Source organism: Hesperophylax consimilis, chromosome 3 (assembly GCF_061612785.1).
Source record: "Hesperophylax consimilis isolate HC1 chromosome 3, BYU_Hcon_1.0, whole genome shotgun sequence".
Classification (NCBI taxonomy): Eukaryota; Metazoa; Arthropoda; class Insecta; order Trichoptera; family Limnephilidae; genus Hesperophylax; species Hesperophylax consimilis.
Window position 1 is genome coordinate 27,818,411 of NC_142838.1, and position 60,948 is coordinate 27,879,358.

At 34.6% G+C, this 60,948-nt stretch overlaps 2 protein-coding genes across 2 annotated transcripts; both read right to left on the reverse strand.

Annotated features, from left to right (window-relative positions):
• Positions 1 to 22,161: 22,161 nt before the first annotated feature.
• On the reverse strand, positions 22,162 to 26,004 carry LOC149425211 (uncharacterized). Its single transcript, XM_089651015.1, has 3 exons — positions 25,732 to 26,004; positions 24,005 to 24,179; positions 22,162 to 22,852 (listed from the first exon to the last, which is right to left on the reverse strand). The coding sequence occupies exons 1-3, from the start codon at positions 25,847 to 25,849 to the stop codon at positions 22,405 to 22,407; spliced, it is 741 nt and encodes a 246-aa protein (XP_089507141.1). The 5' UTR covers positions 25,850 to 26,004; the 3' UTR covers positions 22,162 to 22,404.
• A 6,856-nt stretch (positions 26,005 to 32,860) lies between these two features.
• On the reverse strand, positions 32,861 to 38,703 carry LOC149425212 (uncharacterized). Its single transcript, XM_089651016.1, has 4 exons — positions 38,568 to 38,703; positions 35,644 to 35,865; positions 34,464 to 34,809; positions 32,861 to 33,005 (listed from the first exon to the last, which is right to left on the reverse strand). The coding sequence occupies exons 1-3, from the start codon at positions 38,635 to 38,637 to the stop codon at positions 34,466 to 34,468; spliced, it is 636 nt and encodes a 211-aa protein (XP_089507142.1). The 5' UTR covers positions 38,638 to 38,703; the 3' UTR covers positions 32,861 to 33,005; positions 34,464 to 34,465.
• Between the last annotated feature and the right edge of the window lie 22,245 nt (positions 38,704 to 60,948).

The window sequence follows — 60,948 nt, forward strand, 5'->3', positions numbered from 1 at the left end:
ATACAGATATTGTGACTGATTTTGGTATCGACCATGATTCTTACTACGATTTCAATAGTTAAGCCCGTTCGGAACCATAGAGCCTATAAACCCTTCCCTTCCCTTCCAAACGGGCTGAACTATTGGAATCGTACTAAGAACCATAGTCGAAACCAAAATTAGTCAAAAAATCTGCATAAAGTTGCATTTCTGGAAAAATCGTCTTTTTTATGGGCGCTAATTTGAGACTTGGGTTCGATTTTAAATAGCCATTTTATCAGGCTCTATGGTTCCAAACGATCTGAACTATTGGAATCGTTATAAGAATCATGGCCGAAACCAAAATCAGTCACAAAATCTACATAAAGTTGCATTTCAGGAAAAATCATCTTTTTTATGGGCTTAATTTGAGACTTGGGTTCGAACTTTAAAGGCCATTTTTCAGGCTCTATGGTTCTAAACGGGCTGAACTATTGGAATCGTTTAAAGAATGATGGTCCACACCGAAATCTGTCAGGAAATGGCAATTAGTTGTTTTTCTGAAAACATTTTCATATTTAGGGGCTTAATTTGAGACTTGGGTTCGAACTTGAAAGGCCATTTTTTCAGGCTCTATGGCGCCAATCAATTTTGGAATAGTGATTAAAATCTGCATGAAGTTGCATTTTGGAAATATCATAATTTTTATGGGCCCTTATTTGAGACTTGGGTTCGAACTTTAAAAGCCATTTTTTCTGGCTCTATGGTTCCAAACGGGCTGAACAATTGGAATAGTGATAGAAATCATATTCTTAAGCGAAATCAGTGATAAAATCTGCTAAAAGTTGCAATTTATAAAATAACATATTGTTTATGGGCGCTAATTTGAGACTTGGATTCGATTTCAAACCGCCATTTTTTCAGGCTCTATGGTTCTAAACGGGCTGAACTATTGGAATCGTTTTAAGAATCATGGTCGAAACCAAAATCAGTAACAGAATCAGCATAAAGTTGCATTATTGGAAAAATCATCTTTTTTATGGGCGCTAATTTGAGGCATGGGTTCGAACATAAAAAGCCATTTTTTCAGACTCTATGGTTCCAAACGGGCTGAACTATTGGAATCGTTTTAAGAATCATGGTCGAAACCAAAATCAGTAACAGAATCAGCATAAAGTTGCATTATTGGAAAAATCATCTTTTTTATGGGCGCTAATTTGAGACATGGGTTCGAACATAAAAAGCCATTTTTTCAGACTCTATGGTCCCAAACGGGCAGAAATTTCGGAATGAAAATAAGAATGATGGTCCACATTGAAATCTGTCAGAAAATAGCAATAAGTTAAATGGCTTTTAAAGTTCGAACCCAAGTCTCAAATTAGCGCCCATAAAATGGATGATTTTTCCTGAAATGCAACTGTATACAGATTTTGTGACTGATTTTGGTATCGACCATAGTTTTTATAACGATTCCAATTGTTCAGCCCGTTTGGAACCATAGAGCCTGAAAAAATGGCTTTTAAAGTTCTAACCCAAGTCTCAAATTTAGCCCATAGAGAAGCCCATAAAGAAGAAAATGTTTTCAGAAAAAGAACTTTATTCCATTTTCACACAGATTTCGATGTGGACCGTCATTCTTATTTTGATTAAGAAATTTCTGCCCGTTTGGTACCATAGAGTCTGAACAAATGGCTAGTTAAATTCAAACCCAAGTCTCAAATTAAGCCCATAAAAAAGAAAATGTTTTCAGAAAAACAACTTACCTCCATTTTCTGACAGATTTCAATGTGGACCATCATTCTTATTTTGATTCCGAAATTTCTGCCCGTTTGGGACCATAGAGTCTGAAAAAATGGCTTTTTAAGTTCGAACCCAAGTCTCAAATTAAGCCCATAAAAAAGAAAATGTTTTCAGAAAAATATTTAATAGCCATTTTCTGACAGATTTTGGTGAAGACCATCATTCTTATTTTGATTCCAAAATTTCTGCCCGTTTGGTACCATAGAGTTTGAAAAAATGGCTTTTAAAGTTCAAACCCATGTCTCAAGTGAAACGCCCATTAAAAAGATGATTTTTCCAAGAATGCAACTTTACGCTGATTCTGTTACTGATTTTGGTTTCGACCATGATTTTTAAAACGATTCCAATAGTTCAGCCCGTTTGGAACCATAGAGCCTGAAAAAATGGCCTTTAAAGCTCGAACCAAGGTCTCAAATTAAGTCCATAAAAAAGAAAATGTTTTCAGAAAAACAACTTATTGACATTTTCTGACAGATTTCAGTGTGGACCATCATTCTTATTTTGATCCCGAAATTTCTGCCCGTTTGGTACCATAGAGCCTGAAAAAATGACTATTTAAAATCGAACCCAAGTCTCAAATTAGCGCCCATAAAAAAGATGAATTTTCCTGAAATGCAACCTTATGTAGATTTTGTGACTGATTTTGGTTTCGGCCATGATTCTTATAACGATTCCAATTGTTCAGACCGTTTGGAACCATAGAGCCTGAAAAAATGGCTTTTAAAGTTCGAACCCAAGTCTCAAATAAGGGCCCATAAAAAAGATGATTTTTCCAAAAATCGAAACAGAAATCAGTCAAAAAATCTGCATAAAGTTGCATTTTGGAAAAATCATCTTTTTTATGGGCCCTTATTTGAGACTTGGGTTCGAACTTTAACAGCCAATTTTTCAGGCTCTATGGTACCAAACGGGCTGAACTATTGGAATCGTTATAAGAATCATGGTAGAAACCATAATCAGTCAAAAAATCTGCATTAAGTTGCATTTCTGGAAAAATCATCTTTTTTATGGGCGCTAATTTGAAACTTGGGTTCGAACAGTAAAAGCCATTTTTTCAGGCTCTATGGTTCCGAACGGGCTCAACTATTGGAATCGTTATGAGAATCATGGTCGATACCAAAATCAGTCACAATATCTGTATACAGTTGCATTTCTGGAAAAATAGTCCATTTTATGGGCGCTAATTTGTGACTTGGGTTCGAACTTTAAAAGCCATTTTTTCAGGCTCTATGGTACCAAACGGACAGAAATTTCGGGATCAAAATAAGAATGATGGTCCACACTGAAATCTGTCAGAAAATGTCAATAAGTTGTTTTTCTGAAAACATTTTCTTTTTTATGGACTTAATTTGAGACCTTGGTTCGAGCTTTAAAGGCCATTTTTTCAGGCTCTATGGTTCCAAACGGGCTGAACTATTGGAATCGTTTTAAGAATCATGGTCGAAACCAAAATCAGTCAGAAAATGGCAAAAAGTTGTCTTTCTGAAAACATTTTCTTTTTTATGGGCTTAATTTGAGACTTGGGTTCGAACTTTAAAGGCCATTTTTTCAGGCTCTATGGTTCCAAACGGGCTGAACTATTGGAATCGTTTTAAGAATCATGGTCGAAACCAAAATCAGTCAGAAAATGGCAAAAAGTTGTCTTTCTGAAAACATTTTCTTTTTTATGGGCTAAATTTGAGACTTGGGTTCGAACTTTAAAGGCCATTTTTTCAGGCTCTATGGCGCCAATCAGTGTGAAATTTTGGAATAGTGATAAAAATCATATTCTTAAGCAAAACTAGTGATCAAATCCGTTCAAAGTTGCAATTTATGAAATATCATAGCTTTTACGGGCACGATTGCAAGACTTGGGTTCGGATTTAAAAAACTTTTTTTTTGCCTCTCTGGTGAAAAACTGGCTGAAATATTGGAATCGTGATAAAACTCTTGGTTGAAACAAAAATCAGTCACAAAATCTGCATAAAGTTGCATTTCTGGAAAAATCATCTTTTTTAAGGGCGCTAATTTGAGACTTGGGTTCGAACTTTAAAAGCCATTTTTTCAGGCTCTATGGTACCAAACGGGCAGAAATTTCGGAATCAAAATAAGAATGATGGTCCCCATTGAAATCTGTCAGAAAATGGCAATAAGTTGTTTTTCTGAAAACATTTTCTTTTTTATGGGCTTAATTTGAGACTTGGGTTCGAACTTAAAAAGCCATTTTTTCAGACTCTATGGTACCAAACGGGTAGAAATTTCGGAATCAAAATAAGAATGATGGTCCACACCAAAATCTGTCAGAAAATGGCAATAAGTTGTTTTTCTAAAAACATTTTCTTTTTTATGGGCTTAATTTGAGACTTGGGTTCGAACTTTAAAGGCCATTTTCTCAGACTCTATGGTATCAAACGGGCTGAACTATTGGAATCGTTTTTAGAATCTTGGTCGAAACCAAAATCAGTCACAAAATCTGCATAAAGTTGCATTTTGGAAAAATCATCATTTTTATGGGCCCTTATTTGAGACGTGGGTTCGAACTTTAAAAGCCATTTTTTCAGGCTCTATGGTTCCAAGCGGTCTGAACTATTTGAATCGTTATAAGAATCATGGCCGAAACCAAAATCAGTCACAAAATCTACATAAGGTTGCATTTCAGGAAAAATCATATTTTTTATGGGCGCTAATTTGAGACTTGGGTTCGATTTTAAATATTCATTTTTTCAGGCTCTATGGTCCCAAACGGGCAGAAATTTCGGGATCAAAATAAGAATGATGGTCCACACTGATATCTGTCAGAAAATGTCAATAAGTTGTTTTTCTGAAAACATTTTCTTTTTTATGGACTTAATTTGAGACCTTGGTTCGAGCTTTAAAGGCCATTTTTTCAGGCTCTATGGTTCCAAACGGGCTGAACTATTGGAATCGTTTTAAGAATCATGGTCGAAACCAAAATCAGTCAGAAAATGGCAAAAAGTTGTCTTTCTGAAAACATTTTCTTTTTTATGGGCTTAATTTGAGACTTGGGTTCGAACTTTAAAGGCCATTTTTTCAGGCTCTATGGCGCCAATCAGTGTGAAATTTTGGAATAGTGATAAAAATCATATTCTTAAGCAAAACCAGTGATCAAATCCGCTCAAAGTTGCAATTTATGATATATCATAGCTTTTACGGGCACGATTGCAAGACTTGGGTTCGGATTTAAAAAACTTTTTTTTTGCCTCTTTGGTAAAAAACTGGCTGAAATATTGGAATCGTGATAAAAATCTTGGTTGAAACAAAAACAGTCACAAAATCTGCATAAAGTTGCATTTCTGGAAAAATCATCTTTTTTAAGGGCGCTAATTTGAGACTTGGGTTCGAACTTTAAAAGCCATTTTTTCAGGCTCTATGGTACCAAACGGGCTGAACTATCGGAAGATTTTAAGAATCATGGTCAAAACAAAAATCAGTCACAAAATATGCATAAAGTTACATTTTGGAAAAATCATCTTTTTTATGGGCGTTAATTTGAGACTTGGGTTCGAACTTTAAAAGTCATTTTTTCACACTCTATGGTACCAAACATGCAGAAATTTCGGAATCAAAATAAGAATGATGGTTCACACCGAAATCTGTCAGAAAATGGCAATAAGTTGTTTTTGTGAAAACATTTTCTTTTTTATGGGCTTAATTTGAGACTTGGGTTCGAACTTTAAAGGCCATTTTCGCAGACTCTATGGTATCAAACGGGCTGAACTATTGGAATCGTTTTTAGAATCTTGGTCGAAACCAAAATCAGTCACAAAATCTGCATAAAGTTGCATTTTGGAAAAATCATCATTTTTTTGGGCCCTTATTTGAGACTTGGGTTCGAACTTTAAAAGCCATTTTTTCAGGCTCTATGGTTCCAAACGGTCTGAACAATTGGAATCGTTATAAGAATCATGGCCGAAACCAAAATCAGTCACAAAATCTACATAAGGTTGCATTTCAGGAAAAATCATCTTTTTTATGGGCGCTAATTTGAGACTTGGGTTCGATTTTAAATAGTCATTTTTTCAGGCTCTATGGTACCAAACGGGCAGAAATTTCGGGATCAAAATAAGAATGATGGTCCACACTGAAATCTGTCAGAAAATGTCAATAAGTTGTTTTTCTGAAAACATTTTCTTTTTTATGGACTTAATTTGAGACCTTGGTTCGAGCTTTAAAGGCCATTTTTTCAGGCTCTATGGTTCCAAACGGGCTGAACTATTGGAATCGTTTTAAGAATCATGGTCGAAACCAAAATCAGTCAGAAAATGGCAAAAAGTTGTCTTTCTGAAAACATTTTCTTTTTTATGGGCTTAATTTGAGACTTGGGTTCGAACTTTAAAGGCCATTTTTTCAGGCTCTATGGTACCAAACGGGCAGAAATTTCGGAATCAAAAAAAGAATGATGGTCCCCATCGAAATCTGTCAGAAAATGGCAATAAGTTGTTTTTCTGAAAACATTTTCTTTTTTATGGGCTTAATTTGAGACTTGGGTTCGAACTTAAAAAGCCATTTTTTCAGACTCTATGGTACCAAACGGGTAGAAATTTCGGAATCAAAATAATAATGATGGTCCACACCAAAATCTGTCAGAAAATGGCAATAAGTTGTTTTTCTAAAAACATTTTCTTTTTTATGGGCTTAATTTGAGACTTGGGTTCGAACTTTAAAGGCCATTTTTTCAGGCTCTATGGTTCCAAACGGGCTGAACTATTGGAATCGTTTTAAGAATGATGGTCCACACCGAAATCTGTCAGAAAATGGCAATAAGTTGATTTTCTGAAAACATTTTCATCTTTATGGGCTTAATTTGAGACTTGGGTTCGAACTTTAAAGGCCATTTTTTCAGGCTCTATGGCGCCAATCAGTGTTAAATTTTGGAATAATGATTAAAATCATATTCTTAAGCAAAACCAGTGATAAATTCTGCTAAGAGTTGCAATTTATGAAATATCATCTTTCTTATGGGCGCTAATTTGAGACTTGGCTTCGATTTTAAATAGCCATTTTTTCACGCTCTATGGTTCCAAACGGGCTGAACTATTGAAATATTTTAAGAATCATGGTCGAAACCAAATTCAGTCACAAAATCTGCGTAAAGTTGCATTTTGGAAAAATCATCTTTTTTCGGGCGCTAATTTGAGGCTTGGGATCGAACTTTAAAAGCCATTTTTTCAGGCTCTATGGTATCAAACGGGCTGAATTATTAGAATCGTTATAAGAATCATGGTCGAAACCCAAATCATTCCCAAAATCTGCATAAAGTTGCATTTCTGTAAAATTCATCTTTTTTATGGGCGTTAATTTGAGACTTGGGTTCGAACTTTAAAAGCCATTTTTTCAGACTCTATGGTACCAAACGGGCAGAAATTTCAAAATCAAAATAAGAATTATGGTCCACACCGAAATCTGTCAGAAAATGGCAATAAGTTGTTATTCTGAAAACATTTTTTTTTATGTGCTAAATTTGAGACTTGGGTTCGAACTTTAAAGGCCATTTTTTCAGGCTCTATGGTTCTAAACGGGCTGAACTATTGGAATCGATATAAGAATGATGGTCCACACCTAAATCTGTCAGAAAATGGCAATAAGTTGTTTTTCTGAAAACATTTTCATTTTTATGGGCTTCATTTGAGACTTGGGTTCGAACTTTAAAAGCCATTTTTTCAGGCTCTATGGTACCAAACGGGCTGATAATTAGGAATCGTGATAACAATCATGGTCGAAACCAAAATCCGTCGAAAAATCTGCTTTAAGGTCTACTTCTGGAAAAATCATCTTCTTTATGGGCGTTAATTTGATACTTGGGTTCGAACTTTAAAAGCCATTTTTTCAGACTCCATTGTACCAAACGGGCAGAAATTTCGGAATCAAAATAAGAATGATGGTCCACACCGAAATCTGTCAGAAAATGACAATTAGTTGTTTTTCTGAAAACATTTTCTTTTTTATGGGCTTAATTTGAGACTTGGGTTCGAATTTTAAAGTTAATTTTTTCAGACTCTATGGTATCAAACGGGCTGAACTATTGGAATCGTTATAAGAATCATGGTCGAAACCAAAATCAGTCACAAAATCTGCATTAAGCTACATTTCTGTAAAAATCATCTTTTTTATGGGCGTTAATTTGAGACTTGGGTTCGAACTTCAAAAGCCATTTTTTCAGACTCTATGGTACCAAACGGACAGAAATTTCGGAATAAATTTTGATTTTTAAATAGCCATTTTTTCTGGCTCTATGGTTCCAAACGGGCTGAATTATTGGAATCGTTTTAAGAATCATAGTCGAAACCAAAATCAGTCACAAAATCTGCATAAAGTTGCATTTTGGAAAAATCATCTTTTTTATGGCTCCTTATTTGTGACTTGGGTTCGATCTTTAAAAGCCATTTTTTCAGGCTCTACGGTACCAAACGGGCTGATAATTATGAATCGTTATTAAAATCATGGTCCAAACCGAAATCAGTCATAAAATCTGCATCAAGTTGCATTTCTGGAAAAAATCATCGTTTCTATGGGCTTAATTTGAGCCTTGGGTTCGAACTTTAAAATCCATTTTTTCAGGTTCTATCTCGCCAATCAGGGTGAAATTTTGGAATTGTGATAAAAATCCCACTCTTATGCGAAAACAGTGATAAAATCTTCTTAAAGTTGCATTTTATGAAATATCATAACTTTAACGGGCACGATTGCAAGACTTGGGTTTGGATTTAAAAAACCATTTTTTCAGGCTCTATGGTTCAAAACGGGCTGAACTTTTGGAATCGTTATAAGAATCATGGTCGAAACTAAAATCAGTCTCAAAATCTGCATTAAGTTGCATTTCTGGAAAAACCATCTTTTAACGGGCGCTAATTTGAAACTTGTGTTCGAACTTTAAAAGCTATTTTTTCAGGCTCTATGGTACCAAACGGGCAGAAATTTCGGAATCGTAATAAGAATCGTGGTCCACAACGAAATCTGTCAAAAAATGGCTTAAAATTGTTTTTCTGAACACATTCTATTTTTTATAGGCATAGTTTGAGACTTGTGTTCGAACTTTAAATGCTATTTTTCAGGCTCTATGGTACCAAACGGGCTGCTTATTGGGAATCATGATAACAATCGTGGTCGAAACCAAAATCAGTCACAAAATCTGCATAAAGTTGTAATTTTGGATAAATCATCTTTTTTATGGGCGCTTATTTGATACTTGGGTTTGAACTTTATAAGCCATTTTTTCAGGCTCTACGATACCAAACGGGCTGATAATTAGGAATCGTGATTAAAATCATGTTCCAAACCGAAATCAGTCATAAAATCTGCATCAAGTTGCATTTCTGGAAAAAATCATCGTTTCTATGGGCTTAATTTGAGACTTGGGTTCGAACTTTAAAATCCATTTTTTCAGGTTCTATGTCGCCAATCAGGGTGAAATTTTGGAATTGTGATAAAAATCCCACTCTTATGCGAAAACAGTGATAAAATCTTCTTAAAGTTTCATTTTATGAAATATCATAACTTTAACGGGCACGATTGCAAGACTTGGGCTCGAACTTTGACAGCCAATTTTTTTGACTCGATGGCGTTGAATCGACTGAAATTTAGGAATTTTTCTTATAAATTTGGTTTGAAGTGAAAAATAACCTTTCTTAAGAAATTTATCCCTTTAATAGGCATACATCTTTTACTTGGGTTTGAACTTTTAATGCTGTTTTTTCTGACTTACTGGCTAGGAATGAAATGAAACATTAAATTAGTAATAAGGATTATGGTCTGAAGTGAAATTAATAATTAAATCTGTAAAAAGTAGCATTTTTATAAAAATCCTATCTCCTACGTTCACGAATGTAAGAAAGAAATTCTTTCACCTTTCCGGCACAAGTGTTAGCCATGTGTTTGAACTTTAAAAGAATTTTTTCTCTTTGATGGACTGAAACTATTGGATTGTAATAAGAATTAAGGTGTGACGTGAAATCAATAACAAAATCTGCAAAAAGAAACATTTTTTAAGAAAATTATTACTCTTACGGGCACGACTTGGGTTTGATCTTTGACAGCCAATTTTTCGGAATCTATGGGGACGAATTGATAGAAATATCGTTATTGTACTTATAATTGTGGTCTGAAGTGAAACCTATATCAAAATCTGCAAAAATAAGCATTTTTAATAAATTCATCCCTTTTTCGGGCACAAATGTTTGACTTTCGAACTTTCAAAGCCAAATTTTTTTACTCTAGGGCTAGGAATGGACTGAAACTTTTGAATCGTAATAAGAATTAAGGTCTGATGTAAAATCAATAATAAAATAAGCGAAAAGAAGCATTTTTAAGAAATTCATCCATCTTACGGGCACGGATGTTAAACTTGGGTTCGTTCTTTGAAATCCATATTTTCTTACTCTATGGCGACGAATAGACTGAAATTTTGGAATTGTAAATGAATGTGGTCTGAAGTTAAATTATTTTTTTTTTAAATACTTTTTTTAGAAAACTGTCACTCTTATGGGGACAAATGTTAGACTCAGGTTCGCACTATGAAAGCCATTTCTTACGGCAAGGAAGGGACTGAAATCTTAGAACCGTAACAAAAATTAAGGTCTGCACTAAATCAGTATCAAAATCTGCATACAGAAGTAATTTTAGTAAAATCATCATTCTTTCGTTCACAAATGCTAGACTTGGGATCGAACTTTGAAAGCCATTTTCTTTGACTCGACGATTTGACTGAAATTTTGGAATTATACTTGTCTTGTGGTCTGAAGTGAAATCAATAATAAAATCTGCAAAAATAACCAATTTTAGGAAAATCGTCACTCTTATGAGCACAATTTCAAGACTTGGGATTGAACTTTGAAAGCCATTTTCTTTTAGTCTATGGCGACGTATAGACTCAAATTTTGGAATTCTACTTATAGTTCTGGTCCAATGTGAAACAAATAACAAAATCTGCAATGTGAAGCATTTCTACAAAAATCATCATCGGGCACAAATGAATGATGCACAGGATTTTACCTAAGAATGCTTCTATATATATATATATATTTTTTTAAACAAATTCAATTTATTTAATAAACAAATTTACAATGTGTGATATACATATATATATTTCACTAGTAATATATATATGTATATCACACATTGTAAATTTGTTTATTAAATAAATTGAATTTTACATATATATATTTCACTAGTAATAAGATAAGATATTATGATATGATTAATATTTATTATTTTTCAATGTTCTCCCATAAAAAGCAATTACTTGTGTGTATGGGATGAGGTATTATTTGTTTAGTTTCTTAGATTTTTATTTAATTTTTTAATTTTTTGTTTTTGTTTTTCTTTTTTTTTTTTTTTTTTTTTTTAAATTTAGTTTAGGTTTTCAGTATATTTTTTTAATTGTGTTTTGAATTCTTTGAAACTATCATTTAGTGATCTTATATTTTCTGGCAATTTATTGAAGAAATTTGTTCCAAGTATTTGTAGTTTTGCTGACCCAAAGTTTTTTTACAAATCGGAATTGGTAACATGTATTTTTGCCTGAGATTTGCTATGTTTTTGAATGGTACGGTTTTGCTTAGGATATCATCTTTGTAAACTTGTAAGGTTGCGTGATACAGGAAAAGAGTATTTAATTTTCTGACTTTAAATTCTTTGAAAATGAGTTCAGATGAATATAAAAATGATTTCTTTAATATTATTTTAATTATTAGTTTTTGCGCAATGTAAAGAGGTTTTGTGTGAGTTTTATAGGCGCCCCCCCATCCTATTATACCATATTGGATTATGGATTGACAGAATGCGAAGTACGTCATTCTCACTAGTTCTTTATTTAGAATATGTCTCAAGCAGCTAAAAATTAAGGTTAATTTTCGTACTCTGTTTTTGAGAATGGTTATATGAGGTATCCATTTTAGGCATTGGTCAATAGTGATCCCTAGATATTTGGTTGAAGTTTTAATTTCAATATTAGTACATAGTAAGTTACAGTGGTGTTGTTGAGTGCTTCGTGCAGAGTAAATTCGAATGTTTATTTCATGCGGCGTATTTGGTTTGTTTATGAAAAATGGTACGTAGTGTGTTTTTTTAGAGTTTAACGTTAGTAGGTTATTGTCAAACCATGTTTTCAATTCATTGATGTCTGAATTAGCCTTTTTGTTCAGTTCTAACCATGTGTTTGCTTTTAGAAGAAGCACTGTGTCATCTGCATATGAGACAATTTCCCCGTATTTAGCAACTTCAAATATATCATTTACATATAATATGAACAAAAGTGGTCCTAAAACTGTGCCTTGTGGTATCGAGAAGTTATTACTTTCGGAATCACTTAATTCATTTAATAATTTTACTTGCTGTGGTCTATTTTCCAAAAAGCTTATAATCCAGGATAGTACCGTTCCATTTATTCCAATTAATTTTATTTTTTTCATTAAGTTAGTGTGTGAAATACTATCAAATGCTTTTTTAAGGTCAATAAATATTCCAATGCATTTTTCATTTGAGTCTAGGGCGGTATATATAAAATTTGTTATTTTTGCAATAGCATCGTGGGTGCTGGTATTTTTTTTGAACCCATACTGTTTAGAATTAATAATTTTATGTTGTTCTAGGAAGGACCAGATTTGATTTTTTACAATTTTTTCGAATATTTTTGATATATTTGATAAAAGGGATATAGGGCGGTAATTTTGTGGGTCGTTTGGGCAGTCAGCTTTATAAATCGGTGTTATTATTGTTCTTTTGTAGTTATCAGGAAATACACCTTTTATAAGGCTTGTATTTATTATATGCGTTAGGGGGTAAATTAGATATTGTTTCATTGTTTTTAATACGTTTACATCTATGTTGTCATAACCGGGTGTGGAACCCCCCCTTAAATCATCGATAATTTTTCCGACATCAGTTTCTGTTATTTTGTTGAAATTATTATATTGGTGTTGGGAAGCGTGGGGATTCTTTTTATTACTGTTGGGACATGTTTTGATGGCGTTAGCCAGATTTTTTCCGACATTTGCAAAATAGTTGTTTAGAATATTACAGCATTTTTTGGTGTCAAGTTGGACATTATACGTTTTTTTCCCATCTGATATTTCGGATACACAACTGTTCTTTCTATTCTTATTTATTATTTCGTTTATTGTAGTCCATATTTTTTATTGTTGTTTTTAGCATCTAGAATTAATTGGGAGTAGTATCTGTTTTTCGTTTTTCGAATTAAAGTTGTTAATATGTTTTTATATTTTTTATAATAAGAAATAATTGATTTTTTGGCAGTCGGTTGATTAGCTAATTTGTAAAGTTTGTTTTTTTTCTAACTGCTTTCACTAATCCGATAGTGATCCAGGGTTTTATTTTCTTTGTTTTAGGGTTTTGATGCAGATTTTTAATTTCAGAGGCATTTAAAATGTGTTCTGATAATTTATTTCAAATAATGATGCACATTGATTGGCGCACTTACTGTTTATTATTTCAGTCCATTTTTCGGTTATGAGTGATTTTTCTAATAGTTGGTAGTTTAATGTAGTTTTTGTGGTACTTGATTTAGGTAGGTTTTTTGTTTTATTTTTTGTTTCATAGTTAAAAAGGGTTGCGTGATGATCAGTTATATTTATCTTCCAGGTTGAGGATTTGATATTTTTTATATAATTCAGGTTTACATTACACCAAATATGGTCTAGACAAGATGGCGTTTGATTTGGTACTTCACGGGTATAGTTGTTGATGCACGATTTGAAGTTAAGATGAGTCATCATGTTCAAGAAGTTATTTTTTTCTATAGAATTATGGTTATTAGAAATATTTATGTTAAAGTCACCACATATAATCGTAAAAATCTTTGTTAAACTATTCAGGTATAGATAAAGTTCGTTTGTAAAATTCGTTATGTTTGATTTGTGTGTGCGGTATATTGTAATGATTCTATAAATAGAATTTTTAAATTTAATATCTATTTTTAAACAGTTGAAAAATTCAATATTTACTTCTTCTGTATTTATCACTTCACAATCGTCACGTACAAACATAATTATTCCACTATTTTTGTTTATAGATTTTTTAGTTGCTATTCCTCGGTAGTTGGGTAGCGCACTTATGTATTGATCGCTGTTGGAGTGTGTTTCAGTTAACCCTATGCACACCGGTGATGTATTTAAATTATTAATATTTATTAATAATTCATCTAGATTTCTTGAGATACTTCTTATGTTCATATTCAGCACTAAAAAAGTAGAATCCCTATTTTGACACCATTTGTTAATTTCTGTAACGTTTTCGCATATTTCTACTGTAATGTTGTAGTTTTGGTCAATTTTTTTTGCAATGTAATCATCCATGTTAGTTGTAGTTGATTCGTTCCTTTGAAAATTGTAACATTTTTATGCGTTGTTTGCATTCTTCATTGTTTGCTTTATGATTTGTTGGAAAAGAACATTTTTTCAAAAGATTGTTATTTGTGCAGTTTATGCACTTTGGGACTTCATTTTTGTTTTTACAGTCTCTAATGCCGTGATCTCCAGCGCAATGAGGGCAAATAGGTTTTTCATTTATTCTTAGACAGAGCGTGGCTGTGTGGCCGTATTTTTGGCAGTGGAAGCACTGCATTAGTGGGTTGCAGTCTTCCACCTTTATTTGGGAGAAACCCAGGTTTACTTTTTGTTTTTTTATTAGTAAATTTCTAATGTCTCCAGTGCATTCGATAATAATGTTTTTTTGTTTATATTTTTTTATTTTGATTGTTCCTTTTATTTTAATTTTTTCTTCCATATATATTGTTTTTATGTCTTCGTTTTGTAGGATTAAGTCATTCATAAATTCTCCATTATTATAATTCTCGTCGATTCCTTTGAAAATCATACAAGGACTTTTCTTTTTTAAATCGCCCACGTTTATTCCTTCTAGGTTCATTTTTTCTATTTCGTTTTTTGTCTTGATCCTATCTTCTTCTTTATTAAGGTTAATTATAAGTTGGTTTTTCGTTGTTTTTCTGATGCTAGCAATACCAACGCCAGTGTTTGATATCTTTACGTTCTTAGTTATTATTTCCTTGATGTCTTCTTTTTCGTTTATTGAGCTTATAATAATGGGATATAAAACCGGAGATTTGTGTTGCGCGCTAACTTCAGCGTATGTTTTTACATTTTGATTTGTTGTGATTATTTTTTCTAATTTTTGACTGTAATTTTCATTATTAATAATTATTTGGTCTTGCAATTGAATTATTTTATTTTGTAGTTTTAATTGTTCACATTTTATTGCTTCTTCCAGCTTTTTAATATTGTTTTCCAAACTTTGTTTTATTTTCGAGTCTTTTACAGATGTTATTTTATTAATATCGATTCTTATGTTTTCTATTAATTCCTCCATATTTATATTTTTATTAAATTAACACTGAAGTGACATCTATTGGCTTACTTCTAGTTTTTGAAAGATATTGCTCGGTAGGTGACTGATTACGCTTGGTCCATTTGTCGATAGATGGTGTAGTACGACAATATTTAAATAATTATTTAAATTTATAACGAATGATTTATGAATTTTTTAAGTTTCTCTTTTTTATATTGTTGTTGAATGTATCAGAATATAATTTAAAATCACATGAATTTGCCTTGAGAATCACTTTTTGCGTCTATTTAATATATGAAACACTATTTGACACTAGATAATGTTCTTGATCAGTTTTACGTAGTTAGATAAAGTTTTTAATTGTTATTTTATTTTATTTATGTTGAATTTATCAGGGAAACACTGTTTTGTTCACTTCTACTGTGTATATATATCATGTCCGATGATAAACCTCATAAAAGATTCACAGTCACAAAATATGTGATAACAGATAAATACTCATATCATTAATTATTCCAACAATTATTTAGGTACAGCCATCTACTATACGACACATATAAAATATAGCAACCTCTCGCGAATCGAAATCAAACACTTAGTTTACTTAGTGACTGGTCAAATATTTGGAAATCGTTTTTTAGTCGAATCACAGATGTCGCATTCTTTAGGCAACATTAATTTAAGGTAAACTTTTGTGATGGACTCGCCCTGGGATAATTTTTTTTTATTGTTGATTTATTATGGTTAGAAAGAATTTTTCAGTTGATTTCACGAAGTAAAGGTTTACCAGATGTTGGCCTTAAAGCTGTTTTAGAAACAAGTGTTTAGATTTATTAGGGTAGAGAAAAAAATGGGAACATGCACTGTATCGTCAGAGACCTCCGGGATGTGGTTTGAATTCTTAGATTTTATTCAGTGGAGAGCGAATTTGGGCTGGGAAACTGGACTGGGGGTAGTCAAGTTTCATCCTTTGAACAAAGAGTTAGACATTTTACTGGAGAAGTAACAATTTATTGGTTTTGAAACGATTTAAAATTAATGTGACAGGTTCTAGGGCCATAATTGATGTGTTCCTTTAGTGCATTTCTGTCTTTTGAAAACAAAAAGCATTCAGAATTCAAAAGAACATAAATTAGAAATCGCATGTGGTGATTGGGGGGGTTGGTTTGGGGAGGGGGTGTCTTGATTTGAAAGCGCGGGGAGACGGTCGAGAGAGTCAGCGTTGAAGAACGGAAGAAGGAAGTCGATAGTCGGTGGTTAGAAAAAGCGGTTCAAGACAGTTAGCGTTGAAGATCGGAAGGAGGAAGTCGATAGTCGTGGTTAAGGAGCCCGGGCGGATAGACAGTCAGCGTTGAAGAACGGAAGAAGGAAGTCGATAGTCGGTGGTTAGAAAAAGCGGTTCAAGACAGTCAGCGTTGAAGAACGGAAGAAGGAAGTCGATAGTCGGTGGTTAGAAAAAGCGGTTCAAGACAGTCAGCGTTGAAGATCGGAAGGAGGAAGTCGATAGTCGTGGTTAAGGAAAAAAGCGGATAGACAGTTAGCGTTGAAGATCGGAAGGAGGAAGTCGATAGTCGTGGTTAAGGAGCCCGGGCGGATAGAGAGTTAGCGTTGAAGAACGGAAGAAGGAAGTCGATAGTCGGTGGTTAGAAAAAGCGGTTCAAGATAGTCAGTTTAAAAGCGTTGGGAGACGAAAGTACAGTCAAGGGGGTCAGAGTTTCAAGGTCTGGGAGACGGTCAGGAATGATCAGGATCGGTCAGCGTTTTAAGATAGTCGAGTCAGAAAAAACTAGGAAGCGCGTCAACAAGAATTAATCGTCGGGACGCGAGCGCAGCTAAAGTCATTTAGTGTAGAAGGTGTGGTTTTCTAACAGCATGAGTATTTTACTGCATGTGACTGTGTTTGTTCTTTATAATTATTTGGATTGTTGACACTAAGATGTATCGGTAAGTCTATTATAATCTAATTATTAACACTTATTTCCCTAATGTAAACCAAATAATTCAATTGTATTTTGAAGTAGGGGTATTTAACTTGAGTACTATAGGTCCGGACCTGTTAGCAAGGGAGGCCATAAATCACCTATTGCATGGAAGCGACCGGGTCTCGGCTATAAAAAAAAAAGGACGAAGAGCGGTTACCCTGAAGCCGCTTGGATCATTCAATAATAGACATTGTTTATGAGTTAGACTATTTTATGCAATTTAAAATGATTTAATAATTCTTCAGAAGTTATATTTAGCGCCAAAATTTATAGAACACAAACCATTGTATTTATGCAGTGTTTTTAAGTCCGGCGAACGGTTATTAGTCGAAACAATCAGATACCTATGGGCGGAATAGTAACGGATAGAACGGTTATTAGTCGAAACAATCAGATACCTATGGGCGGAATAGTAACGGATAGAACGGTTAATTAAATGCTTCAATGCCTGTTATTTGACAATGAGTTGTCGTATCCTCCTTGGGAATTCAACTTATTCTTCACGGAATTCATAGTATATATTTAATTAAATATAATTTATTCAAACATCACTCTTTTCATTCATTTTTGAATCGGGATAACGCAGCGGATGGAAGCTAGCCGCCGAGAGAATGCATCTGTCTGGCATTCCTATTCTATCAAGTGAGATTTTAATTTTTCATAAGTTTGGCGGGGACGGAGTGTACGAATTTTCCGTAGGCTGTCCTATCTTACCAAAGCGACAAAAGCGAAGGGAACGAAATTTGTAATTGGCTTGCCTAATAGGGACTTTTGTGTTAGCAAAGTCGATAACCCTGGATACCGAGATAAAGTCTATTTTAGTATAGCAGCGCCGGCTTTTTCCCCTGCTATTGGTGTGGTTGAGTTATTCCCGTAAAAAGCACCGGTTTCTGTCGAAGGTGTTGGCGGACCAGCCTTAGATAGTCACCCTGAATAGACCCCTGTTTCGAGTATTTTCAGCTGGTGAGAGGACGCTTTCACGGAGTTCAAATCGAAGGGAACGAAAATTGCTAATGGGCTTTCCTACTTGAGTTAGCTGGTAGACGAAGGAACAAAGCGGATAAGGGCTATGCTATTCTTGTCTGGCGTGTGGGAGGATTTTCTCGCTGACAGAACGAAGGGATCGTGACGAATATGAAGTTGTCTCGGCGCTTTCTGACGTCCTTCCTGTCAAATTCAATAAGTACTTACCCCACTATAGGAGGAGAAGTCATCCAGAATTAGGTTGGAAATTGACTCCGACTGAAACCGTTTGAGCTGACGGAGATCGGATGATTTCAGATTCACGACCTGATGATTCCAGTATCCCTGATCCTTGGCGCCGGAAGTCGAGGATATCAATTTCTACCATTCTTTGATATTTGAAGCGAACGGAGGGTAACAAACGATAGAGCGAATGACCATGACTTTGAAGTGGGGTAAAATCTCCCGTCTAGGAAACATTCGTTATGTCGGATGGACGCCCTCATCCAAATTAAATATTGACATGACTATTTTGAGTGTGGAAGAAAGACTTGAAGTATGTTCTGTATTGTACATATGATAAATATGTGTCATTACCTCTACTGGAACGAGAAGCTGTATAGACTGGAGCCAGGAGCTATTTGGAGTAGCGTGACTGCAGAGGCGAAGTCGAACAAACTGAAGCTGAATTCATCATTATTCTTACGAGCGTAAACCAGAGGGGTGTTCACGGGACTCCCGAACTCCTGACGTTGCTGATGCAAACCACTTCAGTATATGTTTATGTTTGAGGTTAGTAGAGTGGACTCCTAATTTTCGGCATGCTGGCGAAGCTTAACTCATCATCGATTTGGGGGAGGTTGACGCGACCTAGACCTCGCGCTACCCACGTGACCCAAATGGTTCCTGACACCAGGCTATCATGCCACCGGACCGGAGCAGCCCCTTGTACCTAACGGTATAAGATGAATCTTCATCATTCATCATCAACATCAACATCATCAGTTACCACCAAGGACCCACATTCCACCTTCATCACCCTCCGGCAGGAGGCAAAACATGTCATTATTTCATCTGTCGCTGAGCGATATTCAATTCATTTCTGGAGGTGTTGGGATTGGACCATCAACTTGGCTGCTCTCGAGCTGGTCACGTTGATGGATGGGATTTGGACGGAGACCAATCGAAAGCAACACATGTTTTGTCTCTAGCTATTCCCGAAAATACCTATTCATAGAAATAACTCACAAAACTAACAATCCATAGTCAAATCATTAACTTAGAATTTTGTGCATCTTGAATTGAATTGTCTATAGCGAATTTCATGTACTTGTAATTAATTGTCTCATTATATTAGCACATTATCGACTGCAGCAACCGGAAACGTTTGGGCGAGCAAACAAGGTAGGAAAAGGTAGTTAAAATCAGGGTAGTCGGTCATCGTCTTATTTTCAAACCATACAGAATGTAACACGCCTCATCTAAAAAGAACCAAAGTTACCACAACCAATTAAAAGGATCCTTCAATGAATTAATCCCTGTCGAAACAAAAAATTGACACAACGTGACATATTAATTCGTTAAGATTGAAGGGTTGATAAACCGCGAGAAGTTGCTAAACACAAAACTAACAAAAGATTAATCCGTTAGTAACAAGGAGTTAGGGGAGACGGAAAAACATTACACTTTTTAAAAAATCAAAGCTGCTAACACTCGAATTAATATATAAGAATCGCTTAGAAAACGTATTAGAAAATATTTATACAGATTGTTTTGGCGATTTTTTGATATTTTAGGCTGAATTATTCTGTGTTTTATGTAGATTTTGTGTTTGTTACCATTGCTTTATATATAAGTTATCTTTTACCAGAATTTATTTCATTGCATCAATGAAAACCAATGGGGAACAATGGTTACTTTCTGAACATGTTGATTTGACTGTACCAAAACCAGAAAATATTCCTATTTTGACAGTCAAAAATTTATGTTTAGAACAGAATCTTCAAATATAATTTTGAAGTAGGGAGTTGATACCAATGTGGATTTAATTGATGACATTTTTAAAAACGCATTGTGTACCGTATAGAAATACAATAACTAATAAAATCTACTGGTGGTTCTGTGAACAGTAGACCTCATATCCAAAAAGGGATAATTATAATTTTCTGTTATTTAATAAGTCAATAACAACTTTTTCCCCTGAAATCATAATACTTGTAAGTAGATACATTAATTATAAACCATTAATATTTTACGTGACATTTTTTAATATTTTAAATAAAAAGTTTTACAATTTGTCCACAAAAATTTCACAATCTCAATGACAATTCTTTTTCAAATTTTCTTCATGCTGCAGGTACCATATTATCATTTCGCTCGTATCGTAGATATTCGAACGATCATGCGAACTCTGGCGGGATAAAAAGTTTTTTTCAACAAGTCCACCAATTTTAACTGGAACTGGAATACCACGAACAAATTTACAGACAGACGAAATTCCAAATCGTCGAGTTAAAAGACGATTACACTAAGATCGGTCAATAAACAATAATGTATTAAAAAACTTAGTAATCTTATTCCTTACTTTCTTTGTCGTCATATTGTTTCTTACGTAAATATTTCCGTATATATTTTAAGACTGAGATAATAAGTAGGTAACACAGTCGATATGGACAGCAGACTAAGCAGCGAAGGCATGAACAATCGTCACAAAAAACACAAAAATCCAAGTATTTCGTGTTTCGACTGTTTGCAATTGTCCGTGTAATCCTAGCCTAAGTTCGTTCATCCATACGGGCACTAAAATATAATATAAGCTACTTAAAAGTTAAATGTAATGGAGATGATATCCGGAATTAAATTTCGCATCGGGATTGTACATGATTTTCGAAGTAAAAAAGAAAAAGAAAATTTTTTAGAAATTCTAATATTTTTTTTCCAACACAAAAATATTTTTCCATAGAAGAATGTTTATTATGCAGTAAAAACATTTTAACTTTTTTACATTAAAACATTTGAATTTCGAAAAAAGTTTTTTAACTTTTTTACTTATAAAATCATGTAGAATCGCCCCCCAAAGTTAACGTACTTTACCCCCAGACACCCTTCATAATTGAAAAATATGTTCTTGTATTTCTTGTACCTGTTGATTTCAAAATAAATACACAATTCAAATGCACACATTTTATGATGTAGGTTTGCCACCTTGTTACGGGCTGTTCAATTATTTTAAGAATTTAATGTCATCGACGATTGTTACAAATATTATTTATAAATTGAGATATAAAATGCTTTGTATGATTAATTAATTCATTATTTTTAGCGTTCTATTTTGATAACTTCAACACAGAATCTCAATTCTATACCCCCGTTCGCCGTATACAAAATTTGGGTAATGACTATAAAGATGTTGTTGATATATTCAACACATCTTTTATCAAATATAAACAAGTCATTACCCAATTTATTGCAGAAAGAAGAACATCAAATATAATATAATTTAACTACAGAAACTATGTAGCTCTTTATATCCTACAAAAGTTTTGTAATTTTCCCTGTATTATATTTGTCCATCTGGCATGGTGGAGTATCTAGTCTCCACTTTATTTCGTTTTGACATTTGTTTTGTTTTTGTTTAAGAGGTTGTGTTTTACTATGACTTATATTTTCTTTTTTGATTTTACTTTGTTTTTTTTTGTTGTGTTTATTTAGATGTTCTTTGTAAAAAAATAAGAAAATAACACGTAAAAGCCCAGCCAGGCGTGAATTTAGAAATAAATAAATTAAACTAAATTTATAGAAACACTAATAAATTCCGTGTCAAATTTTGGTCAAATTGTGATCAGCGGAAGAAGACAACTATCGTGTTGTTAAGCTTGTCTTCTTAATACCCACAAAATGAAAGAAAGCTGAAACGTTCCTAGAATCGGAGTATAACGGAGATCTTCAAATGTCAAAAAAGAAATAGCGATGAATGGCCAATTGATGACAACGTTATATTTAAAATTGTGTAAAACAACTGGGCCTTAGATTTTACCAATGTAGGTAGATGCCTAAACTTATAAATCTTGCGATAGCAAAACAACAGAAGATTTTTGAATCGTAAAAATAGGATTGTAAATAAAACACTTTTAAGAAAGAATAATTTTTAAGAAAATATAATGTTCCATTTTGTTCAGGGTCACTAATCCACAAAAATAATCCATAAACAGCCCTTAGTATTGTTCTTGTATTCAATAAGAAGTACAAAATTAGGGGAAATCAGTTCAAAATATTCAAATATAATAGGCACCCCGCGTTGACCCCGCACAGTCAAGCAAACCGTTTCTGCGAATTGGGCTATCACTGGTCAGAGAAAAGTAGAGGTATTAGATATTCAGCTAATCTAATTCTGGTAATCTGATTGACCTGCATCGTATTCTTCCTCAGCCTCCACGGGAGGCGGTGGTGGAGGGGGCTGCTTCTTGGGCCCTGTGAAGGCGATGGAATTTCCCTTGGTGATGGTAGGCTTTCCATCAGGACCTACGCTGAACCCATTGGCGTAAGATAAAGCGATCGTCTGTCCGTTGGGTAGGTTGTACGACTGGCTTCCTGAGAGCCCGGCGTTGCCTGAGAGTCCCTGCGGTCCGTAGGAGAAGCCCTGGGAGCCGGCCCCGGCGGATGAGGCCCCGAAGGCCCCCAGCGGCCCCGCGGACTGGAAGCCCTGGGCCTGGGCCTGCGCGGCGCTGGCGCCCCCCGTGAGCGGCTGGAATTGCGGGAAGCCCCCAGCGTACTGACCCTGTCCGGGGAACTGCTGCCCCTGACCTCCGAAGTTCTGGCCCTGTCCAGGGTATCTATAAAAGATATTAAGGTTAACATATCAAAGGACAAAAAAACTTCATTGATCGAGTAGTCAGTATCTCTGTTGGCTGAATCCTTCAAAATTTGTAGTAGGAGTTTTTCAAATATTGTTACAATATTCGTAACTCGGGAATGTTAATATTTCTGTTTCAAGTTACAATTGTATTAAAAAGTCTTCATAGAAAAGGGTCACCACCTCAAGGCATATTATTCGATTATTTCACAATTGATTTGTATTTTTTCAAAAGATGTATTATATTTTTCCAGAATTAAGATTTACATGACTAACATACATTAAATATTATTTGAATTATCCCTTGGTACCTACTACCAGAATTAAAGGCTGTAATTGTAGACAGTATAGCTGTATGTTTATAGATCATGGCAACCCCATTGCAATTAGGTTGTGTTTTGAGGCTGATGGGTATGGGTAGGGGAAGGAGATAGTAAAGAGGAAGGTGGGGAATCGCATGGCTTTTTAGATCTGGTCACTTTGGCTCCTCATGATGCTTAGGTGCAAACTCGACACCGACCACTGCCAGTGCCGGCCCTGTGCGGGCGCCGAATTGTCAAGGCGCCAAGGCGCTGATAATACCTTACACCTAAAAGTCCTAACACATCGCATTTGAGATAATTTTGCATTTAAATGGCGCTACACAAAACTAAAAATTATCGTAATATTATTGATTCAGTCTACAGTCTACCCAGCCATTTACGGGTTTTGACAAAGGGCAAAGAGCGCCGTTTTATTTGTTATAAAGAACAGTAAATTTTAAAAATCACTGATTCACCACTTCATGGCATAGGAATTTAGGAAATTTTAAAAAAATAATTACGTACCCACATTTAATATCTTGAAATTAGTGTCGTGATGGACTTGAAATATCAAAGTATTCGCCTAAAATAGCTAACTGTTAATATCGGCAGATATTATATTAAAAGTAGGTGATTACCATATTTACATATCTTCATACTGATAACGGTAAAAAATAGTCAAGCATTCGATATTCTAGTCAGCAGAAATTAATTAATTTATTTACTTCTTAACGTCTCCTTAGATAGGTGCAAAAAAATCTGCTAATTTCATAAAACCGACCGAAAACAATACTTTTTAAAATGATAAATGTTTGGAAGATATTCATTACCCTCTCTGCCTTTTGTCTCTCTTGAGTGTGAGGACCTGCGAGCCATCCACGCCGCCCACTGTCACTTCGCCGCCCTGCCTCGCCCGCCCTTGCCGGGCGCCCGCCCCCGCCTTGCGTCGCACTGACAGCGTCGACTCTACGATCACATCGTCCACAAAGATCGAAGACAGGGATGCTGAAAGGAAACAGTTAAATCAAAATAATAATTGCATTTATTACAATATTCGATAAACTTCTAATTTCATAATTAATAGGTGGACTTGGCTAACAAAGCAATTGAACCCGAATGGAAACCCGACATTCCCAAATTTGAGCACTCCGTGAGACTAAATGGAGTGGTTTTGTTTCTTCCTTCTTTCTCGTCTCCTTCCCGAGGGAAGTTGGGAGGTACCTGGCTCTTCAGATCTGTTCAGGAGACCAGAAGACCAGATCTGGTACTTCTCCACTTTCCTCTCTCCCCGACTCCTTTCCTTTCCCACTGCCTTAAGCCTCACAACACAGCCCGATTGGGGATGCCATAGTCTCACCGACGGTTGGGAGCAGTTGGGACTCTTGTACGGTTCCACATAAAAAGAATCAAGTAAAAATTTTGATTTTGAAGGGTCGATACTGATAGTATCTACCATTTCATTATACTTTCATCTGTTGATACATCCTACCAAAAGCTTTCAAACGGAGAGCCTGGCCTCACGAAATTAGCACAGATTTTTCTGCTAAGTTTTTCCGGGTCATGGCCATTTTCAATATGCAAAGTCATTTTAGTCTAGAACTTTAAAATATAACTTGTCACCATTTTTATTGGAAAATAGAACATCGGAATAAGACGGTAACCGGGAAATCATTGGACTTATAAAACAAAGATTGAAAGAATTTAATATTTCAGATTTTCGGCCCCCAGATTATATAGAAGAGAAGTACCAACCTAATGATTTTAATGGGTAAAACTAATTTAATTATTAATTATAGTGTATTAGAAAAATTTCATCGCATAATTTGATAATAATGGATTTGCGTTAAATTATTGTAAATGTACCTTCGAGTATGTACTGATTTAAAAAAAGTAATGTGAATGTCCCTAAATAATAATTATAAACAAATACAATGTAAATCAGTTCATTTGGGGTTACGAAGTACGATAACACGTATTTAGAAACATGATAATATTATCAATGATGCATAAATAATATTATCCTAATATGGACTGTTCCAAACTCACATATTGTTTGAAAGGTTACGTGATATTTTATCGTTACATAACTAACTGGTTGAAATATTTATTATTTCATAATGGAGCAGTTACGTATACGGCATTACATACATAATATACACCAATGCAGTGCGCAAACGTTTTCAAACAAGTTTTTGGCAATTTAAACTAAAATTATCATGCATTTTTTCAATTTATAATTAATGAACCCGTTTCTTTGAAACATTTCAATGCCAAATCTATTTTCCATTATATACATCATATACGAGTATTAACAGATCTTGAAATCCTTCATGATGTCATTTATTTGTCATATTTTATGACAATTTCTCCGGCAAACTTCACACATCAAAACACAACAGTTATTTTGATATATACTCGTCATCACATCTCGGAATTTCTTCATAAGTCTCTCACGCATTCCGCTAAGCCACATTAGGCATAGTATTGAGTCCACAGTGGAATTATCTTTTGAACCTAACGCGGAGATATATTAAAATAAATGCATTAAGGTACTCACACTTAACACCCTTCTCATCGTTAACACTGACGGGTGCGGCACTGGCTTGTACGCCGAATAGTGCCAGGACGATAACCACGGAGAACAAGGGAGCGATGAAAGGGAAACTGCGCGCCATCGCGAGAAGATGATCCGTAATCTGTTGACAGGAGAAGATCAGCCAGAAGAGTGGCCGTCACGTCACTCCGTCGATTATCTGCTACTTATCTCAGTGTCCTAGACACAAGAGCCGCGACTTGTTCCAAACAACATATACGCGGAATATTTGTTTTTGTCGGTGCTCCGAGAATCTCGTTTCTCTTAGAAAGGTTGGGGCAAACCTCGAGCCAAGATTATACGGTATTAGTATTTGGCGAAAATTGCCAAATTGGAGTTTTATTTCCTTCTACCGTAGTGACACTCTTGCTTATAGTCAATATCTAACACTAACAAGTTTCTAAGATTCAACAGTTTTGTTTCAAACTGTTTTCTTTATGCCAACTACCCTGTAATATTAATAATACCTTCAACTTCTGGCATTTCCAATACATACAAATGGCAGCTTTTTCCCCAGCGCCCCCTGGAGAACGAACTGTGCGCCTTGGTTTTCTTTCATACATTTTAATGGATTTTATGTGAAATATATTATTTGTTTTACAAAAAAACGAAACCTACATGCCATCTTATTGTTTTTTTTGCTCCTATGTAAAACATGGGTATTAACTCTGTCTTGGTTGGTTTAGAAAGGTAATAAAATACTTATAATATTGTGAGAAATTTTCCTTAATATCTTATTTATAGATTCCACTTTTTGCTTGTCACATATATTTTTTTATTCATCATTAATTCTATTTATGCATGCTTTAATAAAGACCAATGAATATTAAAGTGTATTTATTATTTATTGTAATTGATAATTTTTTATTAATTCAATTCAATTTGCCGAAATTATAATTAACCTATCAACGTATTTCGCAATCTGTAAAACGACCTGTTTTATTATGTGTAATCACTATGTTCATAAACTACGCACACATAAACTATTTTTATGCATATTTTTATCAATTTTGATCAAATATTTAAAAAAAAAATGAAAAGCATTCATCTCACATATTATCAGTTGATGTTTGATTTTCATTCTGATATTTGCTTAGCATGTGCAGAAGCATGCTACTGTGGGCTACTTTATTACTGAGAATAAAGAGTGGTCAAGTCTTCTAATTTATTTTTCAGATCATGTTTCGACTCTTTGTTTAGATCACGATTGCCCCGCGCCAAACTCTCTTTCTCGGAATATCGCGCCTGCTCCAAATGCTGACAATCAACACTTATCCTGTTGGAATGATAATCAAATGACTTTTACTGACGACCTATACGTGATTTACGATGATCATAATGCACCACATTGAATATTATTGGGCTGTGTTACATGATCACAGAAATTAATTATCTATATTCAGGATTGCTAGGTTTGTGAACGTCTAAATCTAACCAAGAAAATATACACTGGTTTTAAGAACAAACAGTGTTCTCAGTTGTAACGGTTCGTTTAAGCGACAATGTAATATGGTGCTGTGTTTTTGGTACAAGAGAACGACCGGTTCTCCTCCCGACAAAACTCCCGGCACAATACTCGCACTAGCAAGAAACACGTTTACTTGCAAATTAAACCACTTGGTAAATAAAATACTCAACAGTTTTACGAGTATATCTTTTTGGAAGTATTGACTCTGGGTCTTTCAAGGAGACACGGATTGTCTATCAGACAATAAAATATATTTTTTTTTAAATTTGGCCATTGGAAAAGGGGCTTCCTTCGTTAATGATATCAGTATGTTAATATAAAGCTATTAAACCGTGTGGCATACTGGTTGTATGTATACCTATATAATACGGGGTTATTAAATGTTTCTGTCAACAGAAATAATCACCGTAATTTTCTATTCATGGATGAACTAACGCAAATATGTTTTCAAATTTTATACCAAACAAATATTAGTCAGATGCATTACAAACTGCACAAATACTCTAAATAACTAACTAACCATCACGCCGTTTCTCCGCAGGGGTAGGCAGAGAGGACGGACCGCCAAACAACTCGGTCTTGGCACACACTTCTTGCCTCATTCACATGCATACATCGTCTCATACATACTCTTATATTATTCTAACTCTTGACATGGCCCGACTCTCTCGAGTATCTGATTCACTTGATCGTGCCATGTCTTCCTCGGCCGTCCCCGACTTCTGCTACTATTCGCATTTGCATCATATATCCTCCTTACACTCCTATCTTCGCTCATTCGCTCTACATGCCTAAACCATCTAAGCGGCCCTTTCTTAATCTTACTCATTACGCTTACATCAGCCTTGCACTCTTTGCGGATATCCACATTCCTCACACAATCATACATAGTTTTAACACACTTACGCCTCAGGGATCTCATTTCAATAGCATTCAATCTACTTTCATCCTTTCTCTGCTCGTTCCATGCCTCACTTCCAAACATCAGGGTAGGTACCAGCACTCCATTGTGGACTGCTAACTTCACTTCTTTTGACAATTTTTGCACAAATACTCGAAAATAGCATACAACATAAAATAAGAAAAAGTCATGCACTTACATACCTACCGTCTAATAATATATTTTTATTTCTTATTAAATCTTTTATATCGGTTTAATTCTGGCTGCCATACAAATAATAAAGGTACCTTCTTTTTATTCTATACTGAAGTTGAATTATGTACGTGGTTCTATTACAACACTTTGAAAACACATTTATTCTTCTAACTTTCTATTTCCAAAGAATCTGCAGACGGTACCTACTCGCGTGTTAGTGTACCTTTAAATATTAGACGTTTAAAACAACAATTCCTTTTTTTACAGTAATAATTATTTTTACCTAACGACAACGAAAATTAAAGTTAGATTAGGTTAGGCTTATCGATGTCATTTAATATTCAAGTACTTGACCTAACATAATCTATGGGCTATGAACGAGTAGCTGCCAATGTTCCAAACTCGAGACTTAAATAAAAGTATTTATTTAACCTATAAAAATACGTTAGGTTAGTAACGGTATTGCTTTTAGCTAAATTAACTAGCGACATCTGTATTGCTTAAAGCAATGAGTTTGTACTTTATACCATGCTTACTGTTTATACAGCGTTTATTCGCAAATAGCACGTACGATATGTATTAGTTCCCGGCGCCATCTGTGCCACGATTAAGACAACTTCACTATACCTCGATGTCTTCAAAATTTTTGCAACCGTATGTACCTTCTTATTTATGTTTTAACCCATGTCTCATTTACCATAACAGAAATAATTATAGCCTAATATGTAATTGCTAAAATTACGAGAGTACTTTTCTATTATATTTGGTGTTTTAATGGTTTTAATTGAATTAACTATGTCCATATGCCTGAAATACTGACAAATGTTATTCTTAAAATTTATAAATTATTCTTCTAGAAAAACCAAAAAATCTGTGTACTAAAATAAAAACTAATCAATAAAAGTATTGGCATCTTTTATATATGTTTTTAAAACTCTTCTTTGCAGTACAGACGGTTATTTTGTGAACATTTTGTTTGATTATATATCTTTGGAATATTTCTAAATTTACACGAAATTAAGAGAAATCATTAAACAGTTGCAGTTTGGATGTATTTCGTAAAAGAAATTCTTGCAAATCAAAACTTTTCCAGTACTAATTTTGGTACGCCTCACAAAAAATATTAACGTTTTTTGTGTAGGTACTTGCTTCAGGATCTACCCAATATTTGTGTTTATGATTACTGATTTGTTATATGGACGTTTCATTGGATAAATGACGAGGTAATCAAGTTGAAGATGTCAAATAGTTATTGTCCATTATCCACTTGTCCTTGAAGTAACTCTTATGCCTTGAACCTTGTTTACCAAATGCCAAAATGTGAAGATAATATAATTGCGTAGGAAACAAAATAATTAATTATTGTGATGAGTACGATTTTTTAAATATTTTTATCGCATCGGATCTTTTTGGATTTATGTTTTTTTGAACTGGGAAGGTCAAGTCTAACGTATTTTTACTGGAGACGAATAACACGTTAATATATCCAATTAATTATATGGTGCTAATATTTAGATTCTAGAAACAAGATAAGTTTGTTAACGTAAACAAGTGTTGAATTTTTAAATATTCAAATGAAACTTTGTGGACTATTAGTGGACGGGTTTGTAAAGTGGTTAAGGGGATTATGCAATAGGTAGCAATACGGACATACCATGAAACTAATATATTCCGGAAATTTTCGTTTGAAAAAACTGCCTTTAAGTAATTAATGTTAAATCTGAAAATTACTAACTTTTTACCGATTCAATATAATTTATTTAAAAGTTTTAACTCTAAGGAAACAACTTTCAGAGCATATATGCAGCAGCTATTTTAATCCGGAAACATGCAGTTTCCTTTTTTCTATTTAATTTATTTATTTAATTTTAAGAGATGACATAGTCCTTAGAAGAAAAGGGCCTTATGAGATGCTGTGTGAGGTGTATTTTTACGGTGAGAAGGAGAGAACCTGAGTCTTTGAGAGATTTCGGCGGGATTCATGTTCTCGTTCAGGGGCTGTTGGCGATATTTCCTCAACTGTTACTTGGCTAATTTTCATTGCCCCATTAGGTATTCCAATATTTTCAGAATTGAATATTTTAAAGCTAGGTATTAATTTTTTTTTTTAATTCACGAATAATTTAAATTCTCAAACACTTACTGAAACACGTACTCACTTAATGTGATTATAACCGGCTTGTAATATTCGTGCTAATATGTTATGCAAATTCTGTTAACCTTTGTGACCTCCTTAACTTTTATCAACGTCCAGTTTTATCCACGGCTGCCGAGAATAGTGACATCAAACTTTTATTATCCTTTGAAACTTTTTTTTTAAATTATATTAAATACCAACCTGTTGCAACTAGTAAAAATCAGCAACCAATATTGATTAATACCGTCTGCGTCTGCATAGTAATTAATGGCTGAATATAATTCTCAAGTAACGACGAATGAATGACCTCTGCTATTTTTCTCGTAAAACATGTATAATGTCATTTCTGCTTTTATTTAAGTCCATTAAAAATGGTATTCGAATATATGTAACAAGTAATTGTGAGCATTTTATTTTTAAAAAAATATTTTTATTACAAGGTAGAAAATATAATTTCACCGAAATATATTATTTCAAGGTATGTTTTACATTTATGGTTTTATGTTTATACTCATAAATTGTCCACTCAGAAGAAATAGTACTAGATTTCATCAATTATATGAGTTATGTATCGAGGTAGCTATTGTTTGTAAAATTGTTTCTAAAAGTGTTCACACAGGTTTCTTTGATAGACTAAAAGCTAAGTAAAAATCATCACACATCAAACCGCTAAATATAAAAAAATATTTGGATAATTTGTTTATTGCCGTTTTAGTGAAAAATCTACAAAAAGACGTCATAGAAACATTACTTGCGATAATTAATCTTTTCTGAAACGATGTTAATTTAACAAAATCATAATATTATAGTCATTAGAAGCAAATTAATTATCTGATGTAATAGTGTCTATTATATTCAAACTGACAGGTGTGAGCAGGTCACGGCGAAGGATAACTTCAATAGATGTTCTTCCGCGCGAAGGTTAATGAACTGGTTTTGTGCTCTTCACCACCTTAAATACTTCATTATCGCGATTCAGTATCTACCCATACCCACAAATGCCAAAATCTAACACCGTGATGCTAAACTTACCAACACGGGTTTCAAAATAAAATTATCATTTTTTTTACACTATTGACTTGTCTTTTATTTCTGTTTTTTTCATCTCTATTCCAAGGTTATTTATTCAAATCTATTTCTATTTTAGATGGTATCCCGGAATTTGACAATCTAAAGTTGATGCTAAACAAACCTATGCCTAGACCAACCAGGCGAATACTAAATATAGACAGAAACTTATTGAGGGGGCTGGTAGGGCCACCAACAGGATACTGCCAGCCCCGGGGACACATTCAGCTGTTGGGCGTGGGAGTGGAAAAACAAATAGATGTAGAACATGTAAAGAGGATGAAGAGACTCCAATATGAACCTATGGTGCCAATGTGGCATCCTGATGCAAATAAGGTCGGCTACCGGGGAAGAAGCATTGTGGAACCATAGACGAATATCCACCGACAACCCTGATGAACTTTATCAAGGATTTTGGACCGGGCTACTGCCAAAAGAATATGGTAAAATGAGCCCGTTTTTGTAAAATATATAATTTTTTTAATAGCACATCCGATTTTGGAAATTTTTGTAAGACTGGAAGCAGTGGGAGAGGAAGCAAATGGGATGGGGAATGTTGGGAAGTGCCTGACTATTCAGATCAAGTTGCAAAACATTATAGCAACAAACAAGAATAGCCACCACCAAGGACGTCCAGGTTATCTTTATCCTTCACAAAGCAATGGGAAGATCTCCCTAGAAATACACTCGTACAAGTGTGTTTCTAGGGAGAGAGAAGACACAAGGTTCGGCGTCTTCCTTAATCACTTTGTTTAACAATATTTCACCGGTTAATCAGTTGGGAAATCTCAAATATACATATATAGTTCTCTATCTCAATTTCAATCAAACTTTTTTTTTCTAAATGAAAATCTCTCTTCTGTAAATCTGGAACAAGGTGCAAATTTAAAATAACTTTAAAAAAACTATAAAATCACTCACTAATCAATTTCACTGAGATGATTAATCACAAGGGTATGTGATTAAAGTAAGATCCCAATCTCACACCAAACTTGATCTTGAACTTGAACTTCTCATCTATCACTCAGTGAAAAATATCAAAGTTTAAAAAAAATATATTTTTTACGTTGAATCCACTTTTTTATCTTTGAGCGTGCTGTGGGGGGTGGTCTTTTCGAGAAGAGGAAGGAGTCAACATGGGTCTTGAAAAGACAAAAGGAAGAGAGATAGGAGTTGTGATGCTGAGTCGTAGACACGACCTGTTATCATGTGACCTCAGATAGTAGAATCATTGTTACAAATGTCCACCGTGTACAAAAGTTGCAGCTCAAGTAGTGTTATATGGTTTTTGCATTCCAATAAATATAAATAAAACAGCATACAATACTCTTCATACAAAAAATTTAATTTAAATAACTTAACACATTATCGCCTATAGTACACATTAAGCATTATGATGGGATGTTCCCAAGGCGAGCCTCGTGTCTTCTGTGGCAAAACTTATCCATCATGCTCCTCAGACGACGATCCTGAAATCATAAATAAATCATTAGCACCTTAGTTGATTGATACATATTATGGTATAACAGCACGTACCCAAAAAAAACAGCAATTAGTGAGAATTAAAATGATGAATTAAAAACAAAAAAAATATTTTTCCATCACACCTCACCACTATCAAGTCACCTGTCACGATGCCTAGCAGTATTGGCGATGTGTGTTAGAAAAATAGATATTTTGGTTTTAACTGAAAAAAATATCACCAAACAGCAAAAAGACATATTTATTACAAAATGCTCAGGAATTGCTGTATATTAAATAATTTTGATAGGTGCATTTAAGTGTTGTATTTTATGCCTGTATCGAAATGACGAATTCAAATGTTTATTTATTAATCTAATTTGTTTAGAGAAAAAGCAAATTAATAGCTTTGCAAATATGCACTTTTAATCAATGATCACAAATCATGTTTTTAAAGTTAAGAGAGTAATTTTTAATTTTTTCTTAAATTTTAAGTGCAAAAAATATCGAATTGTAGTATTGTTGAACGTAATTGAAATTTTAAACCATTTGTAGGATTTGGGGAATCTTAAAATTTCAACAATATGTAGTTGGTGATATTTCGATTGGCGACAAATATTATAATTATTGAATACAATTTACGTTGAATGATGATCATGAACATTCTAAGGAAAAGACGAGCGGCACGGATTGAGCGTTAGATCTTACATTATTTGAAATAATTATGGTTTCGCGCTTACTCTGCCGCGCATTCTTTTTTTTGGATGTTTTAATTTATTTATAAAAAAATACATTTTTATATTTAGTATAAACCTTTTAACAAACTTATTTCTATGACATTAAGGACACTTTACAATACATCTAAAACTTATTCTTTATAGTATTTAGGCATAACCCACGAAAAGCAGCAAGGCTTAAAAATAAAAATGATTTAAAATCATTTGCCAGAGTGTGCTGTCGTATACGATTCTTTAAGGAAATTAGTTTAAGGAATTTTAAAGGCTTAATAAGTTGCGTATTTACAAACCAAGAATGTAAATTGCGTACGTTTTTAGAGTGGGTATGATATGTTAAAAAGTAATGTAAATTGCTTGGCAGACATTTCAACTGATGAACCATTTCAAATAGGGCCATCCAGTTACCCGGCTTGGAGAGTAATGGCTGGGCAGGGTGGCACAAACTGCTCCCTACCTAGCTGCTGTACTAATACTTTCCTATTTAAATGCTCAGATACTGGCATCCATGTTAGGGTAAATGAAACTTACCTATTAAAGTTAAATATACTAAACGTAATACAAATGTAGGAGTTCGAGCAATCTACCGCTATATAGAAGGTTTTGGATACACCCGTAATACTATGGTCTACTGAGGATACCATTGTAACCTTCTTTTCCGTTAAATGCATCTTTTATGAGAAAGGAGGAGAAGTTAGCTGTCGGCGGTGGGCCTTTAAGTAAGGGACTTACGCTCATCCTGAGACAGAGTTGGCTTGGGCGTTGCTGTTGGAGAAGCTGGCCTGGAAGGGGCCGAAGCCAAAGTTGGCGGAGTTGGAATTACTGGAAGCCTGGGACTGACTGCCTCCGTATCCACCTCCATAGTCACCTCCTCCAAGGCTAGCAGCGCCAGCGGAGGCCTGGGCCTGAGATCCCCCGAAGCCCCCGTTACCCCCGCTGACTGTCCCCGCGGAGGCCTGGGCTTGTGACTGGCTGAGGGACTGGCCCCCACCGTAACCACCCTGACCCCCATAACCACCCTGACCCCCATAACCACCCTGACCCCCGTGACCTCCGTGTCCGTGACCTTGTCCGCCCCCTGGTGAAATTCGGAAAACCATTAGTACATATCTACTTCAGAAAATAAATACTTCACTAGCGGAAAACATATTTTATATATTTAATGAGTATATGCGTAGCACAAGTAATGGCTTTATAGCACTGGTAGAAAAAAATAACTGATACATTTGTTATCTCCGAGAAAACTAATGATGCCAATTCGTAAATACTAGAATAAACAGCCGAAGAGTTGTATTTCGCTTAGTATTCATAAAGACAAATTAACACGTTTTATATACAAACTTGTTTGTATACAAAGACGACATTACATATCCTATATGAAATGTCAAAATAACTTTAAAGGTTACGATTCACCTCAATATTTTTTAACCATTAAAAAAATTTAACTTTTGCTTAATCTTCCATTTGATCAATACAATTTATAAGGAAAACACAAAAAAAAATTGCAATTAAAAATCATGGATTTTGTAGAAAATTGTTTTAAATTGCTTACCGCTACCAATCCAGTGCGACCACGAGCTAAGTTTGCTAGACTTAGATGGTCGATAGTGTACAGATACAAAAATATATAATATGGGAGACGAGTATTATTTTATCTCAGGTCCTCCTGATGAGTGATGACCAATTATCCCCAGAAGGTTGACAATAGCGGTCATGCCAGAGTGAAGGAAATACAGTTTAAGTTTTCAAATAGGTACCCTAAAAGCGTGTTATTTTACCCTATTAGGGGGTAACTTGTTGAGATTACCCCTTAAAAGGGCAAAGTTCCCACTAAGGGGCAAAATAAGAAAACTTTTAAGGTACGTAATGGTGTGTTAGAACAGAGAAATAGTTCGTGAAGCATTTTTCTTACCGTATCCACCGCCGCCGTGTCCAAAGCGTTCTCCTGAGTGGCCTCCATAGCCCTCCCCGCTGTGGCCATGGTGGTGGTTATGGTGGCCCCCGTAGCCCCCTCCGTGGCCTCCTCCGTAGCCCCCTCCATGGCCCCCGTACCTGTTACCCCCACCGAATAGCAGTCCCCCGATGCCGAACTGCGGGGCCCTTGCAACGCGAACTAATGGCCTGTCGTCATCATCTGGAAATATTGGTTATGGCTTAATTATTTTCAATTTTGATTTGAATTTGTTTTGTCACATAAAAAAAATACATTTTTTCTAATTAGTAAATATCACATAGAAGTCCTAGACATTCAGAGCCAGATCACTGGCGATTCATGTCTGGTCACCCTTTTTGATTCTTCTCAACCGTCCTTTTCCTCAACTCCATCCCCTCATACTTATTTCAGCCTCGCAAAATGCCTGGCTCCATCGGCTCCAGGGAAGTTGTAATCTTTGTGTGGTATTATCATGAAAAAAATTGTAGGAAAGAGGGCGTCGATACAACTATCAACGGTACCACTCAAACATCATCCTAGAAAAACATATTTATGGCAACAACAACAACAAAGATTTTTTTTTAATAAATACATATGTAGTTTTTCGTGATACGTAATTAGAATGGTTAATGGTTAATACTTTAAGGTGATATTGACGTATTGTTATATGTATTTTTAGCGTAAGAAAAAAAACCAAACCAATTAATAATTTCGAAACTTCATTCTGACTGATGCCCTTCGTCTATTTATATTTCATTTGCACTACAAATTATTACAATAAGCGTTCAACACGTGAGCACGCATTGGTGATTAACAGCGTCATGGCATTTAATCAGAGTGCAGTGGATTCAATCATTCAGACGATTAATTAGTGACGAAGGTAGAATCCAGGGTGGAATTAAGTGTCAGTAACGCTTACAATGATGAAGTTGTAGTTGTGAAGTATCTATGAATCAGATCTATTTTTTTGGTTTTGTATATCTCCTTTCTACTTTCACATTTCTCTTCTGATTTCTTTATATATTTGCCATTATTGGAATTTCCTGACATTAAACCACTAATCAAGGTTCTGAATCTAATCTTGAAGTTTCAATTTACGCCAGGCATTTAAACCGAAGCTGATATCGCAAATGTTGGTCCTTTAAGCCGGACATGTGTTAACAAACCGACCTCTCGGAACAACGAGGTTCTTTCTGACACGGCAATGTTATGTGTCAGGAGGAACTTTGTTATTCCAAGGGAACGAAACTTAGAATTTTTTCTACTATAGTTATCTTTGTAATCTTTCCAGCCTATGGGTATTGGCCATAGGTTACTTCAAACCCAAGTCAGATGATTCAAACCCAATCTTTATCAATTGCACCGCAACAGGAGTTCTTCTGGTCGAGTGGTACATTTGCATCATATGGTAATATTAGATTAGGTCGTTTTGGTAAGTGTGTTGGAATTTTTCCGCTAATGTAATTTCAAGTCACGACCTAACCGCAAATATGTCGTGGATGGGTAATAAAATGGACACTTTGAATGATGTATAATATAATAATATTACTGCCGGTATTTTACAGTTCGCAACTTTACATAAATTATGCAAGGAAAACAAGTAGGCGGTCAATTTGCAAACAAAGTGCGAAACATTGAGTAACATTATAGCGAGATATTAAATACAATATATTTTTAAAATAAAAGATGAAGAACAGATCCTATGAAAAAATACTATTATAAATCCGTTAAAAATAGTCCCTAAATCAAATACTTACGTAAACGTTTATGTAAAACGGTTTTATAGTTAAATACAAGCTTCAAATTCTGATTACAAACTGTAATTTCCGTCTATTTTGAATATTAATTTGTTTGGTAATCATAAAATCAATCACTAATGCGTAAAATTAAAGTTATTAATTTTATGAATCTAATATAAAACACACACTTGAGGTACGGAACCAATTAGGCGAATAATAAGTGGGAACTAATGTCACCTCATGATGATACTGGTGACACTGAACTGCGTTAAGATTCAGTACGTGCATCCTTCCACGGTACGGAAAATAGGCATTAACCAAATACCGGATACAGGAAAAGGCTTTTGACTAACCATGAAGGCGTGTCTAGATGAGGTTATATTATATCATATGATCATTTTGCACAGAAATGTGAACAGGTGCATGAATGCGCAATGGTAAATGATTTTTGTCAAACATTAGAATTTTCAGATAGGCTTGTACATTCTAAAATACCAAGGTTTGGTTTGAAAATAAGATTAATTTTAATTGTTCTTTTCTTTAAATATCATTCCGGACATCAACATGATTATAACCTTACCATTATCAGTCTTTTCTGTATGTTTTAAAGGGATATAATCTCAATTAGTAAGCTGTAGGTATATAAGATGACATAAGAAACAGAACAGAACCTTGACGAATCAGGCAACTATATAAATAAAAATGGATAGAATCTCATTGAGGGAACTGGCAGGTCTACTAACAGTGTACTGCCACCTCGGGAGGCACATGAAGTTGTTGCGAGTGGAAAACACCAATAGATGCAGGAATAGAGATAAAGCCAAATACGCAGTGACAATCATGTTGAAATTTTTCAAAGGGACCGGGTTACTGTAAAAGGAAATGGAAAATAGCACAACGGGTCCATGTGAAGTGCTCACAGGAACTATCAGTAAACCGTCTCCGATTTAATAATAAGATAAACATCAACTATACAACATCCCCTAACGGCATGACAGATTTATTCAATCCAATGAACACTCAAGAAGGATGAAAGGTTATAAATATGTAGATCGAAGACTATTCCTTATTTTCATAATTTCGCTCTGTTTCAGGATGTTCAAAGGAGAAGGGAAGGGACGATTATTGATCAAATCAGATTAAGGTATAGTATTGTTGGCTTACCTTCAAGGACTGGCAATGCCATCGCCCCAACTACGACGGCCACAAGTAGCACTACAAACACAGCCCTCATTGTAAAGCACTTCAGTTAGGTGAACTTGTTGAGAGGGTGAGATGACACCTTCCTGAGAAAGAGTGGATAGTTTGGTGAGCCCGCCGGCCATGCGCACTATATATGCAGTCACCCATCTTGCCCCCTCCCGCTGACACTCTCGCAATGCTGGAAAAAACCACGCGACGGAACAGGCGTCGGTAACTGCGAACGACCTCCGCAACAGTTTTTTTTTTAAATATCACGTCATTTTTTATTTGTTTAAATCTCAATATTTACGTAATTAAATTAACGGTCAGTTTTATGTAAGACGTAAATAATTAGTAATAAAAGTAGTACCAAGGTATATTCGATTAATTTATAAATAATATTTGGACACAATTTATTACTATTGTTTTGCTCGCGTTAGCTTTTAAGTATGTGGGTTTTTTTTTAATGTTTATATACTTAGATCTTTTCTTACACGGAGAAAAATTATCGTGTTAAAAAAGTGACAGCATGCCAATGTCCTGATAAAATATTAGTATATCGAGAACACGTGTTCTTTTCCTAATACATATCATGACAGAATGCGACAATCTCAGTATTTCAATATCAATTTTATTTTAATAAATTAACAGAATTTCATATCAGTAAGATTTCTCCGTGTAACATAAAAATTAAAGACAAATATTCACGGGTTACGAATAACCTGAAAATACTTTTAAATCTCCTACTACCATCACAGTAAGCAGAAAATGTTGTTTGCGTCTTGTATTTAGTTGGAGGACTTAGCCAGCCGTAGAATTGAACTCACAGCGTCTGGGTGGGAACCAGACGCAATGCCAACTCGGCCACTAACAGGTTATTACTTTATTGTATCATATCGATTATTTTATTCAATCAGGGAGGGATGGAAAGGAAATGAAGTGGGGAAGAGGAAGATTTGAAAGTACATGGCTATTAATATTTGGTCACTAAACATTGCCAAGGTCAATTCAGAAAGATTCTGAATAGGGGTCTTTCACCGGGGCAATACAAAGAGTATCTACCAATATGATACATAACAGCTAAAACTAATAAATACAGTATCCATTGCATACAAACACCGTTCTGGGTAAATATGAAGTGTATACTAAACCGATGAATAGTTGGCGACCACTGCAGCGAAGGTAAAGTGAATTTGACATTGGCATTACACATATTCCTACAATAAATTATTTTCGATCGCTTACGGTAGGTCAGACTAGTTCTTTGATTGACGTATTACGCGTGTACAGTGTACAGAGTACCCGAGAAGTATGTGACGTATCTAAAGGATTACCCTAAATTCTCTTCAATCAATTCCCTCCAGATTTACCAGAGCACCGTGACAAACAGCAACATATCCACGTGGCTTAACCTGTTTCAGCATATCATTCGCCCTATTTTACCACTGGGAATGTATGACGAGTGATAAGCTGAAATAGACCAAGCAATGAGATTATAGCGCACGTACGTCAGCGCCGGAAAAACATCCTGATAAAAATATTGCTAATTTATTAAAAATATCTTCAAATTATTCGTATTCCTGTAAAAACTGGATTGTAGGCCGTTAACGAATGAATAGCCAGATATCCAGATAATCTTTAAGTAAAATAGAAATGTTTTGTCACGATGTCCGAACACGTGTTCATAATAATCCTAACATTTTTGCATTTCGTCATGATACATCGTTAAGACAAACGCAGGTGTTCCGATATTATTACGAATTTACTAAAAATTTATCAGGAAGCGGTTTGCTGTCCCGTTTTTAACAGGTTACCATTTTTTAGAGATATTTCAATAAATCAGCATTACTCATATTTTATTTTAAATAATGATTTTACTTTGGCCAAAAAAAATTTAATGTGAAAGTTTTCTCTTTATTTTCTATTAACAATATTTTAATTAAATCCTGAGGAAGGTTTGGTGGAACCAAACCCGGTTGGTTTATATTGATAAGGATATATGGATATTCAATAAACTTTTTAATGCAATTCAATTTTAGGTCTTCAAATTCGCCAAAAATTTTTAACTTTACTAACGTGTAGAAATTCCCGACATTAACATTAAAAATTCTCTTATCTCTATTCCGTTAATTTGTATAATAATAATTTTTCCTATTCAGTTTTTGAAAGAGTTTCATCAAAACAATTGTAGAATTACCTAGATCCAATAATTCATACATTTACAGTTATTCTGGATAAATTTTCTTTCAAAACACATATTCATCACTGACAAGTAGTTAAAGTGGTAGTTCGGCAATCACCGAGTACTAAATTTGTTAGATTTTATATTTACATATATGACCGGCCGTAATGTATGTCTTTCAATTATCACCCTTCATAGCAAATTGAAAAAAACTATCTAAAGAATTAAATGTACGTACAATTTTTTTGACGCTTTAGTGTTTTCGATGCTAGTAACAAAAAGAAAAAAGTTACCTAAAAATATGATTTTTACGTTTCTACTTGAATTTTTTGGGTTATTCTGCCATGTTAATAAATACTTGAACTTTGCTAATTCTGGCGGCTCAGCGCATTGTGCGGGCGTCGTGTGGACGGAACCATTGATTCATGAGTAAGTTAAATGTAAGTCGCCCAACATTAAGATATAGTTCGAGGGCGTGGCCTTGTCACTTTCATAAGAAGGTGAATGCAGAACACGTTTTTCAAGTGAAACCATTCTTTTTACAAATATATACACGTTATCCTACGAGCACGTCACCCAGCATTACGTAACTTTTGATTTGTAATTTATATAATTAACCTTCCGTGGGTTTTTTAAAATCATTTAAAAAATAATATTTATATGATGGTCTATTTAAATGGAGCACAATACAAAAATAATGTATGCATAGTGTAAGGTTTGAATTTTAGATTACTGAATGAATTTGCATAAATCTTATTTTGCATACACCAACCATTATTACTAGTTTTTTTGTGAACAGTAGACTTCGCGTCCAAAAAATTATGTTTCTAATTTTCTCTCATTTAAACAAACCCAAATGTTGAATTTCGAATTTGTAGGTAGGTACTTAAATACCATGGAAGTTTATAAACCATACTATATTTTATGTTACTTTTTTATTTATTTTATTTATTTATTCACAATTAAACCCGCTAAACTACTTATGTAGTTTGTCAGCAGGGACATAGAGACAACATTTATACATTCATAAGATACAATTTGAACGATACATAATTACATAAATTGGTTACATTGCAGAAAAGTTTAAATAGCAGCATAAAAGCCTTATATAATAAGCAAGTAAAAATAAATGTATGAACAAATTAGTATTATCAACATAAAACATAAAAGCCTTATAAAATAAGCAAGTAAAAATAAATGTATGAACAAATTAGTATTATCAACAAGTACATCAATAGTTTCATAAATAGAGGTAGGTAGTCAGGTATTACAAAATAATTGTTTTTCCATTTTCTAAGAATATGAATTCCATTTCAGGGGCATCAGTATAGATCATTATTATCCAATAACCATTTCCTTAGATTATATTTAACATTAGCAGTATACATGTTATTATTTTTAATTGTCATTGGTAATAAGTTAAACATTTTGGGTACTATATAGTTTAAAGTTCTTTCACCATATTTATTAGTACATTTCGGAACTACCAGTCCTTCATTTTGAGTGAATCTTGTGTTATGTTTATGGCAAACTCTTTCCCTATACAATGAATCAGACAATATAACATGTTGACTTACAATATTATAAAACAATAATCCTCTGACAGGTAAAATATTCAGAGACTTGTATATTAATTTAATGTTACTTCTGTGTTGATTGTCATATTTATGGATTAACAATTTTATAATGGAGTTTTGTAATGTTTGTATATAGCTTATATTAGTTTTACAAGAATGTCCCCAAGAAGTAATTCCATAACGTATAGTGGATTCAGCCAGAGATAAGTAGATTAACTTTAAAGTACTTATAGGCACGAAATATTTTATTTTATAAATCCTACCCACAATAGCTCGTAGACGTTTACAAACATTAGCAATTTGTACATCCCATTTCATGTAGCAGTCAATAGTAACACCCAAATATACATAACTTTTGACAAAATCAATGGTTTCACATGAACAGGGCTGTGCAACATTTTTATGTATGCAGTCAAATGTGTGTGTATATAATGAAGGAATTACATTACATCTAGCGTGTGGAGATCTGATGTGCATAATTTTAGTTTTTTTGGCGTTTATAAAGAGGCCTGCATCATGCGACCATTTCAGTAGGGCAATAAAATCATGTTGCAAAAGGTTCATTGCAGTAACCAGATCTTCGTGCGATATTACGAGCGCCGTATCGTCTGCATATACAAAATGTTTAGCAAATGAAAACAATTTTCTCATAATTGAGACATAAATAATATAAAGGGTTGGCCCTAGAATTGACCCCTGTGCAACACCTGTTGAGATATATTTTCTTTTGCTAAATTTTTTAAGAATTTTTACTCTTATTTGTCGATCAGTTAGTAAATTTTTTAATAAAACTAGCAGCTTTCCTCTAATTCCTATTGCCTCCAGTGTTTCTAATAGTTTATTTGTATCAATGGTATCAAATGCCTTAGAGTTATCTATGAATAAAACCAAAACTTGTTTTTTTAGATTTAATTCATAATTTATGTGATTTGAAAATTCCTGAAGCAGCATTTCCGTACTTTTTTTCTTTTGAAATCCATATTGGTTGGGATCCAACAAAGAGAAAGATTCTAGATATTTATTAAGTTTTATGGAAATGTATTTTTCAAGTATTTTTTCTAGGGCTGGCAATATGCTTATTGGCCTATAATTTTGAATATCTGTATGTTTGCCCCCTTTGTAAATTGGCCTAATGATGCTACTTTTTAGTTCATCTGGTATTACTGCTTGCGATAAAATTAAATTGATAAAGTGTGTTATAACAGGCCCTAAAATATTAATATGTGTCTTAATGTCAAACATTCGAATGTTGTCAATCCCCGGTGACTTTGAATTGTTTAATTTGCTAACAATAATATTGATTTCTTGGCAGGTAGCTCTGGGTAGGTACATACTATGTTGCACTTCATTCGGCCTGACGGTCGATGCTAAATAATCACATTTATGTATCATAGAGCTAACACTATTGGTAAAATATTCAACAAACTTATCTGCTACGGTTTCTTCATTATTCGTATTTAACATATATTTCGAGATTATTTCGTCACAACTACTTTTGGACTTGCGTCCTAATAATTTATTTATTTCATCCCAAGTTTTTTTTGTATTTCCAAAATAATTTTTGAATTTATTGTTAAAAAAGGTAGACTTACATTTAATAATTTCTTTTGTCACCTTATTTCTGAAAGTTTTATATTCCAATTCAAAGAATTGATTGCTAGGAAAATTCTTCCACCTTCTGTACAATGAATCTTTTTTTTTTATAATAATAATAATATTTGGCTAATTTATATAGCGCCGTTTTCGTGAGAAATCACCTCAAGGGCGCTGTACAAATATATTTCTTAAATATTTAATACTAGAACTACTGACTTATCTCTAAGACTTATATCTAGTGACTTACGACTAAGGCCTATAACTACTATCTTAACGACATATACACGAGTATTTACATATTTGGCAACTTAAAACTAAAATTAAAATTAACAATTTAATCTTACTAACGCCAGAAGAAGAAGGAAGTTCTATTATATTAGGGTGGATTTATTGTTAGCTGGATATATTATATGTTAAATGAATTAAATTAATGAATAAAATCAATCAATCGCCAATCTTAAACGCATTTAGATGATTCATCTGCCAACAATTAAACCGATTAACTTGTTATGTTCCCGCTGATATTGTCCATTGTCCACTGGTAGGCAAGTCAATAGCAAAATTGAATGAACGGAATCGCTAGATAATGTAACAATTACGGTATAAAAAAATGAAAAAAAAGAAATATTTGGATAGAATGACGGATTTATGGAAATGAGTGTCTGAAAAAGTGAGTTTTTAGTTTGGATCTAAATTCTGTTGGGCTGGTTATACATCTCAATTCCATAGGAAGTTTATTCCAAGCCTTGGGGCCGGATACTCCGAATGCACGATCACCAAACTTAGTGTTCGGATTTCGCTTAGGCTCTTTCAACCTTCCAATTGCAGATGATGTCGCTGATCTAAGAGTTGACTGCCTTAGACCAGTATTTTCCGGAATGCATAGCTCAGTAATATACGGTGGCGCCATTTCGTTGATAGCTTTAAACACCATCCAGCATAGCTTGTACTGGATCCTTTCAGGACACTTCAGCCAGTGAAGATTTCGGAGGTGTTCCGAAATGTGCGAAAACTTGGGTACCCCGGTGATAAGCCTTGCTGCGGCGTTGAACACTGATTGTAGTTTATCAGTTTCGCATTTAGGAAGATTTGCATAAATGCCGTTGCAATAGTCAAGACGTGATACTATATATGAGTTCACAAGTAATTTAGTTGCTTCTGTTGAAAGGTTTCTACGAACTGACTTAAGTTGTCTAAGGTAGAAGAACCCCGTGCTAACGGTCTTATTTACCTGACTTTTTAAAGAAAGGTCTGAATCCAGATAAACTCCCAGAAGTTTGACGGTTGTTTTAGCAGTTACGTCGTTGCCGGAAATAGCGATTGGTGAGTTTTCTATTAAATGTTGGCGTCTATGTGTGGCTGCCCAGAGAAACTCCGTTTTTGAAGGATTTAGCTTAAGTTTATTTGAGGACATCCAGAGATTGATTGCTTCTAGACACTCAGCTGTGCGAATTTTTAGGCCGTCGATCTCATTTGGTGAGCAGTAAAAGTATATTTGCTGATCGTCAGCATAACAGTGAGATAAAAGGCCAAATGACTCGATAATTTTTGCGACGTCATTTGTAAAAAGAATGAAGAGAAGTGGACCCAAAACGGATCCCTGGGGTACCCCTGAAGAGAGTTTTGAGAAGTTGGACTGTTTATTTCCAACCTTTACTGCTTGCGAGCGATTGGATAGATAGGATTCTAGCCAATATTTGATGTTAGAATGTAAGCCAAACGTTACTTCTAGTCTCTTAATGAGAAAGTCGTGGTCAATGGTATCAAATGCAGCGCTCATATCCAAAAGTGAAATAAGTGCTAACTTACCTGACTCTATGGCAAGGGTTATATCTGACAGGACACGAAGTAATCCGGTTTCTGTTGAGTGGAACCTCCTATATGCAGATTGATGATTTGTGATTAATTTATTAAGATTTAAGTGGGAGATTATTTGAGAAGCCACAATTTTTTCTAGTAGTTTAGCTACGAAAGGCAGATTTGATACAGGTCGATAATTACCCAGGTTGTCGGCATCAAGCTGTGGTTTTTTAATAATTGGGGTAACTACAGCAGACTTAAGTGGCTCCGGGAAGTCACCTGTGCTTAGGGACTTATTAAACACGTGAACCAGGAAAGGGGATAACACGTTGCAACATTTCTTGAGAAGCCACGTTGGGATAGGGTCAAGAGTACATTGTTTGTTTGGCGAACTAAGGATCAACTTTCCTACTTCTTCCAGCGTTGTAGGTTCAAAAGATGACAGTATCCTTGTGGAATTGGCTGTAAATCTTGGCGGAGGGGCAGAAGATGTGGAGGCGCGTATGGTTTCTATTTTTTCACAGAAAAACTTAGAAAAGGCCTGCGGTGTAATTTCTGTAGCAGTTGGAACAGTATTACCAGCGATGATAGTTTTGACCGAGTTCCAGAGACGTCGTGGATTTTTCCGCTCAGAGTCAATTTTATTGATCCAATAATCGGATCTTTTGGCACTTATTTTGCTTCTGTACTCATTTTGAGCATTTATCCACTGATCTCGTGTAGTAACATCTGGGTTTCTTCTATATGACCTCTCTAGTTTCCTCATTCGCCTTTTCTGGCTTCGGCACTCTTCGTCGAACCAGCCGTCAGACTTTCGAACTTTCCGCGTTTTCGAGGTGGTTGGAGCATATTTTATTAATAAGTTTGAAAGAGTGGTGTTATACTCCTCGATTAGATCTGTCGTCGTCTTAATTTCCCAGTTGCTTTCTATGCATAGAGAAGAATTTTTGAGATCTTCAAGGAAATTTTCGAAATTAAATTTACGCCATTCCCTCGATTCTATTGTTTTATAGGACACTTTTGGCGGGTTGAAATGAATTTCGGTGCGGACAAGTCGATGATCTGATAAGCCTATATCACAGACTTTAGCGGTCAGTGGTGGGCTACTACACATGGATACAAAAATGTCTATAATTCCACCAGCATCATGAGTTGGTTCGTTGACCCATTGCCGGAGTCCAAAACTATCCAGTAGGTCAATGAATTTGATAGCGTTGGGTGATGTCTCGCGCTCGAGGTGAATATTTATATCACCCGTGATGATGAGAGTTTCGGAAAGACCCACTGCCCATTCCAAAAAACGCAAAAACTCCTTAAAAAATTCTACACAGATCGTTTTCGAACCGGGTCGGTTCAGCGTTAATAGTATAAATGACGATCCCGCAGAAGAAACACGGCAGCCAATGTACTCAAATGTACTGAATGTGCCATTTTCGACCCTGGTAAGCCGCATTCCTTGTCGGGCTATTATCACGACACCCCCATGATTTACGTGTGATATACTATTAGAGTGTTCCGTAGCTCTGGGTCGAGCCTGCTCCAGAACGACATACCCAAGAGCTTGAAGTCTTTTGATTGAATAAGATTCACTGTTTTCATGCCAGCTTTCTGTGATGGTGAGTATGTGGAGTTTTTGATCTTTAAAAACATCATCCACCTCCTCTAACTTGTTGTTCAGAGAACGTGCATTCCAGGAACCCACCGCAAGCCGTCTGCTTCTAAAATTCGCATGTCGTTCTGATCGAATTTTATTCAAGTTCAGATTGTCACATTTATCAGAATCGCGTAGGGCTTCAGAAGCTAGGACGCTCCGTTTGTCAGTTGGTATGACCACTTGAATACCCTGTTCTAATAGAGAGTTAATATTATTAGAGTTATTGTTAGTTTTAAAGTCTTGTTCCTTCTTGCATAGATATTTTTTCCTGTTTTGTCCTCCACGACAACCCCGGTACCTAGCTTTCACATTTGGGTCACGCACAAGGTTGTACAAGGTTACTTTTGCGGCAACCAGAGGGTCCAACAATACACGTTTATTTTTAAAACTTAATAGTGTTGCCCTATTATACACAATAGTAGTGTTTATATTATGCATTGCATAACAAAGTAAACATCGTAAATCACTGCACTACAAACTGAACACTTGGGATTAGCTGCTAGGTCGAGCCACGTGCAGTATGCACATGTGTCCAGTTGACCATCGGATGGAAGCGCAACTGTGTTTTAAGAAACGAGAGTTTTAAAATAATATGAGTTATTTTATTAAAAGTTCAATTAAGCTAGAAACTGCGATATTAAAATTATTTTGATTGTATACACTTAACATAAAAATGATTACGGTTATTTTTAGATATTTACACAATTTAACAAACAAGGACTTCCCAATATTTTCAAAATATATCTAGGAGCGCTAGAAAAAAGCAGCCGGCAAGCTTCGGGAGCGCCAGAGAACGTTATGTTATGTTTTCTAAGATATTAGAAGTTATCCAAGGTTTTATTGACAGAGGTCTTTTTTTGGGTTTATAATTCATAACGATTTTACTCTGTTCATACAAATTCTTAAAGTTGTTTTTAATTTTACTATATAGTATATTGCAATCTTGTTCCTCAAGCAAGGAGTGCCACTTAAAATTATGAATGTTTTTGTCGATTTTGTTTTGCGATAAAAACGAAATTCTTTCCCCGTGTTCTGGGGCTTCTTTCCTTGCACTATATTTAATATTAACTGCAGTTAAAAAGTGATCCGCTATAGTAATATTATTACATACACATGAGGAAAGAGAATCGCTTTGTTTACATCCACTGTTAAATCGGACAAATATGTGGTCTAAACAAGTACGAGTAACTTTTCCTGCTAAAACTGCTTCTCTAGTTACGTCACAAATACATTTGATTAAATAATTATCCGACATTATATTTTCATATGCCATAATAATAGGGTTTTGACAATTTAACAAGTCTAGATTAATATCTCCTATAAGTAAAACATTTTCTTTGGGGCTTATAGTATGCAGAATGGCAGATATTTCATTAAGAAATTGTGGTTGGCTAGAGTTGGGGGGGCGGTATATTGCTATGATGTTTAAAATACTCTTGTTTGGAAGTGTCATAGAGCCAAGCACACATTCAAAATGATTTGTTTCTATTGTTTTCTGTTGAAATGTGAATTCATTTCGAACATATAGCAATATACCTCCTCCAGATTTTTTAGTTCGGCAATAGTTGTAACAATTAAATCCAGGAATATTATACAGACAGACAAGATTCGGTGTTATAGCCGTTTCACATAACATTAACACATGAATATGCTTCCAACAAGTATTTAAGTAGACATTCAAAGTATCCCAGTATTTATAAATCGATCTAACATTCAACTGAACAATATTAATATTTTCCATATTGTAGTTGCTATGAAACTTTAGCCAATCACAGAAATTATGAGTATTTTCGTAATCTACCTCGTCATCTTCTTCAATGTAATTAGACGCCATAATCAATGGTTGCAAAGTCCTTGGCAAGGGCAGCCTTGTAGGCCGGGCAGGAGTCCTTGTCTCCAGTCGGATGTGCAGCGGGCTTCCCAAATCTTGTACAGGTGGCGCAGACAGGCTCGGCGGCGGCTTTTGGGCAGTTTATCCGGGCGTGACCTTTGCCTGCGCAGTGTCCACATCTTTGCTGGTCCTTGCAAAACTTGAAGGAATGTCCGATCATTTGGCACTTGGAGCACACTGTAAGTCCAATGAAGTCACGAACACGGCACACATTCCAGTCCACAAAGACTTTCCCCTGCTCCACCAGCACGTGACGAATGTGGGCAGGAACCTCGAAGACCCGGTGGCAAGTTGATCCAGTTCGAGCGCCAGCAAGGTGACTTAGCTTGCAACTTTTTACTGCGAAATCTAGGCCTGCTTTGTCCTGGGCTCCTGCTAAGGCATTTTTTAGGAAGCACTCGTCCGTTAGGTTACGAGGAACGTTGAAGAAAATCACCCTTGGAAGCCGTTTTGTTGGTAATCGAGCGCTTAGAGTGTCCGAATTTGCTAGACATGGGGTTTTCAGTATTTTATCCTGATCTTCTTGTGTTGCAGTATGGATTACAACGCCTTTGTTTCGGATACTCCTAATGCCCGTCACACGGATTCCAAGTTCTGATGGTCGTAATGTATCTTTTAGTAGCTGTTTCGTATCGTCGCTATCTTTTGTAGAATCCAGCTTTGGGAAGATGCATACAGCAGGTTTGGGGGTCCCAACGTTAAGTCCTGAGCGGTTGATTGATGGTATCATCTTCTGTGGGCCATTTTTCACAATATCGGCAAACGATAGGCTTGCTTCCGTGGCATCGGCTACTCTACGCATCACTGGTCCTAGATCTGACTCCAACTGCAATATTTTTTCTAACCTGTGTTGGTTTTCTGCTTTTTCAATCGCGATCTCTCCCTTTGCCACTATTAATTTGGCATTGACTGTTGCCAGATCAGCTTTGAAGCCCTCTCGTTCCAATAACAGCTGTGAAACTGATCTGAATACAGCGGATACATATGCGCTTATCCGCAGTTGTTGATCCTTTGAGACTCTTGACTGCTTTTCAGCAAGGACATCTTGGAGTGCTCTTAGACTTGCTTCAGTGTCGTTCAGTATCTGGACTGAGGACACTGGGATTTCACTCTCATTTTCAGACACGTCGGAATAGTCCGATGCTCCGTCAGATTCCTCATCTTCAACCACTGGAGAAATCATTTCCGAGGCCTTTTTTTGTGATGGGGACGTCATCTTATCCAGCATTCTTTTTTTACGCCGATGGCAGCATTCATCAGGCATCGGTGGGATGGACATTTCAATGAGAACAAACACACAATCTTAGGTTGTTTTAAAACTTTCGATAAAAATGTTTAGAATCCGCTAGAATAGTATTATTTTATTACTGTTTTATCAAATAAACTTTTTTGGCACTTAAATTTTCCATATAAATACTGTTTGCACACGAATTCGGAGGTTTTTTTTAGTTTTTTTGCAAGAGCAAAGTGTAAACACAAACTGCTGTCACTGCGATTATTGTTACAATGTAAGTAAGGAATTGAAAAAATTTATCCAAAGCAGCAATTCTTTTTTCAAACTTTTTTCAGGCAGGTAGTTACCATAATATTGATTAAAAAAATGCGTATAAGAAAGTGAAAATAAATACGAATATTTCACATTTCAAAAATTACTCTTCACTGAACAATTAAAACGGCCACCATCTTGAACCGTAAACGGAATGTACAAACAAATTTACAGATACACGAAATGCAAAACGGTCAATCGGTCAATCAATTAAAAAACGGAGTATAACCTAAAAAGTTACAGGTAGGTAAGAAAAAATATTGTCTTTGGCGACATGGAGCTATTTAGGCGTGCTTTTTAGTTTACAGAGGATACGTGTTTTTATGCGTTGTTTGGAATTAGTCACGGAGATGAGTGATAAGACTGCATATGGTAAACAAGAAGTGTTATTCAAAATAAAAACGTATTTTCTCAGTAATTATTATTCACAAAACACAACAAATCGATGACGTCCTTTCATTGATTACGGCTTCTATGTAAATTACCTCCGAGACATCAAAATGCAAGTTGATGGTTCTAGTGCGAAACAGGTTCTAGAGATTTTTCAAAAGAAACATTTCGAGATGAGTATTTCCGATAATTTGAGAATTGAGAATTCCTGCAAATTCGCATGGGACGAAATGGGAATTCCCTAGAATTTGCACGGGACGAAATGGGAATTCACGAAAATTAGCACGGGACGAGAATAATAATTATTAAGTAACTGTTATTTGATTATTTTGGGTCATTTCACAATTTATTAATTTCAAGTAATATCTATACTTGGTGTCTGAAAACTCGTAGTAAATCACATTTATAGTCGATTTTGTGGAATAACTTTTTGAATTGAACTTTCGTTTTCGAGAAAATTGAGTGCAAAGTTGATATTTTTAGGTTAAATTAAAAAAATCAGCCGCTAGAGGTATCAATTGTTTAATGTCTTTTAAAGTGCGTCAAAGCGTTGACCCACCTACGAAAATTTATATAACCCTTAAAAAAGTTTAAAAATAAATAAAATTGAAATGCTCAGATCTCAGAGTCGGCGTAATTTTTTTTTAAAGTTATACCCTTCTTTCACAGTGATTCGCAAGTATCCGATATCCTACTTGTATCCTATAACTATCCTACTTGTATCCTATAACTATCCTACTTGTATCCTATAACTATTCTACTTGTATCCTATAACTATCCTACTTGTATCCTATAACTATCCTACTTGTATCCTATAACTATCCTACTTGTATTCTATAACTATCCTACTTGTATCCTATAACTATCCTACTTGTATCCTATAACTATCCTACTTGTATCCTATAACTATCCTACTTGTATCCTATAACTATCCTACTTGTATCTTCGCGGAGATTCGTAAACAGACACACTTTAACTTACTACACTGAACATGAGGAATGTAAATGACTAATAATATTTAGGTTAACGTTGTGAAAATGTGAATCTTTAGATACTTACTTAGAGTTAATTTTTTAAACGCACCTGAAGTCAAATCAACGAGAAGCGGTTACTCATTGTCATGTGAGATGCCGACTATTCAGATTCTCTGATCACTTCCCGCAAGCCAGGAAATTAAAATCTTCACACTTGTAAATATTATGCAAATAATGTAGTTGTAACATGGTTGACTTTATAAGAAATAATGAGTTCGACACAAAGAATCCTGTTTGCAGTGTCACCTTCAAGGCTTTGCCATTGTTTACAGATTACTGTGGATAAAGGATTAGCAAGGACATAATGAAAGCACTACAGGCAAACAGGATAAAAAAAATGAGACGAAAGAGAAGTTTAATGAACTGTATGAAACCAAAAGGAGCATTCAACAAATCTGAATCAACTAATAATAATTATTTATATTTTCATTAAAAAAATATAGTTGTTTAGTGGAATTGAGGTACAATTGGAATACGAATAATTCTTCAATAGGATTTTCATATATTTGGATGGTATGATGTTAAAGATAAGAACCTGAGTTAATAAAAAAAGCTGTTTTAAAAGATGTTAGAAATTACGTTTGAGCAAGATCGAAGGCCGTCTGTATAAACTTTTAAGGTGTTTTGAAAACAAATTGGAATACTTAGGCCTTTTTCCTACTGCTATAAATGTTATTCTCAGCCACGACTCCAAAAGTTCAATACTTGGCTATAACCTCAAGAAACGCATGATACGTGCGATACTGACATAAATATAATAAAAATACGTGCACTGTGCTACCTATTCCTTGTCGGGTTAGTGACAGTTCGATGGTCAGGCCCACTCATAAATGTTTCCTATTCTTCTACGTGCCATCGTACGCTTATGCTATGCACGTATTCTATGTCAAAGCTCAAAAATATTTGAACAATTGTAAAAATCAGTTATTCAAAATTATGAAACAAAATAATACTCCCATCGTTATCGATTGATCAAAGCTTCTCTCTTTTGGTTGGAAATCACACAAAAAATATCAATAAGAATAATTTTAAATACCCCACATTACATTACCCCATTATTACATTATTTCTAGTATTTAAGGTCTCTTCACTGCAAATCATAAACAAAAATAGGTCTTTAAAAAAAATATATTGCAGTTAAACGGCTTAATCTATTGCCCGTTAATACTGGATTTGAATGAAATTATTCAAAATTCACAAAAAAAAACTTTTTTGACTGGTCAGTGGCCGAGTTGCAGAGATGTGCAAAATGGGTACAGAAAACCATTTGAAATGCAAAATGGAAATGGGTCAAAACTTTTCCATTTGAAAATGCAAAATGCAAAATGGTTTTTAGAAAAGCATTTCAAATGCAAAATGCAAAATACCTATTTTCAAAATGCATCTAAAATGCAAAATGGTTTCTCAGGTCAAACAATTAAAATAATTATAGAATTTTTAAACAATTTTGTCATTTAATAATGGACATCAATGTAGAACAAACATATTACATGATGGTAAATCCAAAAACACCACGACTACAGATTATGAAACCAAAAAAAATTTGCGCGGTACTAATGTTGCCAACGTAAAAACATAGAAACTGCTATCTAACATTTAATATTACAGCGTCATGGCCCCATGTTAAGTATTTGAATCAGTATTTTTTGTAATGGTATCACTCAATTGCCAGGACTCCTACCATGGAGCAACTTGACAAATGTAAATTATCTCTCATAGCGAGGTCGAAGGACGACTGATATTTGGGGCTTTGATTAGTGGAGATAGTAGGAAGAATGTTGCAAAAAAGCATTTAAAATGGAAAATGCATTGAGAAAAGCATTTCAAATGCAAAATGGTTTTTAGAAAAGCATTTAAAATGCAAAATGGAAAATACCCATTTTGCATTTTGCATTTCAATTTGAAATGGATTTATTTGAAATAAAGCACATCTCTGCCGAGTTGACATCGCGTTTGGGTCCAACCCAGGCGTAGTGTGTTCAATTCCTCGGCTGGCTAAGTCCTTCATCACAACACAAGCAAAATTTTCAGCTTACTGTGGTGGTAGTAGGAGTTTTTAAAATATTGTCAGGTTATTCGTAACCCGGGAATGTTTATCTTTCTTTAAAAAAAAATAATAATATTTCATAAACCATTTTTTAATAGAATTTAATATTTATTTTTAAAATAATATTAGTAATTATTATTTTTTTACATTAATTCCACACCGTAGGCCTTCAGGGAAATTATTTTCCTGTCATCTTTGGGAATGCTGTGTGGGTTTTTTTTTAAGGAAAGGAAGAAGAAGAAGTTCTGGTATGGAAACAGCTATGAGGGGTGGGTAGGAATCTAGGGATCAGTGTGTCCAGTAGTGACGGACTTATGAATATATCCCTCCCGCTGCGGCATCGTAAGACGTGAGTGCAGGCACAACTCACCTCACCCGATGTACCCGGCCTCTCCTGCTATATCACCAAACGTAGCGAATTTCACCCCATTTGGGGTGATCTATGGCAAAGGCGTTGGTTATCCAATAATGGTTCCCGGGGCGGCGGTACCCAAACCCGCCTCCCAAGTAACATAGTGCATTCTATTTTATATTCTCTTTCATATTTAGCCATTATTTTTTATCAAGCTATTAAGTTGCTTGTTAAGTAAGTAAGTTAATTAAGTAAGTAAGTTAATTATTTTCTGAAAACTTTACTATTAAAAGTTTGTTTCGTACGTTTCTCTACCTTTTTACAAGAGGTTACTTTTACATATAAAAAAAAATTGTGAAAAATTTGATTATACGTCCAGCTGGGCTTTTGCAATTTATTTCATTACTTTTTCCATTAATTTTACAAATTAATTTAATTACATTCTTTAATTAATTTCAAAGTACATTTTTCAATTGAATGTATCTTATTATGATTGATAAATAAATAAAAATACTATATTGATAGGAAAGGAAAAAAAATTTCCTATCCCATGTATAATTCGTTAACAGTAAAATTGTCAAGGGTGAATTTGCGAAAATAATAATGACAATAACACCCCTCCTTCGCTAAAGGCCTTCGTTATAATTAGCTTTTCAATATGAATAGGTTTATTTGTCGGCCAATAACTGATACCATCACGGTGCTCCAGATATTAGGTGACGTAATAGTCCATTTATTGAATTTTGAACCATATGGTTCGAAATTCGTAGCATTGTAAAAGTACGTGGAATTGATTGTTTTGCTAAATTGTGTTCTTCCATCTGATTACCTTTAACTGATTGTGACTTTGATTATTCAGTTTGATGGGCCTTACAAAATAGTTTTTGATTAATATTAATGAATAAATAACATTGGCATTACAAAATTTGTAAATGAAGCAGATTGTTGTTAGTTTTTGTGTTTCATTGGAATTAAAATACTAATTTTATAATCAGGTAAACATAGCTTTAAAATATCTTGAATTATTGCTTTCGGTTGCTACGACGCGAACGGTGATTGGGTATATGATATAATATATGTATCTTTTATAGGTATATGATTTATAATATTTACTTACTTAAAGTTCTTAAACATTCCAATTGGATTGCGTAAGTATACACTTTATGTGCGGGGAAATCTCGTATACTCTGCAACACATGGTAAGAAGAAGTGATAATAGTGCCATGAGTCAGTGTGTAAACATTAAAAGATCGGTTTATTTGATATAAAGTAGTATAAGATTTACATAGGGACTTTCCCGCTTTCAGGCACATAACAGTGAGTATTATTTTTAGAAAATCCGGCTGTGACGTTGCAGTTTAATAAAGACATTAATTAACCTGTTTTGTCAACATTTAGTTGACTCCTTTTCGTGTGGCGAATTCCATATTCAAATAGATTATCTACCTTTAAAAAGTTTTTACACCCAAAAAAATTTGATACACCCGAAAAAAAATTAAAAGTACCCAATAATTTGTTAATGAAGATAACAGAAAATAACTTACTCCAAACAAAAATGTGTTCAAACAAATTTTATTGTAAATACGCTCAATAATTATTGTAAATACGCTAGTATTACAATAATTATTGAGCTTCGTTGTAGAACCGGAGGTAATCGATTTAAAAAAATGGTGTGACTTTAAATATTACCATATATCAGTCCCTCGAGTTTGTGGAATCTACTCTACATATAAATAGGCACTATGTTATCAACAAGCTGCGTTTAAATACTAATTTTAATATTAATATCAATTTGTTTCAAAACCAAAGAATTCTTCATCAGGATACAAAGTACACATTCTGAAAATTAAGACAAAAGAATGAACAAAAAGCGTATACATACTTATAACAGCGTGTGTCGCTCTCCATAGAGAGAAAAAACCTTAAATTACAGCGGGTGGGGCCTCAAAAGTAACGTATTATCGGTATCTTTTCAAAAAAGTAAAAATAAATTAAATTAGTTTTTATTATTAGCTGGCTAAAACGGATAAAAGTTATGAAAAAAATTAGAGTTCGTGACTTAGGAAAATTTTTTATTGAAATTTATTTTATTTTGTAGCAAACATACTCTTTTGCATAAATACAATACAAAATAGCACATTGTTTTAATTGTTGAAATGTATATAATGTAAACAATGAAATATACGTGATGTAAACACTGTAAAAACAACGAGTTTTGTGGATAAAATCAAGATATTATACAATAACGTACACAAACATTTCTTAGTAAAATATAACAAATAAAAAAAAGGTAGCCCAAAATAGTATAAAGACAGTTGGTTCTTACTTAAAATCTTGCTTAGAATTCTAATTTGGCATTATATTTATAGAATGCAGCTTGGCGCAAATATAATGTTTTCGAGCATTATAGCTGATGTCTTATAGCAAGATGTCCAAAGATGCCTCTGTAGTCAACTATGCACATCTCGTGTGTGGGTTTCAAGGACATTTAGGTAAATGGAACATGATGGACAATGAATTTTACGTTTGCTTCATTGCATAATTTTAATAATTCGCCCGTCTTTGTGCTGTTCTAATGAGTAAATGATGTGTCCGAATTGAATGTGTGGCCTGCCAGTCAATTAATTCAATATAGTTAATGAATTTGAAATAAATTTTCGGATATTGGAAGGAACCTATCGTTTGATCCTCCTGCATCCTCTACCTGCTTCCTTAAATCCTTTTCTTAATGATTAGCATTGATAGAATAATGTTCTCTGGGTGTGCAAAATACGCATTTCTTTGTAACACGGGGTCGACAGCGGTTTTTTAATTTTGATGAAAGATATTTGGAAGTTCTGACCATTTTTTAGATATTACGGTCCCCATCTATAAAATAACTATTTCACTTATGGTAAACCATCTTGGAGCATATAATCGTAATAACCTTTTGCAGTTTTAAGCCACCTGGCATGAGACATTCTGGTTGTGTGCTTACCAAATCTGTAGTTTTCACACTGATTGACCAAGCCAGGTTATTCTATAAATAATCTTGGAATTTGATTTATTTTCCGGCTAAATTTTATGGGATAGATGATCGAATTGGATCACACAAGTTTTAAAGTTTCTTCCAATAATTCGTTCTGAGAAAACTACGATGATGTCTCAATGGTAGTTCATTGATAGATAAGCTATTGCAGCGGCCTTCCGAGTGTCTTTTTCGTTTTTAAAATAATTTTATTTTCAGTGTTTTCAGTTTGCACCACAACCAACTGCAATTTTTTTCCAATTTGATGATTTTCATCACCCAAAAGGGAACATACAGCATTTTCACTGTCTTTATCAATCCCATACGATGTCATAGAATGTCCGAGGTACACGTGGCTCCTTCACGAGCGTATTTTGTTTTTCCAAAAGAAAAATGTCAACATGTCAATCATCATTATATCAGCAGGAGGGGGTGGTAGAGCAGACGAAAGGGAAGGATAGGTGTTTTAAAAATTTTATGGATTTTTACCATTTTTATTAATTTTAGATTTATTACAGACTTAATTGTAATTATGTAGATTTAAAAAAAATGTTTGTTTTTGTATAGTAATCAATCGGTAAAAAGTAAAAATGTTATAAAACATAATTTTAAAATATGTTAAAAATAATAGTACCTACATGTATTTAAAAATTATAATTTGGTATTATTTAAAAGTGGATTATAGCGAGTACGGCTACAAAAGCAAAAATGTATAATAAATTGGTGATTTAGACTCGTTTTATATGTTTTCTTTACACCTATTTATATTTGTGCATCTCCTAATTTATTTATACATATTCTCTAGCCGCTCATTGTTATATTTTTGAATTATAGTTTTTTTTTTTTTCCATTATTTCTGGCTTTCACCCTTCAAGGGTGTTCTTGGCCATCATTTAAAATTATTGAGAAATGTGTATTGAAAGGTGAATTTAAATATTAATTTTATTTAAATAGGCAAATTTCAAAATTATAATGAAAATTGGAGTCGAGTTCAGACTTAAAAGAGATGAAATGTTGAATGGAGGGGAGGCAATTTTAGTTAAGGCTTGATAGAAGAGAGGATATTTGTTTAGAGAGGGACAACCAAAAAATATGTGATCTAAAGTTCCCACTTCTAGACCACAGAATGTACAATCTGGGGAGTCAAGGACGTGAATTTTAAAAAGATGGGAAGGAACGGAACAATGACCGATCCTCATTCGAATGAGTGAAGAAATTTCTTTTTTGGAAAAATGAGGGAATTGCTGAAACCACGGTTTTGATGGTATAGTCCTTTGTATTGAGGCATAGCAGGCTCCCTTGGATTGACTAGCAATGTGCCAATACTCTGACCAAACATTGCGGGATCTTTCTTTGATGATGGAAAAAATGTCAGATAAGGGAATGTGGTTTACGAGGGTAACAACAGGGTTGGACGCTCCTTGTTTTGCCAAGGCATCCGCAATATCATTACCCATGATACCAACATGTCCAGGAATCCAAATCAGAGTTACAGATTTACCAGAGCTTCGAATGGATGCTATCATCTCTCGAATAAGGCATACAAAATGATCATCAGGATGAAGAAGAGGACTGGATTTAAGTTTTTGGAGGGAACTGAGAGAGTCAGAGAGAACGAGGGAATGTTCAAAATTATTTTTGATTATATATTTGAGAGATTCTATTATTGCAATGCACTCAGCTGAAAATATTGAAAATTGATTTGAAATTGAATGAAATATTCTATCATTAGAATTATTGTGGTAAACGTTAATACCTATACCACAGTTAGGAGAGTCGGGAGATTTGGATCCATCAGTAAATAAAAGAGAAAAGTTGGGCCATTTAGATAAAATAGTGTCATTGAACATATTATTGACAGTTCGGGCCGGGAGATTGGAATGACTTTTAAAGATTCCGATCCCTTCTAATATTGTTGGGGATAGGGTGACGTGACTATATTTTAGTTTGTATAAGGGAAGTAGATCATTTTGGATGATGTGGAGCTCTGAGAGAGACTTAAAATTTTTACAGATGTCAGGAATAGGTTTAGTTGAAGCTCTGATTGTAGATGAATGGTTTGAGTCAATGAACAACGAGAGGCTGGGGATAACCTGATGACATTTAGAATTTAAACATTTAAGAACAAATTTGTCAGCAAATAGTTGACGCTTTAAATAAAGAGGAGGATCAGAACATTCTACTTGAAGGGAATTGATGGGTGACGATTGCATCGCTCCAGTTATTATTCGCAAAGATTTAGATTGAATTTTGTCTAATTTATTAAGTACATTTTTTGAGGCAGTACTAAAAAGTGGGCAGGCATAGTCGAGATGGCTTCGAATAAGTGCATTGTAAAGCAACTTAATGCAAGTAGGGTGAGCTCCCCACCAAACGCCAGATAATGATCTGATGATATTTAAATTTTTTTCGCATTTAGTAACTAAATTATTAATATGGGAAGACCATTTAAGTTTCCTATCAAATGTTACTCCCAAAAATTTTACTTCAGAAGCGTTGGAGATTGGAGAATTTTTAAATAAAATTTGAACGGGGGGGTTTTTATGGCGGTTTGAGAAGGTGACACACTGAGTCTTTTGGATTGAAAGTTCAAGACCATGTAACGTGAGCCATGTGCAAAGGGCATTCATGGCTTCGTTAAGATATTTGACGGCAAGAGGGATGATTTTGGATGATAAGAAGAAAGCTATGTCATCTGCGAACTCGATAATTTTTATTTGTGGGGGAATAGTGACATGCATATCATATGTGTATATATTATACAGTAAGGGGGACAATACATCGCCTTGTGGTAAACCCTTCCAAATAGACCTACTTTGAGGAGAAATATCTGGAAGTTCAATGAAAATTTTTCTATCTAGAAATAGATTAATAATTGATTGGACAAACATGGGGGGAAGGCCAAGGCCTAGAAGTTTTTTTTTCAGGATTGGGATGGAAACATTGTCAAAGGCGCCTTCTATATCTATAAAGACGGCAAGACAAACTTCCTGTTTAGAAATCGATAAATTAATATCAGTGCTGATGATGGCAAGGTTATCCTGAGTGGATTTTTTTTTCCTAAATCCAAATTGAGATGGAGAGAGAAGCTGTTTACTCTCGACAAAAAATTCTAATCGGTTTTTAATTAATTTTTCATAAAGTTTACTGAGGGTGGATGAAAGAGCGATTGGCCTGTAGTTGGATCCAAAATTTGGAGATTTGTTTGTTTTTAAAATAGGGATGATTATTTGAGAACTCCAGTCATCAGGCATTATACCAGTCTGGAAGATTTTATTTAAGATGCT

Excerpts from the sequence above, each read along its gene's own strand:
- LOC149425212 (XM_089651016.1), bottom strand. The coding sequence starts at position 38,637 with ATGAGGGCTGTGTTTGTAGTGCTACTTGTGGCCGTCGTAGTTGGGGCG. Across the intron at positions 35,866-38,567 it reads GGCATTGCCAGTCCTTGAAG|ATGATGACGACAGGCCATTA; the intron begins GTAAGCCAACAA and ends CAATATTTCCAG. Across the intron at positions 34,810-35,643 it reads ACACGGCGGCGGTGGATACG|GGGGCGGACAAGGTCACGGA; the intron begins GTAAGAAAAATG and ends GAATTTCACCAG.
- LOC149425211 (XM_089651015.1), bottom strand. The coding sequence starts at position 25,849 with ATGGCGCGCAGTTTCCCTTTCATCGCTCCCTTGTTCTCCGTGGTTATC. Across the intron at positions 24,180-25,731 it reads CGATGAGAAGGGTGTTAAGT|CATCCCTGTCTTCGATCTTT; the intron begins GTGAGTACCTTA and ends GTTTCCTTTCAG. Across the intron at positions 22,853-24,004 it reads AGAGACAAAAGGCAGAGAGG|ATACCCTGGACAGGGCCAGA; the intron begins GTAATGAATATC and ends TATCTTTTATAG.